General features: G+C 43.0%; 3 protein-coding genes across 3 annotated transcripts; 1 reads left to right on the top strand and 2 right to left on the bottom strand.

The window, feature by feature from the left end:
- Positions 1-20,343: 20,343 nt before the first annotated feature.
- On the bottom strand, positions 20,344-27,910 carry LOC138369569 (uncharacterized). Its single transcript, XM_069332988.1, has 2 exons — positions 27,881-27,910; positions 20,344-21,618 (listed from the first exon to the last, which is right to left on the bottom strand). Exons 1-2 carry the CDS (start codon positions 27,908-27,910, stop codon positions 20,344-20,346), a joined length of 1,305 nt encoding a protein of 434 aa, XP_069189089.1.
- Positions 27,911-31,944: 4,034 nt separating this feature from the next.
- On the bottom strand, positions 31,945-33,769 carry LOC138369733 (baculoviral IAP repeat-containing protein 8-like). Its single transcript, XM_069333176.1, has 3 exons — positions 33,205-33,769; positions 32,912-33,076; positions 31,945-32,801 (listed from the first exon to the last, which is right to left on the bottom strand). The coding sequence occupies exons 1-3, from the start codon at positions 33,569-33,571 to the stop codon at positions 32,116-32,118; spliced, it is 1,218 nt and encodes a 405-aa protein (XP_069189277.1). The 5' UTR covers positions 33,572-33,769; the 3' UTR covers positions 31,945-32,115.
- Positions 33,770-50,587: 16,818 nt separating this feature from the next.
- LOC138369568 (uncharacterized) lies at positions 50,588-51,271 on the top strand. Its single transcript, XM_069332987.1, has one exon. It carries the CDS (start codon positions 50,588-50,590, stop codon positions 51,269-51,271), a length of 684 nt encoding a protein of 227 aa, XP_069189088.1.
- Positions 51,272-72,089: the final 20,818 nt, after the last annotated feature.

The raw sequence follows: 72,089 nt of genomic DNA, 5'->3' as shown, positions 1-72,089 counted from the left end.
CGACCTGCCGACACCCCATGTATTCCCAGCCACCTTAACAACTCATGCACTTTAAATGTCCCAGACCAATCACTCTGGTTTGCACTGTCGATATGGCACTGTATAGTCACTGTCAGCTTAGCTGTGTCTACACTCTGACTTCCATACTTGTTAGATACACAGGGAGTGACTGGCATCACACACTCTGATGACTGATGTCATGGGTCGTATCATGACATCAGATGAAGTAAGCTTACCTGACACGCTGGAGAACTGTCACTCGATGAGCTGATGGGTCACACTTACCTGTAAAGTCATCAAAAAGGACACATTAAAGAGCTTCATTAGAGCTAACATAAAGTACTTCAGTGTGTGTACTCCCTTGTCCCTCAAAGGGTCACACCTGGTCTAGCAACTGTGAGACTAAGACCATAAGAACGAAGGTAACCTCTGGATGCCTATTGGCCCATACGAGGCAGCTTTTATCTACCCAATCTCATTCATATATGTGTCTAACTTACGCTTGAAACAATCAAGGGATCCTACTTCTAGTGTGTTACGCGGCCACTAACAGTGACAATATTACCAGTGACACTGAAAAACGTTACTCACCTTGCACAGGTGGATGCCGCCGCCGCTCAGGTGTCTGTCTTGGACGCGGATCCAGCCAGCTATTGTGACTAGCAAGACACACTGCCTGCAAAAGATTAAACACTAACTTAACCTTTTTGCTTGTCATGCAGAAAACGGCGAGTGATGTTTTATAGGCCACTTAAAACACATTCATACACATGTGTAACCTCCGCTTGAAATAGTCCATTGGTTTCACCTTTATTATGTTACACGGTAATTAGTTCCATAAAACAAGAACCCGGTTTCCAAGCCAGTATTTACCCTGGTCTTTCCTAACTCTAAACTTCCTAAATTTATAACTACTTTAGTACTCAATTTTGTTCAGCTATATTTAAAACCTTATTTACTTTTATTATGCCATTTCACCCATTGTATGTACTTCAAATAAAATATAGTAAAAATATGATAATAGTAAAGCTGTAATCTTGACCACAGGTCACAGACTGTCATCTTACAAGTAGAGTGAGGACGTAACACCATTCACGGGTCTCATAGGCCTTCAGTGACAGGTATTTCTCCTCAACGACAATGATCAATGAGACTCGCGTTAATCCCATACAACGTAAAATGAAATCCTCGTTGGTCATGGCCCCAGCGTTGAACCGTTATCACGTGGGGGGGGGGGGGGATGGGGAGGGAGGGTTGTTAGATAACCATTACTGCGCTACGGTAGTTTGTCACTGCTGCTCTAGGGCATACAGTCAATCATTATACGAACTTAGTGCCAATTCCACCCATCCTCGATACACTGAGCCTTATTGAGTAGTTTTCGATTAAGGCAGCGTCTGGGATGCTCTCGGACGTAGGTTCGAATCCTCGTCACGGCCCTTGTGGATTTGTCCATTTGAGCAGTTCCGTATACACACTAACTGGAGAAATGTTTGAAACGTTTGTAAACAAAACAAAAAATGTTTCGTGTTTATAAAACTCGTCTGAAATATATCAAATCCATATATCACAGAGACGATATATCATCCACACCCTCACGGATGTCGCAAATGAATTAATTAAATATTACGGTGTCAAAACCGGTCGTTCAGTTGGGGAGCAAAAAATATTGGCCAATATATTGAAAAAAATTTCTTTTACAGTGTCGGGCGGTTATTCTCCGGACGTTTGAATCTTCTATTTAAATGAATTCTGCGAAAAACGGCTAAAATAAATAATTTATTTAATATAATTTTCCATTTATTTGACGTTCGTATTGCTTCCTGCAGTTCCTATTTACAAAATAAATTAAAATTTTGTAAGGGTATGGCAATATTCATTTAGACACGATATATATACTATTACGTAATTCAATTAAAGCTAATACACACACACACACACATATATATATATATATATATATATATATATATATATATATATATATATATATATATATATATATATATATATATATATATATATATATATATATATGGGTTTAGAATTGCAGGCGAATGTATTCAACTCGCCATTGAAACGCTCTCCAGTGCACTCTCATTCGCTTTTTAATCGAGACACACACTAAGCTTCACACAAATGGCTCAGCTTCCAGAACAAGTAAACGAGAGCAAAATTGAATAAAACAGTTTTGCAAACATTAAAAAAAACAAAAAACAAAAAACGCGTTAGTTTAATCCGTGTGTGTGTGTGTGTGTGTGTGTGTGTGTGTGTGTGTGTGTGTGTGTGTGTGTGTGTGTGTGTGTGTGTGTGTGTGTGTGTGTGTTTGATGGCGGCGCCGTGAGCCATAAAAAAACATATGTCCATCACGCACATATAATAAACGCTGTGGAAAGCACGTTGTTACACACACCTGCCGCAGGTGCCACTTGGGCTGGACGGTAGAGTGACGGTCTCGCTTCATGCAGGTCAGCGTTCAATCCCCGACCGTCCACAAGTAGCTAGGCACCATTTCTTTCCCCCTCCCCTCCCTCGTCCTATCCCAAAATCCTGATCCTGACCTGATTGATGAAGATTAAGCTACCCAAAAGGTGGCACGGGCATGAATAGCCCGTAATTATCCCGACCCCCCCTTACCAGTGCTATATAGTCGCAGAGGCTTGGCGCTTCCTCCCGATAGTTCCCTTCCCTTCAACACGTGCCGCAAGATGGCACCACGTGCCTACTGACCACGTGTCTACTCAACACGTCAGTCTAAATGACCATAATTGCCTATTATCGGTTGTAATATTTATATTCAATTAGCGCTAGTCGTTTCAAAGGAAGGTACATTCTTAAGGTGTAATGTAATAGTGAACACAGCTTCGAAAAAGATAACGAAAAGATAACACATTCTATACTTGCCTTCTTGGTGTACAAGATGTTCGCTGCTTAAAGCAACTCCATTGAACGTATGTTTGTTTCTTCACTTATATTATCCGCGTTCACGGACAGCACTTTCCCCGTTAGGTACTCACCTAGTTGTACTCACCTAGTTGTGTTTGCGGGGGTTGAGCTCTGGCTCTTTGGTCCCGCCTCTCAACCGTCAATCAACAGGTGTACAGATTCATGAGCCTATCGGGCTCTGTCATATCTACACTTGAAACTGTGTATGGAGTCAGCCTCCACCACATCACTTCCTAATGCATTCCATTTGTCAACCACTCTGACACTAAAAAAGTTCTTTCTAATATCTCTGTGGCTCATTTGGGCACTCCACCTGTGTTTCCACCTGTGTCCCCTTGTGCGTGTTCCCCTTGTGTTAAATAGACTGTCTTTATCTACCCTATCAATCCCCTTCAGAATCTTGAATGTGGTGATCATGTCCCCCCTAACTCTTCTGTCTTCCAGCGAAGTGAGGTTTAATTCCCGTAGTCTCTCCTCGTAGCTCATACCTCTCAGCTCGGGTACTAGTCTGGTGGCAAACCTTTGAACCTTTTCCAGTTTAGTCTTATCCTTGACTAGATATGGACTCCATGCTGGGGCTGCATACTCCAGGATTGGCCTGACATATGTGGTATACAAAGTTCTGAATGATTCTTTACACAAGTTTCTGAATGCCGTTCGTATGTTGGCCAGCCTGGCATATGCCGCTGATGTTATCCGCTTGATATGTGCTGCAGGAGACAGGTCTGGCGTGATATCAACCCCCAAGTCTTTTTCCTTCTCTGACTCCTGAAGAATTTCCTCTCCCAGATGATACCTTGTATCTGGCCTCCTGCTCCCTTCACCTATCTTCATTACATTACATTTGGTTGGGTTAAACTCTAACAACCATTTGTTCGACCATTCCTTCAGCTTGTCTAGGTCTTCTTGAAGCCTCAAACAGTCCTCTTCTGTTTTAATCCTTCTCATAATTTTAGCATCGTCCGCAAACATTGAGAGAAATGAATCGATACCCTCCGGGAGATCATTTACATATATCAGAAACAAGATAGGACCGAGTACAGAGCCCTGTGGGACTCCACTGGTGACTTCACGCCAATCGGAGGTCTCACCCCTCACCGTAACTCTCTGCTTCCTATTGCTTAGATACTCCCTTATCCACTGGAGCACCTTACCAGCTACACCTGCCTGTCTCTCCAGCTTATGTACCAGCCTCTTATGCGGTACTGTGTCAAAGGCTTTCCGACAATCCAAGAAAATGCAGTCCGCCCAGCCCTCTCTTTCTTGCTTAATCCGTGTCACCTGATCGTAGAATTCTATCAAGCCTGTAAGGCAAGATTTACCCTCCCTGAATCCATGTTGGCGATTTGTCACGAAGTCCCTTCTCTCCAGATGTGTTACCAGGTTTTTTCTCACGATCTTCTCCATCACCTTGCATGGTATACAAGTCAAGGACACTGGCCTGTAGTTCAGTGCCTCTTGTCTGTCGCCCTTTTTGTATATTGGGACCACATTCGCCGTCTTCCATATTTCTGGTAGGTCTCCCGTCTCTAGTGACTTACTATACACTATGGAGAGTGGCAGGCAAAGTTCCTCTGCACACTCTTTCAGTACCCATGGTGAGTTCCCATCTGGACCAACAGCCTTTCTAACATCCAGATCCAGCAGGTGTCTCTTGACCTCCTCTCTCGTAATTTCGAACTCCTCCAAGGCCGCCTGGTTTACCTCCCTTTCTCCTAGCACAGTGACCTCACCCTGTTCTATTGTGAAGACCTCCTGGAACCTCTTGTTAAGTTCCTCACACACCTCTCTGTCATTCTCTGTATACCTGTCCTCGCCTGTTCTAAGTTTCAATACCTGTTCTTTCACTGTTGTTTTCCTTCTGATGTGACTGTGGAGTAGCTTTGGTTCGGTCTTGGCTTTGTTTGCTATATCATTTTCAAAATTTTTCTCTGCTTCTCTTCTCACCCTGACGTACTCATTCCTGGTTCTCTGGTATCTCTCTCTGCTTTCTGGTGTTCTGTTATTCCGGAAGTTCCTCCACGCCTTTTTGTTCAGTTTCTTCGCTTCCATACATGCCCTATTATACCATGGATTCTTCTGTTGCTTCTCGGATTTTTCCCTTTGGGCCGGGATGAACCTGTTTACTGCCTCCTGACACTTTTGGGTAACATAGTCCATCATACCCTGTACAGACTTATCTCTGAGGTCTGTGTCCCAAGGTATTTCACTTAGGAAACTTCTCATCTGTTCATAATTCCCCTTTCGGTATGCCAGCCTTTTGATTCCTAGTTCTTTTTGGGGGGAGATAAGTCCTAGCTCTACCAGGTACTCAAAGTTCAATACACTGTGATCACTCATTCCCAAGGGCGCTTCCATCTTAACTTCCCTTATATCCCATTCATTTAGGGTAAATATCAAATCAAGCATTGCTGGTTCATCTTCTCCTCTCATTCTTGTTGGTTCTTTGGTGTGCTGGCTTAGAAAGTTTCTTGTTGCCACGTCCAGCAGCTAAGCTCTCCATGTTTCTGGTCCTCCATGCGGGTCTCTGTTCTTCCAATCTATCTTCCCATGGTTGAAGTCTCCCATAATTAGTAGTCCAGATCCATTCCTGCTAGCAACAGAAGCTGCTCTTTCTATTATGTTAATGGTGGCCATGTTGTTTCTATCATATTCCTGTCTAGGTCTTCTGTCATTTGGTGGTGGATTATATATGACTGCGACTATAATTTTTTTCCCTCCATTTGTTACAGTACCTGCTATGTAGTCACTGAAACCTTCGCAGCCCTGAATATCCATCTCCTCAAAATCCCAGCCTTTTCTTACCAGCAGAGCTACACCACCCCCACCTCTTCCTTCCCTCTCTTTCCTCATAACATAATAGTCCTGTGGGAACACTGCATTTGTTATCGTTTTCGTGATCTTTGTTTCTGTGAGGGCTATTATGTCTGGGGTTTCCTCTAGTACCAGTTCTCCAAGCTCATTTGCTTTATTTGTAATTCCATCTATGTTTGTGTACATCGCTTTGAGGCTCACTTTCTTCTGTCCCTTCTCAAATCGCCTCCTTGGTGAGTGTTCTGCTGGTGTCTTGGTGAGTGTTCTGCTGGTGATATCTATAACTTTACACGTAAGGAAATATCCATAACTTTCCACGTAAAGTAATATCTATAACTTTCCACGTAAGGTAATATATCTATAACTTTCCACGTAAGGTAATATATCTATAACTTTCCACGTAAGGTAATATATCTATAACTTTCCACGTAAGGTAATATATCTATAACTTTCCACGTAAGGTAATATATCTATAACTTTCCACGTTAGGTTAATATCTATAACTTTCCACGTAAGGTAATATATCTATAACTTTCCACGTTAGGTTAATATCTATAACTTTCCACGTAAGGTACTACAAGTCACTTCCCACAGGAGATAGTGTCAGTCACTGTCCTCCGCCGCTAATGACACAACTGCCACCCTGACCTCCGGGAGGCAGAATGATCGTCGACGGAACAATTATGAACCCTTGAGATGCTTCGAGTCACATACATGGAAGCATCTGAGGACGAAAGCTTCACTCGGACCGTCGTCTTAAGTAACAGCCTCGTCCTGGTGAGCGAAGGTCAAATACGTGTTATTAATCCGGTTGGTGAACCCTTTCCTTATGGATGAAACAACACTGCACACGTAAAGTCTCCACTAATGACGCTTAAACATTTTGCGAAGAGTACTTCGGTGACTTTCTGTTCGAATCAAACGCATCTCTCTAAATGCTTCACACACGTACTACAAATACAAATAATTGCACACACACACACACACACACACACACACACACACACACACACACAGAGAGAGAGAGAGAGAGAGAGAGAGATAGAGAGAGAGAGAGAGAGAGAGAGAGAGAGAGAGAGAGAGAGAGAGAGAGAGAGAGAGAGAGAGAGTGAGAGAGAGAGAGAGAGAGAGAGTCAAAATTATGATTCATATTAATAAGAATACCTATTTAAGAAAGCAAAGTTTCTGGCTACACAGAATGTTAAAATTGACGAATGACTCTCCGGTGTGTCAGGGCTCAAGGCGTTTCGAACCTCAGTTTGGGAGTCAGTCCAAACCATCCCGCCCTCTCAACTAACGCCCAGCCGTTCTTTGTGAACAGTTTAACAAAAACTGTTTATGCTAAGATTTAAGTCAGTATTTGTGTCTGCTATAGTTGTCTGTAACGATCTTCAACTCTCACCTTTAGGCATTAAGATATTCAATTAAACAACCGTTCCTTTCGCGTGATCGTTGATGTGGGCGGAGCTGAGAGTTGATGTACTCACTTAATTGCGATTGCGGGGGTTGAGTTACGTCAATTTGGTCCCGACTCTCAACTGTCAATCAACTAGTGTACAGATTCCTGAGCCTACTGGGCTCTATCATATCTACATTTAAAACTGTGTATGGAGTCAGCCTCCACCACATCACTGCCTAATGCATTCCATTTGTTAACTACTCTGACACTAACAAAGTATTAATGTTTGCGTGGCTCATTTGGGTACTCAGTTGCCACCTTGTGCGTGCACCCCCCTGTGTTAAATAACTAAATAACTTACTCTGTCAATTCCTCTGATAATCTTGTATGTGGTGATCATGTCTCCCCTAACTCTTTTGTCTTCCAAAGACTTGTGGTTTAGTTCCCGCAGCCTTTCCTCGTAGCCCATACCTCTCAGCTCGGGTACTAAATTGGTGGCCTACCTTGGAACCTTCACCATTTTAGTCCACATCCAATTGATGTGTAGTTGAGAGTTGAGGTGGCCGGAGGGATTACCTCCTTCAGATGTGGCTCTAGCCCTGGCTCTCTCAGATGTCAGGTGTGTCTCAAGCTGGCTCCACACACGTGGCTCTCTCTAGCTGCCTCAGAGCTAGCTGTATTTGCCTTTGTTGCCACAAAAAAACAAGTCTTTACTCCTAGAGTGAAGTAAATTGCGAGAATGTCGCTCGTAATATCTGAAGCTGTGACGCGTTAATGAGGAAGTGTTGCAGATGAAGCCTTCAGGGCCTCATATTCCACCGTTGGAATAACCCACATGGTTTATATGTCTTGAGGTCTAATATTAGCCAAATATAAATCCAATATGCATGTGGGGGGGGGGACTGCCTATACGGTTTAAGGATGGATTAAGGCCTGTATTGGGTTACTAAAGAGGCGTGGATTAATGCAGGAGGTATATCAATACTTACGGTGGTGTATCAAAGTGGAAGGACCATTACTGACGTGGATGAATGATGAGTGGTGGATCAGTGCTGAATACTGGATAAATGCTGGAGGATAATAAAAATGACAGCAGTAAAATTGTAAATTAAAGGGGAAAGATCAACGCTAGCGTGGCTCATTGTGTTGAGTTGTAGTGGTGAATAGCCTTGACTATCGCCTTGAGCATAGAAGTAAAGGAGGGCTTCATAAACAGCTGTGACAGAGCTCTCTGCAATCTCTCCACTGGTCGATTGAGAGGTGGGGACCCAAGAGCTGTTGCTCAACATCCAGCAGCACAAGAAGGCGTGTACAACAATGTATTTACCCCCGGGCACGCACACTCTCGTCAACACAATTACCAATCACCTGTGAGGATCAGCCACTCCCCAGGACCCCACTCTCACCATCACCACAGTGGTATAATATGCAATTGCATCACTTACCGTGTCAATGAAAAGCCATTGAGGGAGATCGTTAGGAGATGAGAGTCCTCAGAATTAATTGGTAATTGAGATGACGAGTGGTAGTTCATTTTTGTGTCTATATATATATATATGTATTCCTATTTTGAAGGCGAGAAGAGAGAGAGAGAGAGAGAGAGAGAGAGAGAGAGAGAGAGAGAGAGAGAGAGAGAGAGAGAGAGAGAGAGAGAGAGAGAGAGAGAGAAGAGAGAGAGAGAGAGAGAGAGAGAGAGAGAGAGAGAGAGTGTGTGTTTGTGTGCGTGTGAGTGAAGTTGAGTCCTTCAAAGTGGTTTGGTATAGCCTCTGGCTTGTAAAAGCTTCATCATATCTCTTAAGAGATCCACTCTCCTTCTATAAGATTTAACAAAAATCAACCTTGCATCTATTCCTCTGATAAATATATTATGTTTACACAAATTTGAATCATGAACTATACTATATATGTGGAAGATGTTTCAGAAAGACGTGCCGTACAATTTGCATATCTGATAATGGATACATCATAGACCAATTTGGTTGATCATGATAGTCTTGCCTCGATAGATTGGGCAGACCTTCAACACCTGTCCGAAAACCGTACCTAAAACTATTATATAATTTCGAGAGTTTTGTCAATCTAGTCCTAAGTGATTTGAACAGTGAATTTCCCTACATCTCGTTTTGAAGGATTAAGGGATTTCTTAGGACGGGTTGAGTGGGCGGACCTCAACTCAGAAGATGGGATGTTCTTAGGACATGCAGAAGATACCAAAAATAGAAGGAAAAGACACAATATTGGCTGCAAGATGATCTACACAACCTTTCAAAATGAACCAAAATCTTATTTAAACGTTGTTATAAAAAGTTGTATATTTATTATTGAGATAGTTTAAGCAAAATCCAAGTTCATTATTTACATGTCTAAATAACAGCATAACACGTAATCATTATAAGCATGTAATGTATAATCTACATTTAATTTAGATTTAGAGCTTCTAGCTGTTAGTGACATCAAAATATTTAGAGTTGTGGCTAGAGTGACAAAGTGTTATAGAGCCATAGAGAAAACGTCCAGCTTACGATCAGAGTCATGAGAGCAGACCTGGCTCTACAAGAATTATGACAATGAGAAAACTACATGAATGAGAACTAATATAAACAATATATAATACGACATTAATATAAATTAACTCACCTTCATCATCGACAGATTTTGCCTGGATCAAAATCACACTGAATACACAGCTCGCTTAAGAAAGATCTGATTTCAATAGGAATTGAAACAGGATTTATGACAGTAATACCTTATTAATTCCAAGCATCCGGTTGGAGATATCTCTGCTCAGCTGTTTAATGCTGGCAAATATAGGATTCTGAGAATAGGTAATAATAACAATTGCAGCTACCAGATATGATCCGGAAAATGATGAAATTACGATTCTTAATACAAGAACAATTCTAGGAAACTCAATGAGTTAGTATCATAAGCCAGTAAATTGTTACATAAAGCACCTCATATATATATATATATATATATATATATATATATATATATATATATATATATATATATATATATATATATATATATATATACTTACAACACCTACCCTCCCAGCACGCCTCACGCTGAAGTCCAGAGAGTGTGTGTGTATATATACGCATTCCCTTGAACGCGTAGAGAGACCAACCGGGCTGTGGTGGGTATATGGGCCTGCGGGCCTCTCCAAGCAACAGCCTGGTGGACCAAACTCTCACAAGTCAAGCCTGGCCTCGGGCCGAGGCTTGGGGAGTGGAAGACCCCCCAGAACCCCATCAACCAGGTACAATCCAGAAGGATAATGAAGTTAATCCTAAAAATTAGAAACCTTCATTGTGAAGAGAGATTAACGAAGCTTAACTTACATTACCTTGAATAACGAAAAGTGATGATTGTCACGTAAATGGAACAGGGTGTGTAAATGGAACAGGGTGTGTAAATGGAACAGGGTGTGTAAATGGAACAGGGGTGTGTAAATGGAACAGGGGTGTGTAAATGGAACAGGGTTGTGTAAATGGAACAGGGGTGTGTAAATGGAACAGGGGTGTGTAAATGGAACAGGGTGTGTAAGTGGAACAGGGTGTGTAAAAGAAAATAAAGCTCTACATTGTTTTAATTGTAAGTTCACATGGTAAAGCTGTAACAAGAGAGCAGTACATAGTGGTACAACATGAACATCATAACATCATGAACAAGCCACAGGCGCGGCGCCAGTCAGGCGGCGGCAGACAATGTAAAAGTTACACCTCTGTACCAGTTAACCAGGAGAACAGGTCACCGGGTCACGAAGAGGTCAGAGTTGATGCCGTCATGATAATCTTCAGGGATTAACCCCTAAACATCAAATGCAAAACCCTCATGTTCAGCTGAGGAGCAGGAGATCAGGGAAGAGAGACAGTAGAGTGGGTGTAGCCCAGGAGGACGGTGTGTGTGGACTCAGGGAGGGAACATCATCTCCAGGAAAGCTGTGGAACATTATACGAGTAAGTACGGCTCTCTTGTACTAAAGCACCTCATTCAGTACTCATGGCCTCAAGTAGGGGATATAGTTAGGGAGTGTCTTATTTAATTATTTCAAATAAAGTCATATATTGTCAAGTGTTATTAAATGTGTATTACTGGTTCCTTGTCTTAGTGATATTGGGCCTACCGCCCCCTTCGCCCCAGTGACCTAGTGTCCGTAATTATCCAGTACTCCTTCCCCCGTCCGTCCCGTGTTGAGGTGTTAGTATTGGGTGTGTCCCGCCTTATTCTTCTGTACTCTATAGTTCCCAAGTGGTCAGGATTATTCGAGTGACAGGCCAGGATCCTTGTACCGTTCAATTGTCCCCTACACCTGTCCTGGTAGGTTTATTCCATCTGCAAGACCTACGAACCTCACTCCGGTCCCCTGTCCGGTAACTCAGGGTGGTGGCAGCGTCACTCGGTAACTCATATGACGGCTGTGACTGTAATATCTCTATCTTTCTGTCTCACTCTCCCTCACTAGCTTCTCCCTCTCCCTTTTGTCTCACTTGCTCTCGTTCTCCCTCTCTTGCTCTCATTCTCGCTCTGCCTCACTCTTCCTCACTATCTCTCTCTCTCTCTCCCTCTCTCTCTCCTCAGTTTACTGGTTTACGTCCTCATATGACGGCCCGAGTGTTAACATCTTACATGATCGGTATAGCATCTGTTATTACCATAGAAGGAGCGGAGATTGCCCGGTTAGTTCAGTGGTAGTAGCGGGGTACGCGGTCGAGATATTACAAAGCTACTCGCAGTAGAACGCAAGACTAACAAATAAAAAACTAGTTGAAAACCTACGATAATCTAATCAATATCAGCACGATACAATAGGAAACTTTCCGGACGAATTCTGCGAATCCCTTTTCTTAACAATCAATGAATCCAAACACAATACAATCGCCTCGCAGCCCTGCTTCTCTCTCTCTCTCTCTCTCTCTCTCTCTCTCTCTCTCTCTCTCTCTCTCTCTCTCTCTCTCTCTCATAATTATAGAGACTCGGATTGATCCTTTTTCCTCCGAATTAATACAGGTATTGTAAGTGTTCCTTTCCTCTGCTTGTGTATCTCATGAATACGATATATGTTTTTTTGAAATACTACAAATACACATACACAAAAGGAAACATATTCGTATATACTAAGATATAATTTTTTTATATTTACATACATACCCAAGAAAAACATTGATATATATATATATATATATATATATATATATATATATATATATATATATATATATATATATATATATATATATATATACAGAAAAAAAATTATATTTATATAGATTCCCTAGAAAAAATTATATATATATATATATATATATATATATATATATATATATTAGTATATTTTGGTAGCAGTCTTTCCTGTAGACATATATTATTAAATATGACCGAAAAAGTAAGATTAATAATTCTAACACGAATTTTCTCAATCTTTCGTACATTACGCTTCACTGTTGGAGGTAAATCAAAAATCACTTCTCCAAAATTCATTTTTATTTCTAGTCTGACGCGACACGGGCGCGTTTCGTAAAACTTATTACATTTTCAAAGACTTCACAAATACACAACTGATTAGAACTTGCGTTTCCCTGATTTTATATCTACATTTGAGTGAGGTGGGAAGGATGATGTGGCATTACATTTGAGTGAGGTGGGAAGGGTGATGTGGCATTAACACAAGACAGAACACTAGGGGATATTAATAGGGTATTAAAAGTATCAACACAAGACAGAACAGAAACAATGGGTATTGAATAGAAGTGTTTGTAGAAAGCCTATTGGTCCATATTTCTTGATGCTTCTATATTGGAGCGGAGTCTTCTACCCACCTCAAGACTCCGCTCCAATATAGAAGCATCAAGAAATATGGACCAATAGGCTTTCTACAAACACTTCTATTCAATACCCATTGTTTCTGTTCTGTCTTGTGTTGATACTTTTAATACCCTATTAATATCCCCTAGTGTTCTGTCTTGTGTTAATGCCACATCACCCTTCCCACCTCACTCAAATGTAATGCCACATCATCCTTCCCACCTCACTCAAATGTAGATATAAAATCAGGGAAACGCAAGTTCTAATCAGTTGTGTATTTGTGAAGTCTTTGAAAATGTAATAAGTTTTACGAAACGCGCCCGTGTCGCGTCAGACTAGAAATAAAAATGAATTTTGGAGAAGTGATTTTTGATTTACCTCCAACAGTGAAGCGTAATGTACGAAAGATTGAGAAAATTCGTGTTAGAATTATTAATCTTACTTTTTCGGTCATATTTAATAATATATATATATATATATATATATATATATATATATATATATATATATATATATATATATACAGAAAAAAAATTATATTTATATAGATTCCCTAGAAAAAATTATATATATATATATATATATATATATATATATATATATATATATATATATATATATATATATATATATATATATATATATATATATATATATAACCGAGAAGAACATTGACATTTTCTTAAGATATCCACAAAAAAAAAACATTGATAATCTCACAAGTACTTTTGGAAAAAATAGTTATATATATATATCCACAGACATTTGGAAAACATTATTAATTATACATATTCAAATTAAAAAAGAAAACATTTAAACAGATGAATTGGTATTAATTTTTTTAATATATAAGAAATGCTTTAGAGAGGGTTTCATTAACCGGCGTGTCATAAATACATTTATTTCGACTAGTGCAACATTGGCTTTTCTGAAGTAATATATGGCGTCTCGTGAGGGAGGGGCACGGGGGGGGGGGGTGAGGACATGGAAGGTTAATATGCTTTAGTTAGTTAGTATATAATGCTTTTTGCGCTACCGCTCACAGGATGAGTATAGGGTGCACAATAAACTAGCCGCCTCCGGCGGCAACAATGAAAAATAAATAGTAGGTTAGGATAGGTGGGATGAGGATTGGTTGGTTAAGGATAAGGCAGGTCACGATGGGTTTGGTTAGGATTGGGTTAATAGAAGAGCCTCGATCTGGAGACATGTCCAAGATGTAATGAATCACGTTTTAGTTTGTTTGTTTTATTTTTGGTAATTCAGTGATTGTTTCTTGATTTGATTCCGGCCTTCTTGTCTAATTTCATTTTCATCACTGCTCGTTATTTTCCTAATTAGCTGATCGCGCCTTTGACTGATATTGATGCAGGTTCTAAAGTTTCCTTTCATACAACTTATTACTCAGGCTGAACGTGGCTTGCTGGCGCTGATTAAATCACGTCTCAAGCTTACTTAGCGCTTCCTTTCTAAACATCATCACAATGTCCCTTAAGTGCATTAACTTGGATATCCTCCTCTCATCTCCGCTTGGCTCATCTCTATACAGCATCGTCCCTGCAGCTTCCCTGGCTGCTGGGAGCCAAGTGTTCCAGATTATAGCTTTTTACTCGTTAAAGATCTTCTCTCCTCAGACCAGCTGAGGGTAATCCCAGCTCTGATGATCCAGTTACAAGGACACTCGCAGCTTAACTACCCTCTTCCTAGCTCCCTCTGCCAACGTAATGCGGGGAAAATTGCAAATTGAAGCCAAGTATAGCGCCATCTCTCACGCTAATGGGGGTAAGAGGCAGCAACTGCGTTAAGTGGGGTAACTGGTTGAGTAATGAAGGTACTGAGTGTGGAATGAAGGAATTTAATGATTAATGGCGGATACTGTTACAACCCTTGAGACTTAGTACGGATCTTTTCCCGCAGTGATCAATATATATTTTTTTTTAGATATATACAAGAGTTGTTACATTCTTGTACAGCCACTAGTACGCGTAGCGTTTCGGGCAGGTCCCTGGAATACGATCCCCGCCGCGAAGAATCGTTTTTACAACCAAGTACACATTTTACTGTTGCGTTAAACAGAGGCTACAGTTAAGGAATTGCGCCCAGTAAATCCTCCCCGGCCAGGATACGAACCCATGACATAGCGCTCGCGGAACGCCAGGCGAGTGTCTTACCACTACACCACGGAGACACGATATATTATATCGGCCTTGCCAACAGGTGTCTAGGGGGGGGGGGGTAAAGGAAACACTGCATAAATAGGGAAAACAATGTATCTACGCTAAGGGTGACAAACATAACAATTAAATGGTACAGATAATAGCCAGAAATATTCTTTAGCATGCAATAATATAAATAAAAATCCTTATTGAGCAACGAGCAATATCACCAGCACATGAATTATTAATTGGGATAATACACAATCATCTAACCAGAGAATTAACCGAGTATTTAGCTAAAATAACAATAACCACTTAATAACCACACAATAAGGACTTAACTTAAAAATATCGCTCCTGACGCCTGCTAACAGGAGTCAGGAGGCGTCTGTTCCTGTTCCTGTTCCTGTTACTGTACCTGTTACTGTTTAAAAATGCAACTGCATTACAATTAGTACCATTGACCACGGTACCTAGCACCACGGAAGAGTACCACGGAAGTACCGACTTGCTCAGATGAAGATAAGTAAAATCATGTACTTTTAAAGTAGGGATGATCAAGTTGGGGGAAAAAATGCTATTTTGTGAGCTTGTTGCTTGCAACAGGTAAGATAATTATCAGGAGAAAACGCTAATCCACCAGGGACTATATATCACTTGCAAGGGATGAGGACAAGGAATTAGGATAGGGAGGAGGGAAGGGATGGTGCCCAACCACTTTGACTGCCCCGGGGATTGACCGCCCACTCAACTGCAACATGCGCTGCCGTTGCCGATATAATTACCCGTTATCTTGAGGTTATCTTGAGATGATTTCGGGGCTTTAGTGTCCCCGCGGCCCGGTCCTCGACCAGGCCTCCACCCCCAGGAAGCAGCCCGTGACAGCTGACTAACACCCCAGGTACCTATTTTACTGCTAGGTAACAGGGGCATAGGGTGAAAGAAACTCTGCCCATTGTTTCTCGCCGGCGCCCGGGATCGAACCCGGGACCACAGGATCACAAGTCCAGCGTGCTGTCCGCTCGGCCGACCGGCTCCCGACCGACCGCCGACCCGAGATCAGTATGGGTAAATATCATTTTAAAAATAACTTCCCCCATGACCAGCAGGAGGAAGGAACGCGGCCTCCAACTGGCGGGGAAAAAATGACTTCAGGGACCATAATATCGAGGCGTTTGTGGCTCTTAAAACAGCTTGGTGTTGCTCGTGCACTTGCGAACCATCACAGCTTGCAAGATGCCTTCACCAGCACACATTCCATATGCAACATAGACTAAACAAGTACGTTACTATAGCAGGTTAAATAACTACTGTAATTTAATGTTATTTTCATGTTAATTGCTATAATTACTATCGAGCCACTATGCAGGTATGTGATTAATTAAGACATGATAATTGAGCCAAGTAATTATACTGGTTGTATAAAAAGAATTATCAGACCGTATTATATTGAAGACAAAACTTTTTGTGATGTTGGTCATGCCGTATAACATCTGAGGTTTAAATAGGCTTAACATCTAAATAACATCTGATGTTTAAATTTCACTAAATTAGCACTACATAATGCTGTTGACCAACATAGTCTCTCTGGGCATCCGGCAGTCTCAGGACACTATGGGGTTGGGCTCTGGTTCTCGGTCTGAGTGGCTTCTCCAGGGCGCAAAGCCAGGGTAGGTTGATATGGAGGAGAAGCTGTTACCCATGCAGCAGGTCCCCCCCCCCTCTCTCCACGGTACCGAAAGTCTCCAATGGAAAGGCAAATGACAATACGATTGGTTTCAGCGCCGTGGCAGGAACTGTGAGCTCCGGAATTCACCTCGAAGTTGGGGGAAATAAGGCACAGGGACTCCAAACCCGGAGACCGCCGTGGTCGGGGCCGGAGAAGAACCACCCCAGCAAGAGCAAGAATGACCCCAGCCACCTGAAGCAGAGCCTGGGCCGCACGAGTCCCAGGAGGTGGACGTTCTGTGGCCGGACGTCCACCTCCAGGGACGAGGAGGCCCACTGCACATATTTGGAGTTTGACATTACGACTTTTTATCCCGAAAATATGCAAATTAGTGAAAACGACGAGGGGTCACTTTTTGCCCAAACCCCCTTACAGTTTTCAAAATATAGGAAATATTGCAAATCTGACACATGAACGTTATTTTTTAGCCGAATTCTGGCTCACTGCACATATCTGGAGTTTGAAATCATGAAATTATTTTACCGAAAACACATATGTAAATTAGTGAACACGGCGATAGATCAAATTTTGCCCAAACCCCCCTGTAGTTTTAACAATATCGGAAATATCGTAAATGTGACTTATGAACGTTATTTTGGAGCTGAATTCTGCACCTATTTTCATTTTCAAATTACGACTTTTTATACCGAAAATATGCCAATTACTGAAAACGGTGATGGGTCATATTTTTCTTCCGTTGGTAAACCTGCCATATACTGCAAGTATGTTGACGACATTTTTACACAAGATGTCAGACGTCCACAGGAGCTAAAGGAGGCATTCGAGCGGAATTCTGTGTTGAGTTTCACTTACGAGATGGAGAAGGATGGGAAGCTGCCATTTCTAGATGTAACAGTCACGTAAAGGGTTGGAGGCTTCCACACTGCAGTCTACACTAAGGAAACAAACATAGGAATGTGCCTCAATGCCAACAGTGACTACCCAGTTAGGTACAAGAGGAGTGTTGTCAATGCTTACATCGACCGTGCTCTCAGCCACAGCTCAGGATGCAAGCAAGTCGACGAAGAACTCTGTAGGGTAAGGCAGGTCCTAGTCAACAACGGCTTCTCTAATGGTTTTGTTGAAGACATCATAAGACGAAAGGTGAAACGCCATGCAACCTCTGAAGAGTCAACTAACACAACACATGTACCCCCTATTAGACTATTTTACAGGAATTTCATCTCGACTGCTCATAAAACGGAGGAAAGGGTCCTGAAAGATATTGTTGATAGGAAAGTTATCCCTACAGACAAAAAACAGAAAATACTGTTGACGAGTTACTATAAAACCAAAAAAAACGGCCAAACTACTCATAAGAAACTCTCCAGACACAAAGCAGAACGCTTTAAAGGAGACCAACGTCGTCTATGCCTTCAAATGCCCACTTGGGGACTGTAAGCCTCAAAGAACTCAGTATATAGGCAAGACAACAACATCTCTTTCCAGGCGATTAACGATGCATAAGCAACAGGGCTCCATTAAGGAACAAATAATCTCTTCCCACAACCAGACCATCACCAGAGAAATCTTAACAAACAACACAGAAATCATCGATAGATACAGCGACAGCAGGCGGCTTGACGTTTGCGAGGCACTACACATCAAGAAGTCAACACCAGCAATCAACAGCCAATTAATGCACAACTATATTCTACCCACTTCAAGACTCCGCTCCAATATAGAAGCATCAAGAAATATGGGCCAATAGGCCCTTTCCAGTTACTTCCGTTCTTTACTTTAATTTACCCAATTTATACCCATTGTTCCGTGTTCTGTCTTGTGTTGAAAGTTTTGTTCACCTCATCCAAAACTGTTGTAACATATCAGCAACAACAATGGTGGCTATACTCCTGCTTTCTACAGGCAGCAGCTTGCACTACTCTACCCGGTGCGCCTGTCATCACCCCCCCCCCCCCCCCATCATATCGTCGCATATGGCAGAGGGTTTCCGGTTACATCATCTATAAAACCCTCCCCCATACGCTCTGTAGCGCGGGTTTAGGCTCGGTTTATGGCGCATATACGTGACTGTATCATACTAATTGTGTTTGGTTTACCTGGAAGGAACGCCCAGTGTGAGGCGGGGGAAGGGAAGAGGGGAGGGTAGGGGATAGAGGGGACAGAAGTTGACTATCCACCTATCCCTCCCCCCATTCCCCCCCCCCCTTCTACTCTGTTTCCGCAAGAAGCGATAAATCTCCCATGTTAATATTATAAGGCATTGTAACATTAACATATTAATGTGATAACATATTACATGTTAATAATAAATAACATTAATAAGATTAAAATAACATATTAATAATAACATGTCTCTTTAGGACATGTTATTATTATAATGAATTATTTTATTGGTCTTAAGCACATCAATTCATTAAACACAGACCATTGGTAAGACCATTGGTAAGACCATTGGTAACACCATTGGCAAGACCATTGGTAAGACCATTGGTAAGATCATTGGTAAGACCATTGGTAAGACCATTGGTAAGACCATTGGTAAGATCATTGGTAAGACCATTGGTAAGACCATTGGTAAGACCATTGGCAAGACCATTGGTAAGACCATTGGTAAGACCATTGGTAAGACCATTGGTAAGACCATTGGCAAGACCATTGGTAAGACCATTGGTAAGACCATTGGCAAGACCTTTGGTAAGACCATTGGTAAGACCATTGGAAAGACCATTGATAAGACCATTGGCAAGACCATTGGTAAGACCATTAGTAAGACCATTAGTTAGACCATTGGTAAGACCATTGGCAAGACCATTGGCAAGACCATTGGTAAGACCATTGGCAAGACCATTGGTAAGACCATTAGTAAGACCATTGGTAAGACCTTTGGTAAGACCATTGGCAAGACCATTGGTAAGACCATTGGTAAGACCATTAGTAAGACCATTGGCAAGACCATTGGCAAGACCATTGGCAAGACCATTATAGTCGCAGGTGTGTTGCCATGACAACACCGAGCACAAGCAGCGCTAATTAACCTCGTACGAAACACACCTGTAGTGAATTCCAATTTATTTGTTGAGAAAAAATATAAATGGTCTTCGAGGGTACGTCCAAACACGGTGAAATGTGACGTTGAAAAGTGACTCGCGTCTCAGGCCAGTGAGGGTCTGAGAGTGTGTCTGTCGTGAAGGTCTCAGGGTCTGAGAGTGTGTCTGTCGTGAAGGTCTCAGGGTCTGAGAGTGTGTCTGTCGTGAAGGTCTCAGGGTCTGAGAGTGTGTCTGTCGTGAAGGTCTCAGGGTCTGAGAGTGTGTCTGTCGTGAAGGTCTCAGGGTCTGAGAGTGTGCCTGTCGTGAAGGTCTCAGGGTCTGAGAGTGTGTCTGTCGTGAAGGTCTCAGGGGTCTGAGAGTGTGTCTGTCGTGAAGGTCTAAGGGTCTGAGAGTGTGTATGTCGTGAAGGTCTCAGGGTCTGAGAGTGTGTATGTCGTGAAGGTCTCAGGGTCTGAGAGTGTGTCTGTCGTGAAGGTCTCAGGGGTCTGAGAGTGTGTCTGTCGTGAAGGTCTCAGGGTCTGAGAGTGTGTATGTCGTGAAGGTCTCAGGGTCTGAGAGTGTGTCTGTCGTGAAGGTCTCGGGGTCTGAGAGTGTGTCTGTCGTGAAGGTCTCAGAGTCTGAGAGTGTGTCTGTCGTGAAGGTCTCGGGGTCTGAGAGTGTGTCTGTCGTGAAGGTCTCAGGGTCTGAGAGTGTGTCTGTCGTGAAGGTCTCAGGGTCTGAGAGTGTGTCTGTCGTGAAGGTCTCAGGGTCTGAGAGTGTGTCTGTCGTGAAGGTCTCAGGGTCTGAGAGTGTGTCTGTCGTGAAGGTCTCAGAGTCTGAGAGTGTGTCTGTCGTGAAGGTCTCGGGGTCTGAGAGTGTGTCTGTCGTGAAGGTCTCAGAGTCTGAGAGTGTGTCTGTCGTGAAGGTCTCAGGGTCTGAGAGTGTGTCTGTCGTGAAGGTCTCGGGGTCTGAGAGTGTGTCTGTCGTGAAGGTCTCAGAGTCTGAGAGTGTGTCTGTCGTGAAGGTCTCAGGGTCTGAGAGTGTGTCTGTCGTGAAGGTCTCAGGGTCTGAGAGTGTGTCTGTCGTGAAGGTCTCAGGGTCTGAGAGTGTGTCTGTCGTGAAGGTCTCGGGGTCTGAGAGTGTGTCTGTCGTGAAGGTCTCGGGGTCTGAGAGTGTGTCTGTCGTGAAGGTCTCGGGGTCTGAGAGTGTGTCTGTCGTGAAGGTCTCGGGGTCTGAGAGTGTGTCTGTCGTGAAGGTCTCAGGGTCTGAGAGTGTGTCTGTCGTGAAGGTCTCAGGGTCTGAGAGTGTGTCTGTCGTGAAGGTCTCAGGGTCTGAGAGTGTGTCTGTCGTGAAGGTCTCAGGGTCTGAGAGTGTGTCTGTCGTGAAGGTCTCAGGGTCTGAGAGTGTGTCTGTCGTGAAGGTCTCAGGGTCTGAGAGTGTGTCTGTCGTGAAGGTCTCAGGGTCTGAGAGTGTGTCTGTCGTGAAGGTCTCAGGGTCTGAGAGTGTGTCTGTCGTGAAGGTCTCAGGGTCTGAGAGTGTGTCTGTCGTGAAGGTCTCAGGGTCTGAGAGTGTGTCTGTCGTGAAGGTCTCAGGGTCTGAGAGTGTGTCTGTCGTGAAGGTCTCAGGGTCTGAGAGTGTGTCTGTCGTGAAGGTCTCAGGTTCTGAGAGTGTGTCTGTCGTGAAGGTCTCAGGGTCTGAGAGTGTGTCTGTCGTGAAGGTCTCAGGGGTCTGAGAGTGTGTCTGTCGTGAAGGTCTCAGGGTCTGAGAGTGTGTCTGTCGTGAAGGTCTCAGGGTCTGAGAGTGTGTCTGTCGTGAAGGTCTCAGGGGTCTGAGAGTGTGTCTGTCGTGAAGGTCTCAGAGTCTGAGAGTGTGTCTGTCGTGAAGGTCTCAGGGGTCTGAGAGTGTGTCTGTCGTGAAGGTCTCAGGGTCTGAGAGTGTGTCTGTCGTGAAGGTCTCAGAGTCTGAGAGTGTGTCTGTCGTGAAGGTCTCAGGGTCTGAGAGTGTGTCTGTCGTGAAGGTCTCAGGGTCTGAGAGTGTGTCTGTCGTGAAGGTCTCAGGGTCTGAGAGTGTGTCTGTCGTGAAGGTCTCAGGGTCTGAGAGTGTGTCTGTCGTGAAGGTCTCAGGGTCTGAGAGTGTGTCTGTCGTGAAGGTCTCAGGGTCTGAGAGTGTGTCTGTCGTGAAGGTCTCAGGGTCTGAGAGTGTGTCTGTCGTGAAGGTCTCAGGGTCTGAGAGTGTGTCTGTCGTGAAGGTCTCAGGGTCTGAGAGTGTGTCTGTCGTGAAGGTCTCAGAGTCTGAGAGTGTGTCTGTCGTGAAGGTCTCAGAGTCTGAGAGTGTGTCTGTCGTGAAGGTCTCAGAGTCTGAGAGTGTGTCTGTCGTGAAGGTCTCAGAGTCTGAGAGTGTGTCTGTCGTGAAGGTCTCAGAGTCTGAGAGTGTGTCTGTCGTGAAGGTCTCAGAGTCTGAGAGTGTGTCTGTCGTGAAGGTCTCAGAGTCTGAGAGTGTTTTTGTCTTTAGCAACTACAAACGTCACGGGTCATTAAGACATTGTCAGCAACGTGACCGAGATCTATCCCAGACCACCAGGAGGGAGAAGGGGGAGCGACGCCCCCTCCTGGTAATGGAGATGGCTGCAGACGTCATTTCCACGATGGGCCATCAACCCCTCCCCCCCCCCCAGCCTTCAGATGCTCGTAGATGGGATCAATTATATGAGAGAAAATATTAAGACAGCAGGACGGTATAAATCAATTAGACGGGATATGAGGACGGAGCTGGGATATGACCTAACCTAACCTACTCTAACCTAACCTAACCTAACCTACCCTACCCTAACCTAACCTAACCTACCCTACCCTAACCTAACCTAACCTACCCTACCCTAACCTAACCTAACCTAACCTAACCTAACCTACCCTAACCTAACCTAACCTAATAGAACGTAACCTAACCTAACCTAACCTAACCTAACCTAACCTAACCTAACCTAACCTAACCTTATTGGTCATGCAATTATATTCCTATAATCTGCTGCCGCTGCTTAATTAATTGAACACAGAGTATAATATAATTAGAGTGGAGGAGAATGTATTCATTTGCACAAATTCCTCTCTGGTAAAGCACACATGGCATTGATGTTGTATACTGTCCTCGTTTAATTATACTCTCAAAATGTTTGTTTTTCGCTTTTTAATTTGTTCACACACTCACGAAGACACACGCAGACACACGCACACACACGCACACGTACACACAAACACACACACGCACACGTACACACACGCACACACACACACGTACATACAAACACACACGCACACGTACACACAAACACACACGCACACGTACACACAAACACACACACACACGCAGACACACACACACACGCACACGTACACACAAACACACACACTACGTACAACAGTAATCGACAATAATGACGAAGAATAATTCTTGACAATTGCACTTGAAGAACAAAGCTGCAGAAAATATATTAATAGAATGTTCGCTTTTGCCAACAGAGTGGTAGACGGTTGGAACAAGTTAGGTGAGAAGGTGGTGGAGGCCAAAACCGTCATGAGTTTCAAAGCGTTATGCGACAAAGAGTGCTGGGAAGACGGGACACCACGAGAGTAGCTCTCATCCTGTAACTACATTTAGGTAACTACACACAGGTCCTCTCGCCTCATTGTAATGAACTATTCCGAAGGTTCGTTCCTATCGTCCTACTCCAAAAACATTCCTAGATATATCAAGGTACTGTGATATCCTAGATATATCAAAATACTGTGATATCCTAGATATATCAATGTACTGTAATATCCTACATATATCTTGTGATTCTTGAGGTTATCTTGAGATGATTTCGGGGCTTTAGTGTCCCCGCGGCCCGGTCCTCGACCAGGCCTCCAGCCCCAGGAAGCAGCCCGTGACAGCTGACTAACACCCAGGTACCTATTTTACTGCTAGGTAACAGGGGTATAGGGTGAAAGAAACTGTCCATTGTTTCTCGCGGCGCCCGGGATCGAACCCGGGACCACAGGATCACAAGTCCAGTGTTGTGCTGTCCGCTCGGGCCGACCGGCTCACCCCATATACATATATGGTCTTGATACATATATCAAGGTACTGTGATATCCTACATATATCAAGGTACTGTGATATCCTACATATATCAAGGTACTGTGATATCCTTCTGCAATATTACATAACTTGCTGATTCCAAGCTTTAAATAACTGGTACAGATAAGTATACGAGTTGAGCCAGCGGGTTGGCTGGGTGTCTTATCTACCTACGAGCAGTAACCTCTCACAGCTCTGAAGAACCACGAGCCACACTCCCATACACCAGCCTGTGTCATCATGAAAAGTTCGAGTGAGACTAGCCCTAAACATCAGGCTTCACCATCGAGGAATAGAATACAGGACCAAATTAACACTTAACATTGAAATTACAAGAACGTACTGTATCTATGAGAAAAATATTGAAGCCATATAATGGGCTCGAACCAGCGTCCTTACATGTTACAATAATTGGAATTTCCTGAAGAAAATGACTCTGCCGTATAATAATAAAGGAGGGAAGGGAGTATATAGGAGCAGAGGAGAGAGGAAAATGTGAAGAAAGTTCGACGCTCAGCTTTTGAGGACACGAGAAGCCTTTCAGAGTGATGCTGCCTCACAAATTGGGGCTCAGGCGCTCCTGATGCCCCAAGAGGATTACCCATACGTGGCAGGGGCAGGTGGTGTGTGGCAGGGGCAGGTGGTGTGTGGCAGGGGCAGGTGGTGTGTGGCAGGGGCAGGTGGTGTGTGGCAGGGGCAGGTGGTGCGTGGCAGGGGCAGGTGGTGTGTGTGACAGGGGCAGGTGGTGTGTGTGGCAGGGGCAGGTGGTGTGTGGCAGGGGCAGGTGGTGTGTGTGGCAGGGGCAGGTGGTGTGTGTGGCAGGGGCAGGTGGTGCGTGGCAGGGGCAGGTGGTGTGTGTGGCAGGGGCAGGTGGTGCGTGGCAGGGGCAGGTGGTGTGTGTGGCAGGGGCAAGTGGTGTGTGTGGCAGGGGCAGGTGGTGTGTGGCAGGGGTAGGTGGTGTGTGTGGCAGGGGGTAGGTGGTGTGTGGCAGGGGCAGGTGGTGTGTGTGGCAGGGGGTAGGTGGTGTGTAGCAGGGGCCCGCGTCCTTGCCAGGTGGTCTTGGCTTCTGAAGATATCAGCTACATCTTCTGAGGAAACGTTGTCTGAATGTGAATTCAGAATTCACATCAAGTGTTGTAAGTATCAGTCTCAGCTCTGCTCCATCCCAGCTCCTTGTCCTTACATCCCTTCCAGGTGTGTAAATAGTCGTACCTTCTTAGAGCTTTCTGCTCCTAATTACGTTACCTCACCTGTGTTTAAGATAATCTCCACAGTTGTGTCCAGGTAAATATTGGCTTCGAAATAGGATTCTTGATTAGTGACACAAGTGAACTGGTAGCACATAACTGACCTATCGTAATCCACCTGACGTAATAGGTGGAAACAATCCACCTATTACGTAGGTGGATTGTTTCCTGGGAACTAGACATGTGTGAATGAGTTTGGGCGCCCATAGGAGGCTTTATGGGCCAATAGGCCTTTTTGCTATTTTAAATTTTCTTGCATTATTATATTTTTACTATAAAGAACATTTATGAAAATTTTTGAAAAAATACTGATAATTGTATCCATTTGGCCTTAGGGAAGGTGTGTGTGTGTGTGTGTGTGTGTGTGTGTGTGTGTGTGTGTGTGTGTGTGTGTGTGTGTGTGTGTGTGTGTGTGTGTGTGTGTGAGTGTGTGTGTGTGTGTGTGAGTGTGTGTGTGTGAGTGTGTGTGTGTGTGTGTGTGAGTGTGTGTGTGTGTGTGTGTGTGTGTGTGTGTGAGTGTATTTACTATTTGTATTTACTATTTGTGTCTGCAGAATCGAGCTATTAGCTCTTGGACCCCGCCTTTTTAACCAATTTATTTTTCCTCTGTTAGGTATACTACATGTATTTTTCTCTAATACAAAGACACATTCCCAGGAAGCAACCCGTAGCAGCTACCTAACTCTCATGTTACTGCTAGGTGAACAGGTGAATCAGCGTCGTCCCGCTTCTCAACTGTCAATCAACTGGTGTACAGATTCCTGTTACGAGGAATCGTAACTGTTTACGTTCCTCGGGCCAGATTCACGAAAGCACTTATGCAAGCACTTACGAACCTGTACATCTTTTGTCAATCTTTGGCGGCTTTGTTTACAATTATTAAACAGATAATGATCTCCGAAGCACCAGGAGGCTGTTTATAACAATAACAACAGTTGAATGGGAAGTTTTCATGCTTGTAAACTGCTTAATAAATGTAACCAAAGCCGTCAAAGATTGAGGAAAGATGTACACGTTCGTAAGTGCTTGCGTAAGTGCTTTCGTGAATCTGGCTCCTCGTTCCTGTTCACGAGGAAAGACGAGTTACGAAGTGAGTGTGTGTGTGTGTGTGTGTGTGTGTGTGTGTGTGTGTGTGTGTGTGTGTGTGTGTGTGTGTGTGTGTGTGTGTGTGTGTGTGTGGGTGTGTGTGTGTGTGTGTGTGTGTGTGTGGGTGTGTGTGTGTGGGTGTGTACTCACCTAGTTGTGCTTGCGGGGGTTGAGCTCTGGCTCTTTGGTCCCGCCTCTCAACCGTCAATCAACAGGTGTACAGATAGTGTGTACTCACCTAATTGTGCTTGCGGGGGTTGAGCTTTGGTCTTTGGTCCCGCCTGTGTGTGTGTGTGTGTGTGTGTGTGTGTGTGTGTGTGTGTGTGTGTGTGTGAGTGTGTGTGTGTACTCACCTATATGTACTCACCTATATGTGCTTGCAGGATCGAGCATTGACTCTTGGATCCCGCCTTTCGAGCATCGGTTGTTTACAGCAATGACTCCTGTCCCATTTCCCTATCATACCTGGTTTTAAAATTATGAATAGTATTTGCTTCCACAACCTGTTCCTGAAGTGCATTCCATTTCCCCACTACTCTCACGCTAAAAGAAAACTTCCTTACATCTCTGTGACTCATCTGAGTTTCAAGCTTCCATCCATGTCCTCTCGTTCTGTTACTATTCCGTGTGAACATTTCGTCTATGTCCACTCTGTCAATTCCTCTGAGTATCTTATACGTTCCTATCATGTCCCCCCTCTCCCTTCTTCTTTCTAGTGTCGTAAGGCACAGTTCCCTCAGGCGCTCTTCATACCCCATCCCTCGTAGCTCTGGGACGAGTCTCGTTGCAAACCTCTGAACCTTTTCCAGTTTCATTATATGCTTCTTCAGATGGGGACTCCATGATGAGGCGGCATACTCTAAGACTGGCCTTACGTAGGCAGTGTAAAGCGCCCTAAATGCCTCCTTACTTAGGTTTCTGAATGATGTTCTGTGTGTGTGTGTGTGTGAGTGTGTGTGTGTGTGTGTGTGTGTGTGTGTGTGTGTGTGTGAGTGTGTGTGTGTGTGTGTGTGTGTGTGTGTGTGTGTGTGTGTGTGTGTGAGTGTGTGTGTGTGTGTGTGTGTGTGTGTGTGTGTATGTGTGAGTGTGTGTGTGTGTGTGTGTGACCACACCTACACCCCGGGTCAAGCACTTAACCTTAAATAACAAACATTGTTGACTTGCCAGTGTTGCCAACCCGGCTCAGGTTTACCTTCACTTCCTCCCTTCTGCTCTAGCCTCCTCTTCTTTCACTCCTTCTTTCTTCCTTCCTTCTATTTCATTCACTTCATTATCACAACTCTTCCAGATCACAACTTTCATATATTTTCCACTCTGTCGCGTCCTTTCATCCTTTGTTCTTTTCTCTTGATTCCCTTCCAGTTCTCAGCTCTCTCTCTCTCTCTCAGCTCTCTCTGTCTCTCTCTCTCTCTCTCTCTCTGTCTCTCTCTCTCTCTCTCTCTCTGTCTCTCTCTCTCTCTCTCTCTCTCTCTCTCTCTCTCTCTCTCTCTCTCTCTCTCTCCCTCTCTCCCCGGGCCCTATTTGCCTGGGAATACTGTTTTACCTAGTGTTTCCCATCCCCCTCCTACTCTCTCATTCTCTCTCACGCAATCTCCTCCTTCCTTTCTTTTGCCCATTTTTTCTCACCTCCGTTAAGCCCTTTCTTCTACTCTCCTCTTCCTCTGCTTTCACTTTGGTCTTTTCTGCACCTTCTTCTCTGTTTCAGTCTCTTTCTACGTAATTACTTTTGTCTCCTATGTTTTCTTCTCTCTTTCTGCCCTAATTACCTTATTCTATTTTGCTTCTTTGTCTATCTCCGTAATTCTCCCCTCAACCGCTTAGGTTGGACGGTAGAGCAACGGTCTCGCGTCATGCAGGTCGGGGTTCAATCCCCTACCATCCAAGTGGTTGGGCACCATTCCTTTCCTCCCCCCACCCCTGTTCCATAGCAAATCCTTATCCTGACCCCTATTCCAATTGCTATATGGTCGTAATGGCTTGGAACTAACTTTCCCGTGATAGTTCCCTTCCTTTCTCTCTCTCTCTCTCTCTCTCTCTCTCTCTCTCTCTCTCTCTCTCTCTCTCTCTCTCTCTCTCTCTCTCTCTCTCTCTCTCTCTCTCTCTCTCTCCCTGTTATCACTAAGCCAATGCGCCTCCAGGAGAACTTCCAGTGGATATTCATCATTGATTAAATTGAAGACAAACACGTCCTCTCTCTCTCTCATCGGGTCCGTGACGGTCTTCATTCTCACCCTCTCGCTCCTCTGTCAACAGGGGAATGGGCTTTTCAGGGGGAATGGCCCGGGGAACGGGACGGACATAGGCTGGCTGGGGGTCCGTACTATTTGTTCTATTATGAGGGGGGTCTAGCATAATAGTGACTCTACAGTTCTTCACACTACCACAAACTCGGTGAAAGGTGAACTAGAGGTAGTTGCTGTATACAGCTTGAGTATATACCTATGATGATATCTAAAAGTGAGGAGTTAGGCCTTGAATATCAGCTCTTTAACGTGGGGGAAATTATTACTTCTAACTAACCAATCATTGATTAGCAAGAGTCGCTTTACCACAAGCTTCAGTTATCGCTCCCGTCGACGCTGTGCTTCAAGGGCAGTAGTAGGGTTGACACGCCACAGGGGAATTTTTTTTTCTGGGAGAAAATTCCCCTGTAGCGTGTCAGGGTTTTCAGGTGAATTTAGAAATTCCCCTGTAGCGTGTCGGGGTTTTTCAGGTTCCAATATTCCCCTGTAGCGTGTCGGGGTTTTCAGGTAAATTTGGGGAGTCACAGATTTGGAATTAGGGAATTCTTATAATGAAAAATAATGTCATACGAGTTTGTTAAAGTTCTTATAAGAAAAATAATTTCCGAGACATAGAAGTTTGTTAAGGCCTTATGGGAGAAATTCAAATAACGTGTGTAGCTCTTTAGGGCTTCCAGGAGAACTCTACGGACATATTTTACATGTTTTCAACTTACAAAATCGTCTATGTAAGCCATAGTTTTCATGTAAATTTAGAAAATCACCTGTGTAAGTCATCGTTTTCAGGGTTTCGTACATCACACCCCCCTCCCTCCCCCCTTACCTCGCAATCTGTCGCGTCACCTTTATTTACTTTACGGCCGGCCAGCCAGACATCGCATACAGGGTACCTCTTATCTTATCTTATCCATAATATCTGGACCGTCCCTCCTCTCTCTCTCTCTCTCTCCTTTCATTCAGTTCAACTATTTTCCAACATCGTATGATTGCTCCTTTTCATTAAGCAAGTCAGTTTTACACAAATAAATCATGTTAGTAAGCATGTTCTAGCTCACGTTCCCCCCACCTTAGTCCCCTGTCGTATAATGAATACTATCATTCCAATCCCTCTAAAATTTAAAAATAATCATATTTCAAATGTAGATCAATACAGTAATTTAGTTACCAAGCTCCAGCGCTTGTCCTCCGCCTTAGCTCTCTCTCGTATCTTCGTTAGTATTAGTCCAATTTCCCTGAAATTTTCACCCTCTGTATTTCAGGCACCATAAATAAGATCAAAACAGTTACCAAGCTCCAGCGCTTGTCCTCCGCCTTAGCTCTCTCTCGTATCTTCGTTAGTATCAGTCCAATTTCCCTGAAATTTTCACCCTCTGTATTTCAGGCACCATAAATAAGATCAAAACAGTTACCAAGCTCCAGCGCTTGTCCTCCGCCTTAGCTCTCTCTCGTATCTTCGTTAGTAACAGTCCAATTTCCCTGAAATTTTTACCCTCTGTATTTCAGGCACCGTAAATAAGATCAAAACAGTTATCGAGCTCCAGCGCTTGTCCCCCACCTTAGTTCGTTTATACAAGATCGTTAGTAACAGTCCAATTTCCCTGAAATTTTTACCCTCTGTATTTCAGACACCGTAAATAAAATCAAGTCAGTTATCGAGCTCCAGCTCTCGTCTCCGCCTTAGTTCTCCTTCATATCTTTGTAAATAACCCATCAATTTCCCTAAAATTAAAAGCAGACATACTTCAAAGTTAGTAAATAAGATCAAGTCAGTTACTGAGCTCCAGCTCTCGTCCCCCACCCTCTTCCACCCTCAAGTCTTTGTAAATAAACCATCAATTTCCCCGAAATTTTTTACCCTCTGTATTTCAGACATAGTAAATATGAAGTAAACAATTATAAAACTCTAGCTCTTGTCCTTTGTCCAAGCTCACTTTTGTAAATTCATTACTCTCAGTCCAAATCACCCAACTACATTTTCAGACATAGTAAATAAAAACCAGTTCAGTTATCAAGTTACAACTCTTGTGCCCCAGCTTAGTTCATTTGTGCAAGTTCTTTATTTTCCAACTAAATCACCCTGAGATTTAAGATCACCTTATTTTCTAACGTAGTAAAATTAATCTGGACATTAGCCTTAGATCATCAGACATAAATATATTCGATCAAGTCCGTCTCCAGCGTATCTCTTATCCGAGTATACACATAACCCCAACCTGTTTAATTATCTTTCACCCCCTCCCACCTTCCTCCATCTCATCCAAGTCTCATAAATTAAAATGTAGCTGTTAATTTGCGTTCTTTCCCCATTCATAGCATATTCTCTGTAAGTTCAGATCTGTACTTAGTCTTACATATTCTCTAGTTCTTTCCCATTTATACAAGACTTAAACAACTATTACCGTCTCCTCTATCTTATTTAAACATGAGTCATATGTAAATATACCCCGACTCTTTCCATCCATTACAAGTCCTAGCTTGTTCACCGCCCAACTCACTACGCTATTTCTACTCTACATGTTATAGCATGTTTTCCGCTCATCTTGGTACCAACCCTTACAATCTCTCTCTCTCATTCCTTTACATGTCTCAGCATGTCTCAGCATGTTCGCCTCGCATCTTACTACGCTGTCTACTTTACATGTTGTAGCGTGTATTACTGTTTCCCATATCTTATTTAAACATGAGTCATATGTAAATATACCCGACTCCTTCCATCCATTACAAGTCCTAGCTTGTTCACCGCCCCACTCACTACACTGTCTACTTTACACGTTGTAGCATGTTTTCCGCACATCTTGATACCATCCCTTACAATCTCTCAATCCTTTACACATCCCAACTTTCAACCCTTTCTTACAATTTTCCTCCATCCCTCCGCTACATGTTCTTACCCGTTCGTTACAGTCCACTACATATTCTCTAATCATCTCTGTACTAATTCTCAAAACTAGTTGTTTCTGTCATTTTAGTAAGTAAGTAAGTAGATCATCGTTATTAACAACAACAACAACAACAACAACAACAGTAACATTACTAATTCACAGTAAGTTACTACTGAGCATTTAGCAGTTATCCATTTTCAAAATAAGGTCAATATAAATCATTCTAAGACATCTTCGTACAATTAAAGATACTTGCCTGTGCACTAAGTCATTACTTACAGTAGCATCTTAAGGCATTGTTTTCGTAACTCAGTTTTATTAAACATACACCTTCATTAGTCAAAGGAAAACTTTTCAAGTCATTGTATTCAATATTTCCGTTAAACTTACTACATCATGTCATTATTCGGTTTCATAATTAAGTACTTGTTTCAGTCCTCCAATGTAATAAGCAAATTATTCTATTAAGGATAAAGAAATCTTATTTAGAAGAGACATTAAGTTTATTACAACATTTAACGCATACAAGTGTTTTTAGTAGTTATACAGGTATTCAAGAAATCATAAGTGTTCAAGAAGCAATTATATACAAGTGTTCTTAGTAGTTATACAGGTATTCATAAGTGTTCAAGAAGCAATTATATACAAGTGTTCTTAGTAGTTATACAAGTGTTCAAGAAAATCATATACAAGTGTTCAAGAAGCAATTGGATTTATTATATATAAAATATTTCCTCTACAAATTGGACAGCATTTCAGAGCTAAAAGACAACCACTGCACGTCACCATATGTTTACATGGTAGTATTACAATATTTATATTTTTATCCATACAAACTCTGCATAAAATATCTTCTTCCCAAGATTGTTCTATACAGTCCTTGTTTTCATCAGTGTTAGTACAAGTCTCCGGTAAAGTTTTCAATCCCAGATCTTCAAGCGTAACTTCTTGTTCCTTTTTATCATCAACTGCTTCATAAATTAAGTCCCGTACCCGTAAATAAATATCTGTTCCCTCTTGCATATACCTCAACACGATTTCTAGACATCTACTTTGTATAATAAAAGGCAACAAATCTCTGGATTCCTTAAGGTACTCACTTAAAGCATACCTTATACTCTCCACAGGTATTAATTTTTTATGAATCAGATGTTTGAACTTATCCATACCCTCCATTAAGATATTAATTAAATCATTGTCTATAGGTTTTATAGGTAATGGCATTGTCAATCTAGCATTCTTAACAAATTCCTTGCCCCTTGCAAGAATAATGTAAGCACATTCTGGACTACATCTCGCATGTAAAGTCCAAGGATCATCTTCTGGTCTCCAATTTCGTATTCCACAGGCGCAGTGATAGCAGCAGACGTGGTCACTTATACCTGAAAACCATAAAACAATCCAGCATTATCTCGTTACTATCTTTTAACTAATATTCATTATTTCTTTACTTATAACTCTATTAAGTTAAAATAGTTAAAACACTTCATACCACAGTAAAAAAAACCAGCTTCTGCCAGCTCATGAGAAGTTTGCTTGACACTTCCAGGCCATGTCATATCAAATGTCTCTAGGCGAGATTTATAAGTTACCAATCCTGGATTCAGCGATTTCCTAAATTTGATCAATCCCAGATCTTCCTTAGGAGGAGCACCACCTAAAAAAATATAACGTAGTTACGTAAATTATTCTTTAGAAGAATAAGAAGTATCTATTTAAGCAATCAAGTTTTGTACAGAGTATATAAGACTGGTATAAGAATACATCATAAGAATATATACTTACTACTATCACTTATTTTCTTATTTCCCAGTTCTATTTTATGGGAAACAAATTCCAGTCCATATTTGAAAGCTATCTCAGACACCTCTAAAGAAACATTGTCACTCCTCTTGCCTCTAATAAAGGCACAGTCTTGATTAATGATCTTATGACGTCTTCTGGGGGTATCACCAACAATCCATGCACCTACTATACAATAACAAAATGCACACAAACAGTAATCACTATTGCGAAGGTAATAGAACCCATCTTCAACTAAGTCAATAGGGTTTAACCACTTAATGGGCCAATCCACAAATGTTTGTAGTCTAACTCCTGCACATTTAAGGCTTTCTATACTGTAAAACTTCCTGGCACACAAAGGATCCATCGTGTGAGGGCAGCACTAACTATTAGAGTAGGATAAGCAAGTATATATATCCCTAAAATAAGTATCGTACATCGCTACATATTTAACAGTTTCCCCATTTATAATAGACAGTAATTTCCTCTAAATACTTCTCTACTTAAAAATCCTTAAAGTTTCATAATTAAATAAAGCTCTTATATAAATACTTAGTAGACTACTTTCATTATTTATTAGACTTATTAGAAAAATACATCACTTTGGCAATCTCGCTAAAAGTATACTGTTACGTCATTATTCGTAGCTGCCGTACATAATGATAGATATATATATATATATAATTTAGTAGTAAATTCTTATTTAATCTAATTAAAATATATGCTTAAAGCATCTATATCCTAAAATGAAATATACTATTAGTTATAATGTCATATATAATATCGCTCTAAGGTAACAAAAATCCTTATTAATATATTCAAATAAGTGGTAACTTTTACATTACCCCCAATATAAGAGCGCGGACCTCACATTAGGGATATTATTACGACTATCTGGTTCGTATCTACTACCTTACGAGGAAGAAAATTCACCATGGATACTGTTCTGACAACTTGTCAGGGTTATTTAACCGACGATTCATTTTGTAATAATGAAACCTGTATTGTGTACGGAGTGAACTGTATATCCTGTGTTCCCCGAGGAATGGCCCTAGACTTAGCCAAGAAATATTCTCATGCTGACGCTTATAATGTTCGCCGACCCTTGTACAGTCTTAAGAGATGTATCCCTGAAGATCGTCCAGTACCAGGAACAATTCATATCTCTAAAGGAGAAAATCTTCCGTATATTGTTGCTATAGCCACACAATACGGTATTGGATTACCTATAGAAAGTAATAACATTGCTCAGGGAATTATAGAAAACTCAAAAGACAGAAACATGCTCTCTGGATTAAACGAAGATACATCCATTAATCGTCTCGTCTACTTCAAGAATGGTATGAAAGATTTATTTAACTTTATCAAGGGCTCTCCTCAAATTATGAGAGTTATAATACCAACAGGAATTGGGATTACATGTGTTCGAAGAGATAAAGTTTGGGAAAATACTTATCTTCCTGTTATTGAAGATATGTATAAACAGTTAAAACCCTACGGAGTGGAAGTTAAATTACTGTTTAACGAGGAGATTATGCAGAGGAAGAGCAAGTAACACTTGGCAACCTTTTGTGTGCGCAGTGTTTCTACGCGCAGCCTAAAGATGTATATATGCTTCCCCCGGAGTGATCTCTTACGGTGTCCTCCTCTTCTTGGATGTCAGAATCTACTTCAAGCTTGGATATTCAAGGCTATGGAGATCAAGACTATTATTGGAGACTTTGCATCCCTGTCCGTCTACAATAATCACGACTGTTTATTGTACGATCTTGATGCTACGAGTGTACAAATGTGTAAAATTGTGCAAGGATTGTGGGATCGTTACCCATATGCGAGATTACATCGTGAAAACTTTCCTTACAAAAACAGGGCTGTTGTATCTTATCGCAGTAACCCTGGCAGTATACATATTGGAGAACCACCTGAATTTAACAACAGGATGGATGAAGATCCCCATCTACCCCTTATTATTGGTTTAGTGACTCAGTTTGCTAGTAGACCTGCAACTTTACCAGCATATGAAAATCCTCCGTGTGAAGTACGAAGTTTAGATGAACATTTTTACGATGGACTTGAAAAAGATACAGAATATCAGAGATGGCGCTGGTTTGAAAATGCTCTGAAGGAAGCCCTTGTTTTCATTCTTAAAAGATGTGTTAAGAGAATTATTATTCCATATGGGTTTGGCATGTCAAGTTATTTGGACAACTGCGCAGTATGGGAAAGTAAATATTTGCCTATACTTGAGAAAATAGGACAAAAACTACGAAAACGAGGTATTGTACTCTTCATAGTACGTCCCGAAAACATCGTTCCTCCTCAGTCATCCACCCACGGCATCTTTGAAAATAAGATTCCATACATTGCTGTTCTTCAAAATGGATCCACAACTAATGCTACTGATGCTGCTAGGACACCTGAAGATGATGCTACGCCTGCTACCGCTGATGCTAGTTCACCTTCTATCAACACTAAGTTGTCTGATACAATTAATTCAACACCTGTTAATGTTACTACGTCTGTTGATACTAATGTTACAATGTGTGTTAGTAGTAGTTTTACAAATTTAGAAGAGAAGATGGATTGGGAATAATAATGTCTGTAAATAATTTATACTTTGTACATTTTTACAAATTAAATACATTGTACATTTTTACACATTAAATAACAAAATAGAAACTCGTGTGTTTATTTTCTCCCTTTTTAATGTCTAAATGTCAACTCTACTTTTCTGAGTATATAGGAAGAGGTACGAAACTTTTTCTGTCTTACTTCAAGATGGATTGTTCTATGTACATGCAAGTGAAGCTTAAGCGTTTGAATAAGTGTATTATAGATGCTGATTTTACTAGTGATGAAATTCTAAAACCTGGAGACTGTCTTGTCTACGATTCTCATAATTTATCTGGTGGATTTGCACAACTGTTATGGGAAAAATATCCTTACAGTAAAGTTTCCGAGTGTGAAGTGGTACAGAATAATATAACTCCTGGTGGTATAGTACTTGCTTTATCTCCAGAACCAGAAATAAAACCTCATATTATAGGACTTCAATACAGTAGCTCTAATGAAGATCTAGGATTACAGAAAGATATTATTAAACGTTGGAGTTTTAAATCTGCAATAAGACAAATTTGTTGCCAGGCAAGAAATAATAATTTAATCCAGCGTATAATTATTCCATATGGTATTGGGTTTAATGACGGAATAGGATGGAGTAAAGAAGAACAAGAAGAATGGGAGACACACTATTTTCCAGGACTAGCCCATTTAGCTTATGTTTTAAAGAATAATAAAAAAGAATTATTAATGGTTCGTATACCTCTTGGAGAAGATGTTACGGGGACTGGGAGAGAGAAGAAACAAGTAGAGGATGGATCTAATAAACGGAAGAGAATATCATAGTTAAAACTAGTAGATCTAAAATAATACATATAACTAATTTGGAAACTACAGCTAAGAGAGAGGGGCGGAGCGTAACAATCTCCGATGTGATAAGCTAGGTCGGGATATATCTTGCCATAAACTCCCCATCTCGGTCCAGCAGTGACAAGACATACTCGGATCGATGGCTGCTGTATACAGTAAGTGATTATTGTATGATGTACTTACAGTACTCGTTATATTTGTTGTGATATAATTTTGCTTATTATTGAATATCTTTTAGTTTTAAAATATTATGATTATTTAATAGTCCCTGTGTTAAATATTGTATTTTTCTTTGTTTAAAGATCTACCCCATGTGATGGATGTGAAGAGTCTACCAGGGTTTGGAAGCATGCCTGATCTTGTGTCAGAAACTATATGGCAAAGTCCAGCTTCGACTGTTTTGTGGAAGAATATGCCCCTGGCGGAAAAACAGACTTATAAAGTGATGACACATACTGATAAATGTACGCATGAGAACATTGTTCCAGCTCTAGCAAAGTTTATTAGCAAAAGTGAAAATGTTTTAATGATACTGATTGGTCGTGATTTTATAAAGTTGAAAGAAGAACTTCCAATGATAAAATGTGATATAGTCTTATTTAGCTTAAAAGAGAGTGTTACAGATGTACTCAAGAAACATGAGAATTGTCAAGTGTTGTTGCTGACGAAAATTCCTAGTAAGGCTGAGATGAAGAAAATTTCTTTGTTATTTAAAGGCGATAAAATAATTTGCACTTTTAGACCTAAACCCCGTTTTAAATACATATTTCCAGAATTTGAAGAAGTGCCTATAGGATGTAACTTAAAGGATAAATTTTTTATAAGAAAATTTGTGGATGAAATTGGTTCTCCAAATGCTGCAAACTGGTTTATTAATAAGTTGAGTTCTGAAGAACGAGAAGTGTATACTATAATGAGCCGGGATGAACTGCAACAGCAGGTAAATAGTAAGACTGTGAAAGAGCTTAGTATAATTCACCCTAAAACAGAAGAAGATGAACATTGGAGTTTAATTGATCATATGGAGGAGAGCTTTCCATCTTTTCCGTTAAATTTAATAAAGATGAGACCAGAAATAGGATATCATACCCCCCAAAAGATAGAAATAGAGGCAGTGATGAGATTTATAGGACAGGATCCTGTACTTGGTGTTTTCTCTGGTATGGCCTTTATTGAAAATCTTATTAGGATAAGACATACTAATGTGGTACGAGCTACAGATAATTACTCGAATATGGGTGAGAGTAAGTGGATGGAGGTTGAACAAATGGACGCTGTAGAAGCAGTTAGGACTTATTGTAATGACAGAGAAGTACTTCTAATGTCCTGGCCTGAATTGATTCGTGATGATAATGTTTATAGCGATGCTTTCTATGTTTTAAAGGAATTTAAGGGACAAAAACTAATCTATTTTGGAGAAGGGGAAGGGGGATGCTGTGCATGTGATGGATTTTTTAACTTGCTGGATAGTGAGTTTCATTGTGTGAAATCAAATACATGTTTTACTTGTAATTCTTTTATAAATTCAAATGTTTATTTCTATATAAGACTATAGTGTTTATGATTTCTTGAACACTTGTATAACTACTAAGAATAACTGTATATGTTTGCTTCTTGAACACTTATGAATACCTGTATAACTACTAAGAATAACTGTATATGTTTGCTTCTTGAACACTTATGAATACCTGTATAACTACTAAGAATAACTGTATATGATTTTCTTGAACACTTGTAAAACTACTAAGAACACTTATGATTTCTTGAATACCTGTATAACTACTAAAAACACTTGTATGCGTTAAATGTTGTAATAAACTTAATGTCTCTTCTAAATAAGATTTCTTTATCCTTAATAGAATAATTTGCTTATTACATTGGAGGACTGAAACAAGTACTTAATTATGAAACCGAATAATGACATGATGTAGTAAGTTTAACGGAAATATTGAATACAATGACTTGAAAAGTTTTCCTTTGACTAATGAAGGTGTATGTTTAATAAAACTGAGTTACGAAAACAATGCCTTAAGATGCTACTGTAAGTAATGACTTAGTGCACAGGCAAGTATCTTTAATTGTACGAAGATGTCTTAGACCTTATTTTGAAAATGGATAACTGCTAAATGCTCAGTAGTAACTTACTGTGAATTAGTAATGTTACTGTTGTTGTTGTTGTTGTTGTTGTTGTTAATAACGATGATCTACTTACTTACTTACTAAAATGACAGAAACAACTAGTTTTGAGAATTAGTACAGAGATGATTAGAGAATATGTAGTGGACTGTAACGAACGGGTAAGAACATGTAGCGGAGGGATGGAGGAAAATTGTAAGAAAGGGTTGAAAGTTGGGATGTGTAAAGGATTGAGAGATTGTAAGGGATGGTATCAAGATGTGCGGAAAACATGCTACAACGTGTAAAGTAGACAGTGTAGTGAGTGGGGCGGTGAACAAGCTAGGACTTGTAATGGATGGAAGGAGTCGGGTATATTTACATATGACTCATGTTTAAATAAGATATGGGAAACAGTAATACACGCTACAACATGTAAAGTAGACAGCGTAGTAAGATGCGAGGCGAACATGCTGAGACATGCTGAGACATGTAAAGGAATGAGAGAGAGAGATTGTAAGGGTTGGTACCAAGATGAGCGGAAAACATGCTATAACATGTAGAGTAGAAATAGCGTAGTGAGTTGGGCGGTGAACAAGCTAGGACTTGTAATGGATGGAAAGAGTCGGGGTATATTTACATATGACTCATGTTTAAATAAGATAGAGGAGACGGTAATAGTTGTTTAAGTCTTGTATAAATGGGAAAGAACTAGAGAATATGTAAGACTAAGTACAGATCTGAACTTACAGAGAATATGCTATGAATGGGGAAAGAACGCAAATTAACAGCTACATTTTAATTTATGAGACTTGGATGAGATGGAGGAAGGTGGGAGGGGGTGAAAGATAATTAAACAGGTTGGGGTTATGTGTATACTCGGATAAGAGATACGCTGGAGACGGACTTGATCGAATATATTTATGTCTGATGATCTAAGGCTAATGTCCAGATTAATTTTACTAGGTTAGAAAATAAGGTGATCTTAAATCTCAGGGTGATTTAGTTGGAAAATAAAGAACTTGCACAAATGAACTAAGCTGGGGCACAAGAGTTGTAACTTGATAACTGAACTGGTTTTTATTTACTATGTCTGAAAATGTAGTTGGGTGATTTGGACTGAGAGTAATGAATTTACAAAAGTGAGCTTGGACAAAGGACAAGAGCTAGAGTTTTATAATTGTTTACTTCATATTTACTATGTCTGAAATACAGAGGGTAAAAAATTTCGGGGAAATTGATGGTTTATTTACAAAGACTTGAGGGTGGAAGAGGGTGGGGGACGAGAGCTGGAGCTCAGTAACTGACTTGATCTTATTTACTAACTTTGAAGTATGTCTGCTTTTAATTTTAGGGAAATTGATGGGTTATTTACAAAGATATGAAGGAGAACTAAGGCGGAGACGAGAGCTGGAGCTCGATAACTGACTTGATTTTATTTACGGTGTCTGAAATACAGAGGGTAAAAATTTCAGGGAAATTGGACTGTTACTAACGATCTTGTATAAACGAACTAAGGTGGGGGACAAGCGCTGGAGCTCGATAACTGTTTTGATCTTATTTACGGTGCCTGAAATACAGAGGGTAAAAATTTCAGGGAAATTGGACTGTTACTAACGAAGATACGAGAGAGAGCTAAGGCGGAGGACAAGCGCTGGAGCTTGGTAACTGTTTTGATCTTATTTATGGTGCCTGAAATACAGAGGGTGAAAATTTCAGGGAAATTGGACTGATACTAACGAAGATACGAGAGAGAGCTAAGGCGGAGGACAAGCGCTGGAGCTTGGTAACTGTTTTGATCTTATTTATGGTGCCTGAAATACAGAGGGTGAAAATTTCAGGGAAATTGGACTGATACTAACGAAGATACGAGAGAGAGCTAAGGCGGAGGACAAGCGCTGGAGCTTGGTAACTAAATTACTGTATTGATCTACATTTGAAATATGATTATTTTTAAATTTTAGAGGGATTGGAATGATAGTATTCATTATACGACAGGGGACTAAGGTGGGGGGAACGTGAGCTAGAACATGCTTACTAACATGATTTATTTGTGTAAAACTGACTTGCTTAATGAAAAGGAGCAAACATACGATGTTGGAAAATAGTTGAACTGAATGAAAGGAGAGAGAGAGAGAGAGAGGAGGGACGGTCCAGATATTATGGATAAGATAAGATAAGAGGTACCCTGTATGCGATGTCTGGCTGGCCGGCCGTAAAGTAAATAAAGGTGACGCGACAGATTGCGAGGTAAGGGGGGAGGGAGGGGGGTGTGATGTACGAAACCCTGAAAACGATGACTTACACAGGTGATTTTCTAAATTTACATGAAAACTATGGCTTACATAGACGATTTTGTAAGTTGAAAACATGTAAAATATGTCCGTAGAGTTCTCCTGGAAGCCCTAAAGAGCTACACACGTTATTTGAATTTCTCCCATAAGGCCTTAACAAACTTCTATGTCTCGGAAATTATTTTTCTTATAAGAACTTTAACAAACTCGTATGACATTATTTTTCATTATAAGAATTCCCTAATTCCAAATCTGTGACTCCCCAAATTTACCTGAAAACCCCGACACGCTACAGGGGAATATTGGAACCTGAAAAACCCCGACACGCTACAGGGGAATTTCTAAATTCACCTGAAAACCCTGACACGCTACAGGGGAATTTTCTCCCAGAAAAAAAAATTCCCCTGTGGCGTGTCAACCCTACTACTAAGGGCCACCCTTCAGGTCGACTGTCATTGCTGCAATCCTCGAAGACAAACTAAAATACCTCGACCCAAGGAGGACGGAAGAAAGCAAAGGGGTTTTGAGTGCACACGATGCATTGCACCTATTCAGAAAGCCGGCATGACCCATGCTCAGGATCACATCTTTTTCTTCAAGTGAGCATCTGCTCTCGACAATCCAAAGTTCAGAGAGTATGATAACCAACTGAAAGCAACATGGATGAGAGAGGTAAACCTCTCCCTGGATGAGGGGCAAGGGGGGAGCAAGCATCGTGTCCAGTTAGACGCAGCAGGTCAGGTATTGGGACGAACACGCTGATGTCACTAACTATACAGTCATTGTCTCCTGAACTGCTGCTACCGAGTTTGTGGGAGTAATCCTACCAGAGCACCCAAGAGATTTCAGAGTGATTCAGGTCAAAGTTCATTGAAGGAGCCAGCCAGCCAGCCAGCCAGCCAGCCAGCCAGCCAGCCAGCCAGCCAGCCAGTCAGCCAGCCAGTCAGTCAGTCAGCCAGCCAGCCAGCCAGCCAGCCAGCCAGCCAGCCAGCCAGTCAGTCAGTCAGTCAGCCAGCCAGCCAGCCAGCCAGCCAGCCAGCCAGCCAGCCAGCCAGCAAGCCAGCCAGCCAGCAAGCCAGCCAGTCAGCCAGCCAGCCAGCCAACCAGCCAGTGGTAAATTCTTACGGGCTCTTCACCCTGATCAACATCTTCAATCGATTGCAAGTTGGATAACATCCGCCTCTTCTCCGCCACTTGGGCTGGACGGTAGAGCGACGGTCTCGCTTCATGCAGGTCGGCGTTCAATCCCCAACCGTCCAAGTGTTTGGGCACCATTCCTTCCCCCCGTCCCATCCCAAATCCTTATTCTGATTCCTTCCCAGAATTCTATAGTCGTAATGACTTAGAAACGCTTGGGCACTCTTGATAGTTCCCTTCCCTTCCCCTGCAAATAAAAGCTGCAGACAGTTTCCCAAAAGTAAAATTAGTAAAAAAGAGAAAAAGTGAGTAAAAAAGAGTAAAAAAATGAGTTAAAAAGTGTAAAAAAAATTGTAAAAAAAACAACCTCTGTTGTAAATATTTCATCCATGTTTTTTTAATACAAATTTTACGCGAACAGAGCCTAACCTTGAGGTTATCTTGAGGTTATCTTGAGGTTATCTTGAGATGATTTCGGAGCTTTTAGTGTCCCCGCGGCCCGGTCCTCGACCAGGCCTCCACCCCCAGAAAGCAGCCCCGTGACAGCTGACTAACACCCAGGTACCTAATTTACTGCTAGGTAACAGGGGCATAGGGTGAAAGAAACTTTGCCCATTGTTTCTCGCCGGCGCCTGGGATCGAACCCAGGACCACAGGATCACAAGTCCCGCGTGCTGTCCGCTCGGCCGACCGGCTCCCTAACCTTAATCTATGCCCTAACTATACACAGAACTTTAATATATAATAATATTACCTTATGTACGAGAACAACCTTATTTTTAATACCCAGAAAGTTAATATTGACGAATATACGTCTGCGGAGACGACCATTGCTCTAACGAACCCGACCTGAGGACAGGTTGATTGATCCACGGCTCTGAACCCAACCCGGCGGCTTCCCTCTGAGTCTTACGAAGTCCCGAAATATACTTGATGACATAAACCTTCACGCCGGAGCTGCATACACATGAACTGGTCTGGCGTATGTGTACAGGTATGAAGAACAATTTATGAGAAAATTACGATTGCGAATAAAATTGGAATATACTTTAGTGGTATTATGAGAGACTGCTTAACATCGAAGAGGAAGTTCCTTCTGAAGTTCCTGGTGATGTTATCCCCTGAAGTTCCTGGTGATGTTATCCCCTGAAGTTCCTGGTGATGTTATCCCCTGAAGTTCCTGGTGATGTTATCCCCTGAAGTTCCTGGTGATGTTATCCCCTGAAGTTCCTGGTGATGTTATCCCCTGAAGTTCCTGGTGATGTTATCCCCTGAAGTTCCTGGTGATGTTATCCCCTGAAGTTCCTGGTGATGTTATCCCCTGAAGTTCCTGGTGATGTTATCCCCTGAAGGTTACAATGCCCCCCCCCCCCCAGGTAGTACCAGTAAGGGACAAGCAAGCGGATCCAACTCCTCACAAGAAAAGTTCACGTACACACAATCTCACACAAGAAAAAAAAACCACACAGAGACAAAAATTGCCACCGCACAGTGAGCATCATTCAGTGCCCGGCCAATATCTCTCTTAAAGCAACACAAAAAATATTTGAGAGATAATTCGGTAAATCTAAGGATTGAGAGATAATTCGGTAAATCTAAGGACCTTGTTCGGGCGCGGGAAAGACGGGTACATTAAAATATCACTAGCAAATCAAAAATAAATATCCCCACTTTTTCTTTAACTTTGTTTGGATATATTTTTTTTATATAAGCATTATTTAACCCAAATACAAAATAGTGTACAAGGAAAATTGCGGGTTGAACAACCTACTCAAGATGTTCAATAAAGGGGGGGTAACTCTCCCCCCAAAAAAATACACCAGGTTGAGTGAATAAATGAATGTAGGACTGGTCATAAAAAGTGGACAAGAGACTATGTACTGAGGCCAGTGAATGACCTCACAGGGTCATGGCAGGTTAGGTCAGGTCAAGACCGGTCTATATGTTGCGAATCCGTCTAATATATAATGACTGTAATTGTTTTTAGAGAAAATAAGAGAGGGAACAACAGAGTACAGGATATTACAATGATGGTCCACCAGGCTGTTTGAACTACCTTTCTCCCTTATTTCTAATGAACGTTATCTAACGTATGTGATGCAGTTTATTGGGTTAGTTTCATTTGGAATATGAAATGATATCAAAAAGATTGTTGGAGAAATATTTTCTTTCTGTCGTCTTGGGATCTCTTTTTTATTTTTGGAGACACCGCGAGTATTTCTTGGTGGCATAATTCACATAGTATCTGTCAGCCCGTGGTGAACTATCTTCTCCAGCGTTGAACAGCAATAGATGTTATTAGCTTTTAAGAGAGAGAGAGAGAGAGAGAGAGAGAGAGAGAGAGAGAGAGAGAGAGAGAGAGAGAGAGAGAGAGAGAGAGAGAGAGAGAGAGAGAGAGAGAGAGACACACACACAACAACACGTTAAGAAAAGTGTGCAGAGGAAAGGGAGGAAAGAGAAGAGTGTGGTGTATGTCAACATAAGCAAGACTCACGCCACACTTGACCTCACGCTCAAGTGAGAGTAATATTCTCCAAGTGAACAAGTGAAACTTTCCTCCCCACCTTGACAGTGCCTTCAGTCCTCTCTCTCTCTCTCTCTCTCTCTCTCTCTCGGTCCCTGGTACCCCCGGCCGGGCCTGGCCGGGGGTGCCAGGGCCTCGGGCCTTATAGAGGGCCTACAACATAACTGACTTCTTTGAGTAGGCTTTCAGAAACCTACTCAAGCAGCGCTAGGGGTACTTGGACCTAAAGTCCCTAAACCCGGGATTTTAGGTCGAAGTCCTAAAGGCCCGGATTCCATTCCCGGCCGAGGCAGAAACAAATTGGGCAGTTTCTTTCATCTGTTACCAATGTTCACATAGCTGAAAATAGGTATGTGGCAGTACCTATTTGTGCTGCTGCTACGGGTTGCATCCTGGGGATGTGTACTCACCTAGTACTCACCTAGTTGTGCTTGCGGGGGTTGAGCTCTGGCTCTTTGGTCCCGCCTCTCAACTGTCAATCAACAGGTGTACAGGTTCCTGAGCCTACTGGGCTCTATCATATCTACACTTGAAACTGTGTATGGAGTCAGCCTCCACCACATCACTTCCTAATGCATTCCATTTGTCAACCACTCTGACACTAAAAAAGTTCTTTTTTTTTTTTTGTGTGTGTGTGTGTTTGAGAGAAATATATTTATAGTGGACAGGATGAAGGAAGATAGTTCGGCAGTCAGTACATTAGACAACTGAGGGTTAGAAAAGCGGGGTCCAAGAGCTCGAGCCTGCAGGCACAAGTAGTAAACACATACACACACTGAGGTGACTGGGCGGACAGCACGCTGGACGCGTGATCCTAAGGTCCCCGGGTTCAATCCCGGGCGCCGGCGAGAAACAATGGGTAGAGTTTCTTTCACCCTATGCCCCTGTTACCTAGCAGTAAATAGGTACCTAGGAGTTAGTCAGCTGTCACGGACTGCTTCCTGGTGTGTGTGTGGTGTGGAGAAAAAAAATAGTAGTTCGTAACAGTTGATTGATTGACAGTTGAGAGGCGGGCCGAAAAAGCAGAGCTCAACCCCCGCAAGCACAACTAGGTGAATACACACACACACACACACACACACACACACACACACACACACACACACAAAGTTTCACAACGTAGTTTCAAAGCGTTATACGACAAAGAGTACTGGGAAGACGGGACACCCCGAGTTTTTGTTTGTTGCCGCCGGAGGCGGCTAGTTTATTGTGCACCCCATACTCATCCTGTGAGCGGTAGCGCAAAAAGCATTACAGAGGGCACAAAAGGTCTTTATCAGACCTTATCTTAGATTATTACATAAACAATTTCATCTATCCTTCACACCTTATAGTTACAATGTCAGCTAGTTACAGAGAATGTTCTGTTTCAAGATCTATATATTTACAGTAAGTCAATATACATTAATGGTAGGTCTTATCGCTAATACATAAGTGGCACCACGAGCGTAGCTCTCATCCTGTAACTACACTTGGGTAACTACTCTAGAGTAATTACACACACACACACCCACACATTAATCCCCAACGTCTTGACAGGAGTAAGGGATTATGTAACTATGGACTTCCAGTCTCATTCCTCGAGTTCTCTCACCGAGACTTTAGCCAATAGTTACTTGGAAGACAAGACAATTATGAGGAGAAAGCACTAAGCCAGTACCACTATACAGCACTTACAAGTAATACGACAACAAGGATTTGGGATAAGACGGAGATGAACGAATGGTACCCCCACCCTCTTGACCAATTGGGGGATCGAACCCCGACCTGCAAGAAGCGAGGCCAGCGACCAGTGGCTGGTAGTTACCGGGAAATCATCAAAGACTGCGTTGCTTGCATTACTGTCGACCTGAATGGCATCAAAGAAAGATGGTAGGGGAGAGTCGTACAGTTGGCGGGAGAGATCCTATTAGGATAATGTTAGGCTCCGTCCATTGGAGGAACCAGAGAGTGGAATACTCTTGCAGCCGCTCTATACCAACCCGCTGCATCACACAAGCAGCTTGGATGGACTACGCAGTTAATGCAGACTAGGATAATTTCATTACAGTTACGAACTTCAGTTTTATTAAGAATTTTTAAATTTAAATTGCATTTATTTAGCTCTACCTGATTTTATAGAGTTAAAAGGAGTCCACGTTTCAGGCAATATGCGGTGACTTTTGTAGCAGTGATTTTTTGGAAAGTTCAGGTATTTTGGTCCATGTTATCTTCTTACACTGACCTCTGTAGTCATGCCAACACTTCAGAATATCAACATTTAATGGAAAGCCGTAATCCAGACGTAACTGGAAGGGACTTGGTCTGTTGTCAACTGGAAACGTCAGCACTGTGGAGAAATGCCCGACAGATCACTGAAACATTATCTAACGCAGTGCACAGTTACAAACCCATTAAGATTTCAACTTAGATTCAACAGAGCAGAAGAAGTTGTTAAACACATATGGCAAAATCTTACTGAAGCGACCATACGAGTCATAAATACTCATACTCCGCCCAAGTAAAACGGAAACAAGCAACACTTAGTGGGCCAGCCAGAGGCTTAGGGCCCGCGCAGTGGGCCAGCCAGAGGCTTAGGGCCCGCGCAGTGGGCCAGCCAGAGGCTTAGGGCCCGCGCAGTGGGCCAGCCAGAGGCTTAGGGCCCGCGCAGTGGGCCAGCCAGAGGCTTAGGGCCCGCGCAGTGGGCCAGCCAGAGGCTTAGGGCCCGCGCAGTGGGCCAGCCAGAGGCTTAGGGCCCGCCCAGTGGGCCAGCCAGAGGCTTAGGGCCCGCGCAGTGGGCCAGCCAGAGGCTTAGGGCCCGCCCAGTGGGCCAGCCAGAGGCTTAGGGCCCGCGCAGTGGGCCAGCCAGAGGCTTAGGGCCCGCGCAGTGGGCCAGCCAGAGGCTTAGGGCCCGCGCAGTGGGCCAGCCAGAGGCTTAGGGCCCGCGCAGTGGGCCAGCCAGAGGCTTAGGGCCCGCACAGTGGGCCAGCCAGAGGCTTAGGGCCCGCGCAGGAATATCCCTGCAAAAAAAAAAAAAAGACCATTGACAGTCAAGGAAGAAGCATTACACTTGGAGCCTCGAACCAGGATTCCTCAAACACTTACTAATTTACTATTTGTGCCTGCGGGATTGAGGTGTTAGTTCTTGGACCCCGCTTTTCTAACCTTCGGATGTCTAATATACTAACTCCAGATCTACTTTCCTCTGTCATATCTACTACATACATTTCTCTCTAATAGACACACATCCCCAGGATGGAGCCCGTAGCAGATGTCTAACTCCCAGGTACTTATTTACTGCTAAATTAACATAGGTATCAGGTGAAGGAAACTGCCTATTAGTTTCTGCCTAGGTCGGGAATCGTACCCGAACCATGAGGACTATGACTCCCGAGCGCTGTCCGCTCGGCCGCGAAGACCTGTTTATCCTTTCTCAATGATGGCTATTAAGTGTGTAAGTATCAAACAACTTGTGCGCTGAGCAACGGTAAAATAACCACGAGTGGCTCTCCACTCAAGGTCGTTATTGTTATAAACGACCTTCAGGCAGCTCATAAACTGTTTAATATATGTAAACTAAACCGGCATGCTTTGAGGAAAGATGTAGAGGCTTCGTAAGTGGGTACTTAAGAGCTTGGTGAACCCCAGATACGGGATTGTAATATAAAATTGTACTTACTTTAGTTCCGACCGAGTGGCAAAGATGAAGCAGATGGACCCAGACGTCCTAAGGGTCTCCGGACGAAATAATTCTTTGAATGGACTCCATGAGGTAGAAAACGAGAGATGGGAGGAGGTAGCAGGAGGAACTGGATTACCAGACGAAGTAAAAAATAATTAATCATTGCTCAGACAAGCATGCTTCATGAACGATGACGCTCTCACCCATTAGTGGAATGATTCGAACTGATGTTATATATATATATATATATATATATATATATATATATATATATATATATATATATATATATATATATATATATATATATATGTTTTTTGTAATTAAATTGTTGTGTGTTTTTGAGCTGTGTGGAGAAACGAAAAATATCTTTAACTAGCTGTTTCATGTTAAATATTTTGCATTGTATGACTTATCAGAATGGTCTAATTATATTCTGGTAAACACGTCCGGATTAAGCGATGGATTTGTATAGGGCAGACGCGGCGGATGTTTGGATTATAGAGCCCAGCTTATAGAGCCCAGCTTATAGAGCCCAGTCTATAGAACCCAGCCTATAGAGCCCAGTCTATAGAACCCAGCCTATAGAACCCAGCCTATAGAGCCCTGCCTATAGAGTCCAGCCTATTCGTCTTCCTCTCGGTTATTGTATGTTATTTTGTATCTAATGAAAGTAAAGGTCTAGAGTCGCCTCTTAACCCCTAGAGTCAAGAGGCGAGTCTTTACTAAACTCTAGACTCTAGCATGTAGAGCCGGCTCTAGGGCGCGTGTGCTATCATGGCACTGCTGTTCAGCGCCTCTATGTCACTGCTGCAGGATTTATCCCCCAAGATAATTTTCACTGGCTTCTGGCGGACTAATGAACGAGTTCCTCGAGGCTTGCAGTGTCAGGGGTTTCCTTACGTGGAAAATATGAATTAACGATAGATCACATTAGCGAATTTTGCCCTTAGCAAAACAGGAAAGACAAGAGTTATAAGTGTCGCGCTTAAATCACTGGCAGAGTGGTTGACACTTGATGTCATGGCTCTTCTGCCTTTGACATGTGATGTCATGGCTCTTCTGCCTTTGACATGTGATGTCATGGCTCTCCTGTCTTTGACATGTGATGTCATGGCTCTCCTGTCTTTGACATGTGATGTCATGGCTCTCCTGTCTTTGACACGTGATGTCATGGCTCTTCTGCCTTTGACATGTGATGTCATGGCTCTTCTGCCTTTGACATGTGATGTCATGGCTCTCCTGTCTTTGACACATGATGTCATGGCTCTTCTGCCTTTGACATGTGATGTCATGGCTCTCCTGTCTTTGACACATGATGTCATGGCTCTTCTGCCTTTGACACATGATGTCATGGCTCTTCTGCCTTTGACACGTGATGGCATGGCTCTTCTGCCTTTGACACATGATGTCATGGCTCTCCTGCCTTTGACCCGTGATGTCATGGCTCTTCTGCCTTTGACACGTGATGTCATGGCTTTTCTGCCTTTGACATGTGATGTCATGGCTCTCCTGCCTTTGACTCGTGATGTCATGGCTCTTCTGCCTTTGACACGTGATGTCATGGCTCTTCTGCCTTTGACACATGATGTCATGGCTCTCCTGCCTTTGACACATGATGTCATAGCTCTCCTGCCTTTGACACATGATGTCATAGCTCTCCTGTCTTTGACACATGATGTCATAGCTCTTCTGCCTTTGACATGTGATGTCATAGCTCTCCTGCCTTTGACATGTGATGTCATGGCTCTCCTGTTTTTGACATGTGATGTCATGGCTCTCCTGCCTTTGACCCGTGATGTCATAGCTCTCCTGCCTTTGACATGTGATGTCATGGCTCTTCTGCCTTTGACACATGATGTCATAGCTCTCCTGCCTTTGACCCGTGATGTCATAGCTCTCCTGCCTTTGACCCGTGATGTCATGGCTCTCCTGTCTTTGACACATGATGTCATGGCTCTTCTGCCTTTGACACATGATGTCATGGCTCTTCTGCCTTTGACACGTGATGTCATGGCTCTTCTGCCTTTGACACATGATGTCATGGCTCTCCTGCCTTTGACCCGTGATGTCATGGCTCTTCTGCCTTTGACACGTGATGTCATGGCTCTTCTGCCTTTGACATGTGATGTCATGGCTCTCCTGCCTTTGACCCGTGATGTCATGGCTCTTCTGCCTTTGACACGTGATGTCATGGCTCTTCTGCCTTTGACACATGATGTCATGGCTCTCCTGCCTTTGACACATGATGTCATAGCTCTCCTGCCTTTGACACATGATGTCATAGCTCTCCTGCCTTTGACCCGTGATGTCATAGCTCTCCTGCCTTTGACCCGTGATGTCATAGCTCTCCTGCCTTTGACCCGTGATGTCATGGCTCTCCTGCCTTTGACTCATGATGTCATAGCTCTCCTGCCTTTGACTCATGATGTCATAGCTCTCCTGCCTTTGACTCATGATGTCATGGCTCTCCTGCCTTTGACTCATGATGTCATAGCTCTCCTGCCTTTGACTCATGATGTCATAGCTCTCCTGCCTTTGACTCATGATGTCATAGCTCTCCTGCCTTTGACACATGATGTCATAGCTCTCCTGCCTTTGACCCATGATGTCATAGCTCTCCTGCCTTTGACCCGTGATGTCATAGCTCTCCTGCCTTTGACACATGATGTCATAGCTCTCCTGCCTTTGACCCGTGATGTCATGGCTCTCCTGTCTTTGACATGTGATGTCATGGCTCTTCTGCCTTTGACCCGTGATGTCATAGCTCTCCTGCCTTTGACACATGATGTCATAGCTCTCCTGCCTTTGACCCGTGATGTCATAGCTCTCCTGCCTTTGACACATGATGTCATAGCTCTCCTGCCTTTGACACATGATGACAGCTCTCCTGCCTTTGACACATGATGTCATAGCTCTCCTGCCTTTGACACATGATGTCATAGCTCTCCTGCCTTTGACCCGTGATGTCATAGCTCTCCTGTCTTTGACACATGATGTCATAGCTCTTCTGCCTTTGACATGTGATGTCATAGCTCTCCTGCCTTTGACATGTGATGTCATGGCTCTCCTGTTTTTGACATGTGATGTCATGGCTCTCCTGCCTTTGACCCGTGATGTCATAGCTCTCCTACCTTTGACCCGTGATGTCATAGCTCTCCTGCCTTTGACTCATGATGTCATAGCTCTCCACCCTCTGGCTACACTAGATCGCACAACTTGTACAGCTTCATCGACGAAAATGACATCAAAGCTTTACACCAAGTACAATCTCCTGTCGCCAAAATAATACAAACAAAAAAAAATCAGCATAAACCACATGACATCATTTCGTACATTCCTAACATAAATATTTTCTGACAGTCATGACTGTTGTGGGTGGGGAATGACTGTAGTAGCGTGACAAATGGGTAGGTATTCCTCACCTGTCAGTCACATGCTGTGACAAGTCCGTTATTGGGACTGTTTGTTCGCGTTATTCATGTCCAGCTTCGTCTTGAGGTCACGTGATGTTATCAGTTGATGTCCTCAAGATGTCTATGCGTCACCCGACTCCTCCTGTTTACCTATTGACCACTTCGAGAATGATTTTGTCCACAGTCTGATTCTGTGGCCAGTCTTCTCTGGTGACTGCCGGTCAGTGAGGCTTCGGAGCCTGAAGGCCCAGATGGACATCATAGCCAGACTGATTCTGTAATTCTAAAAGAAACAGTTTTCACTTAAAGTGTTTCCGGTAGTGGAGGAGGTGTTGTGGGCCACGGGCGACGGGTCGGCCAAGCTTCCTCCGTCAGTACAGGCGGCCGGGATCACTCACCCCCGCGGGTCCTCCTCGGTAATGGACTCCGTTATGTGGGGCTGAATATTTTCCTCGACAAAATTCTCCTGGAATGTTAATCGACCCAGTCCTGTGGCTCTCTCTCTCTCTCTCTCTCTCTCTCTCTCTCTCTCTCTCTCTCTCTGTCTCTCTCTCTCTTTCTCTCTCTCTCTCTCTCTCTCTCTCTCATTGCTAGTTATATCTCCGTATATTTTATACGTTTCGATGTTAACATCTTAATTCAGTTTACTTCTACCTCATTCTTATATTAGTTACTGTATATTTAACTTTTCCTAACATGCCTTTGACGCTCTAATTTATATTTTCTAAGATAATAACATGTCGTGTCCCTTGTAGGTGATGGTTACTATATCTCTGTGTCTACTGGGGAACACAACAGTTTATTTGATCTGCCCCAGAAGATCAGCATATCCTGCTCGTACTGTCTCGGGTATTGTATTAATCTTAAGCAAGTAAATATACAAGTTTAAGTTATTAGTTCAGGAAAATTAGTTAATATTTTGATTTTATGGATAGTTAGTATTTCATTATGAGACTATGTAGCTCAAGTCTAATTGGAGAACTTCTATTTGATTAATAATGTTCCCACATGGTTCCCCTTCCAAAGGATACCTGATCAACCAGGCAGTGATTCATACGTCAGGCTACGAGCAGCAGCAGCGTCCAACAGCCTGGTTAACCAGTCCAGCAACCAGGAGGGCTGGTCAGGGACCGGGCCGTGGGGACGTTGAGCCCCGAAGTCAACGCAAGGTTACCACAAGGTAAGGTAAGGTTGACGCCTGTTTGGAGAAAAAAAAACTCGCTCAGTAGGAATAATTTTGCACGGGTCAAGGGGAAAAAATGTTCATATTTCAGCCAGGTTGAATCTGATGGAGGCTTAGCGCTCCCACTTCCTGCACCTGAGCAACGAGATCACATCTCGGCTCGGGCAGCATCTTGGGAGGAATTTCGGACGTCATTTTAAGGGGGAATGTATGGAGCGTCTTGCCCAGCATCTTGGGCAGCATCTTGGCCAGCATCTGGGGCAGCATCTTGACAAGCATCTTGGGCAGCATCTTGCCCAGCATCTTGAGGAGCATCTTGGGCAGCATCTTGGCCAGCATCTGGGGCAGCATCTTGGGCAGCATCTTGCCCAGCATCTTGAGGAGCATCTTGGGCAGCATCTTGCCCAGCATCTTGCCCAGCATCTTGGCCAGCATCTTAAACAACATCTTCGGTAACATCTCTGGATGAGTCACAGTCACTCATCTAGATGAGTCATGAACAATCGTATAATTCAAAGTGGTTTTACGTAACCAAAAGCAATCCAACAAACCCCACACACCCACCTAACCAATGAAGACTGCTGCTCATTGGTCCGAAATCCTTCTAAATTGAAAAGGCATAAAGAGGAGCCCATACACAGTCACCCCCTTTGAAAGTGAGGACATTTACTGTGATTAATTCACGTTAATTTCCTTCGGAAAGAGGCGTTTCCCCCGAGGGACACTTCCGGATGCTCGTACACCTTAATAAATTTGTCTTCGCTAATGAGAGAGTCTTATCGCGTCAGGGAAGAATAATTACTCCGATCTCAGCCTGTCGTTCGAGGGGGGGGGGTTCCTAATGTGGTAATTCAATTTAAACGAAATCTGCGGATATAGCGTTTCACTCGCGCATGGTCAATCTGGTGAATATATTTCAGTCATTTTGTACCTCTGTATCTATGTCTATCTGTGGGTCTGTATCTCTGAATCTATATCTTCGTCTGTATTTATATCTACCTCTCTCTTCTCTATCTATCTCTCTACACTCTCTCTTTCCTTTTTTTTCTGTTTCTTCTCTTCATCTCTCTCTTCTTCCTGACTATATTGTGTGGTGCTGGGGTCTATGTTATGTAACACAGACACGTGACACGAGACATAACAAACACACGTGACACGAGACATAACAGACACACGTGACACGAGACGTAACAGACACACGTGACACGTGACATAACTGCCACACGTGACACGTGACATAACAGCCACACGTGACAAAAGCTGTAAACACAAGAGCCAAAAAGCGTCATATCCCAAAATATAATTATTATCCTCCAGCTTGAGTCAATTCTTTCTCACCCAAAGACCCTCTAAGGGTCTTAGGTCTTAGGTCTTAGAGAGTGAGTCTCTCTAAGGGCCAAAGTTATTATTACAGTAGACTACAACACCCAGCACAATTTCTTTACTGCCCCAACCGCTCGTAACTAAGACCAAAACATAATTCTACGTTTTATATAATCTTGTGAGCAATTATTAATTTGTGTTGAATGTTAATTGAATGTCCATATTGGAAGGAATATTTATAATATATGTGACGCTCGGGAACGTTGTGGGTTTAGCTAAGGACAAACATTTTGGCCTATGTGGTATCTTACTTCACCTCTCTCTCTCTCTCTCTCTCTCTCTCTCTCTCTCTCTCTCTGTCTCTCTCTCTCTCTTTCTCTCTCTCTCTCTCTCTCTCTCTCTCTCTCTCTCTCTCTCTCTCTCTCTCTCTCTCTCTCTCTCTCTCTCTCTCTCTCTCTGTCTCTCTCACTCTCTCTCTCTCTCTCTCTCTCTCTCTCTCTCTCTCTCTCTCTGCTGTTTCAGCTAAATTGTATTCCCGCTGCCTTTGAAAATGTTGACAGACTCAACAAAACGCGTCTCTTAGCATCGGGCTATAATGAAATTGTAAAATGAACTTAGGAGAATATATTTTTCAGCTTCCTTTTTTCCAGTGAAGAAAACTTAAGAAATATTGAGAAGATTCGTGCTAGACTCATTCATGTCTCCCGTACTGTCTTAGTCACAAGTATATGTCTACAAGATTGACATAATTGGCTAATAATCTCATTATTAGCGAATTATCAGTGAAATCACACTATAGTGAAACAAATATAAAAATCTTGAGTAAAACAAGCACAACTAATTATAATTATCTGCGCAGAATGCTCATCATAAGCCAACATGATGGGTATGACACAAGTCAATTTCATGGTAATTTTTGTTTTAATATTACGCAGTAGAACGCTGCCACTGGCTGTTGCGACGCAAGAGTTGGTGTCAATATAGAGAGAGAGAGAGAGAGAGAGAGAGAGAGAGAGAGAGAGAGAGAGAGAGAGAGAGAGAGAGAGAGAGAGAGAGAGAGAGAGAGAGAGAGAGAGAGATAGAGAGAGAGAGGAGGGAGAGAGAGAGAGAGAGAGAGAGAGAGAGAGAGAGAGGAGGGAGAGAGAGAGAGAGAGAGAGAGAGAGAGAGAGAGAGAGAGAGAGAGAGAGAGAGAGAGAGAGAGAGAGAGAGAGAGAGAGAGAGAGAGAGAGAGAGAGGAGGGAGAGAGAGAGAGAGAGAGAGAGAGAGGAGGGAGAGAGAGAGAGAGAGAGAGAGGAGGGAGGGAGGGAGGGAGAGAGAGAGAGAGAGAGAGAGAGAGAGAGAGAGAGAGAGAGAGAGAGAGAGAGAGAGAGAGAGAGAGAGAGAGAGAGAGAGAGAGAGAGAGAGCGCCATCTGTCTGTCAGGATTAACACTGCTACAGGCAAGTGGTCTGGGTGTACACAGGCGGAGGGGGAAACTTGTAAACAGGATATCTAAGCTGGGAAAGTGGAGGAAAAATGTTTTGTTAAAAACAAGAAAACTTTGAATTTTTGAGACGTTTACGTTAGATAAAAAGACGATCACAGAGGGGCCAAAGGCACAAGCATAACAACACCCCCGTAGTTATGTTACACAACACCAGGAGTGTTACATACAACATCACTTCTGTTGTGAGTAGAGAACAGAGCCAACGGTCCAACAGGATCCTGTTATTTCGGAGAGAGGAGAAAGTTGATCCTGTATGTAAATCAACTGTCAGAATAGAGTTTGTGGACGTGAACGACCAGTTGAGTTACGCCGAGACGTGTGATTGACGAACCAGGAGTTGATGCAATGCTGAGAGTTGAGTCAGTCCAGGAAGGGAAGTATTGCTTGTGTAATGAACGCCCTGATGAGGGGAAACAAATGTGGAAATAGCACTTAATCCTACATGAAACTACAAGCTAAGAGATGTAATCCTACATCAGCCGATCGGAAGCTTAGTTTACAGGGGTCATGCTCCAATTAACGAGTTGATGAAGGAACACGGCTCGTAACAGGCAGTCTCACTCAGGAATACCTTCTTGACAGCAGCAGCTGCGAAATCTTTAAGTGAAGCAATAAGTTCGCTCCAATCTTGAGAATGCACCACTGCTGGACTGCGTACGTCCATCACTCTCCTGGACTGCCTACGTCCATCACTCTCCTGGACTGCCTACGTCCATCACTCTCCTGGACTGCCTACGTCCATCACTCTCCTGGACTGCCTACGTCCATCACTCTCCTGGACTGCCTACGTCCATCACTCTCCTGGACTGCCTATCCCCATCACTCTCCTGGACTGCCTACGTCCATCACTCTCCTGGACTGCCTATCCCCATCACTCTCCTGGACTGCCTACGTCCATCACTCTCCTGGACTGCCTACGTCCATCACTCTCCCGGACTGCCTACGTCCATCACTCTCCTGGACTGCCTACGTCCATCACTCTCCTGGACTGCCTACGTCCATCACTCTCCTGGACTGCCTATCCCCATCACTCTCCTGGACTGCCTACGTCCATCACTCTCCTGGACTGCCTACGTCCATCACTCTCCTGGACTGCCTACGTCCATCACTCTCCTGGACTGCCTACGTCCATCACTCTCCTGGACTGCCTACGTCCATCACTCTCCTGGACTGCCTACGTCCATCACTCTCCTGGACTGCCTACGTCCATCACTCTCCTGGACTGCCTACGTCCATCACTCTCCTGGACTGCCTATCCCCATCACTCTCCTGGACTGCCTATCCCCATCACTCTCCTGGACTCGCGTATGAGAATCGCTTACGAAGTGAAGAGACGTGCGAGAACGCTCACCTTTAGTCTCGAGCAAGTCAAGTTGGACTAGCCAGAACACCAGAGCCTACAAAACCAGCGAGGTGTTGATGGATTGAATGTTATGTTTAAGGCAAATATCCTCAAACTTCCCCCCTTGGCCCATCTTCAGTCAACACCAAAAGGTGGCACTTATAACACAAGGCGCTCAGCCACTATCCACAGCAGCATGCTAGCAATGCCTTTCTCCGGAACATCGCTCCATCTCAGAGCATTTATTTCTAGGCTAATGCCCTTATGGAACTTGTTGGCTCAACACGTATAGATACACGTGAATAAAGTCAGCAGACCACATGAAGACTCTGGCACACTGTTGGCACCTGACTCTGGCTACTAAGCATAAAGTTTGCTCCGAGTGGATACAAATAATGAGATCATCAAATAAATTTCTATGGTCAGGCTTCAGATGAGCTGATGCAGGTTCTCCTGATGATACTGCAGGCTGTTAGTTCGCAGTATCATCATAATAATAATAATAATAATAATAATTTTTATTTAGGCAAAGGTACATACATAAAGAGATTTTACAAAGTTTGTTGGCTTTATAGATAAGAGCTAGTACATACAATGCCTAAAGCCACTATTACGCAAAGCGTTTCGGGCATCAGAAGTACCATCACCATTCCAACACAAAACCCAAGTCTTTGTTTTAAAAATGCGCAAGATAAATATCGGATAGCAATATGACCATGACAAAACTCGTCCATCTAACATGTATACTCACCTAATGAGTACACATGTTAGATGGATGAGTTTTGTACTGTGTGTGTGTATTCACCTGGTTGTATTTACGTAGTTGTGCTTGCGGGGGTTGAGTTTTGGCTCATTGGTACCGTCTCTCAACCGTCAATCAACTGGTGTACAGGTTCCTGAGCTTACTGGGCTCTATCATATCTACACTTGAAACTGTGTATGGAGTCAGCCTCCACCACATCACTGCCTAATGCATTCCATTTGTTAACTACTCTGACACTGAAAAAGTTCTTTCAAACGTCTCTGTGGCTCATGTGTGTGTGTGTGCGCGCGTATGTGTGTGTATGTGCGCGTATGTGTGTGTATGAGTGTGTGTGTGTGTGTGTGTGTGTGTGTGTGTGTGTGTGTGTGTGTGTGTGTGTGTGTGTGTGTGCGTGCTACATTGTCGCCATACGGGGCGTCATCCATCACTGACCGGCGGCACCGCCCTATATCATATTCTTACCACTGGCGACCTCCTCATCTGACCGATGACCCAGTTTGAAGCCATCGTTCATATTCCATTACAGCAAATGTGAGAGCTGATGTCATGGAGGGGGAGGGGTGCTAGGGAGGGGGGAAGAAAATGGGGGGTGGGTGGGGTTGGAAGGAGGGGAAGAAAATGGGAATCTGAGGGAGGAAAATGGGAACCAGGGAAGGAAAATTTACATCTGGGAGAGGAAAATGGGAATCTGGGAGTGGAAAACGGGAACCTGGGAAGAAAAATGGGAACCTGGGAAGGAAAATGGATCTCCAGTGAGGAAAAAGTAATCATGGGAAGCTGCGTGGAGCCTAGGAGGGGAAAAAACGGATAAGTCTGAAAAAGGAGAGAGGAATGTTTGGATAAAGTAGGAAGACAGTGAAGGATGAGAGTAACTTTGGAGGAAAAATGAAACCTGGAGAAGATGAGTGTGAAGAAACCTGGAGAAAGATGAGGGGAAACAGCCGCAGGAAGAAGAAGAGACTCTGAGGGTATAAACAAGACCTTGAAGAAAGTAAATTGAGTGATTAAAACCACCTTAACAACGCGACTAATGACTCACAACATTACACACAAAAATAAAGAAGAATTAAAGACATTAAAGGAACCATAATACATAGGTAATTATAACATAAAGAGGTAAATATATACAATAAATTAGTGAGACAAATGTTTTTCAATGATTCTACTTAAATCGCCCTTTAGCTGATCTATTAGAAATGGATCTAAGTTATATAGACCACTGCTAATATTCAAATTACTTTTTTTGGTGATCTGTATCAAAGCGGATTCAATTGTATTTTATTGTATATATTTACCTCTTTATGTTATAATTACCTATGTATTATGCTTGTATGTCTGCTGTATCAGATGGGCCATTGGGCTACATCGGATGGGCTAATTGGGTGCATCTGATGGGCCAATGGGCCTTCTGCGTTGTCCAAGTATTGTACCTCACCTTACTTCACCACTCTCTCCTGCCTATTTATACCCATCACTCGATCTGTAAAATGACCTTCTGAAGATGTATTTAATATACGAAAGTACTTAAGGAAATTTCCTGTTTCATTTTTCCTCCGTGGTCTGACATTGTCACATTCTTAATCACGTGTTTATTTTCGTGATATACACACACATATATATATATATATATATATATATATATATATATATATATATATATATATATATATATATATATATATATATATTTCAACAAAAGATTCAGTATTAATAAAAAGACAGTAAAAACCCAAACCACAATTCTATAAATGCTTCACCCATGAACTTCAAATACAAATAATCGCCAACAGAACGTAAACACCTAACCTAACCTAACCTAACCTAACCCAACCTACGCCTAACTATACATAGAATTTTTATGAACAATAATATTCATTTATTTATGAGAAGAAACAAGTTCTTAATACACACCATGTTGAAATTGACGAATGCGTCTGGGGAGGACGGCCGCTGCTTTAAACAGCCCAGTGTGAGGACGGGTTGTCTGGGGAGGACGGCCGCTGCTTTAAACAGCCCAGTGTGAGGACGAGTTGAATCATGAGGTATTCCCCACGTCGTGAACAAACATCTCAAGCAACCAGTCACAGATAAACCGCATCGACAATGTTCCAAGTTATGATTTTGCAGGATAATCATATTCTTGTTTTGAAAATGGATCACCGCGATCATGGCTAAATTCAACAGCACGGCCGCATTTCTTAATCCGGATTCACATACAATCAATCAGCTTATGTGTGTTGCAAAAACTAAATTCAATGTTTATATTTCCTCACAATGTAGGATTTAATATCAAAGCCAGACACCCATCCCCAGTAATGAGCAACCAAATGTTTCACTGGCATCGTAGGCAATGATTCAGCTGGTATGTGTTGCAAGAACGAAATTTCAAATTGTATTGCTTCACTGTGTTGAAATTAATATTGTCAATCGAAGCTATTGGGGATAATTGTAAGCTTGCTGCTTGATCTCCTCTTAAAATAACGTCACTCAAGTAATAATAATAATAATAATAATAATAATAATAATAATAATAAAAATTATAACAATAAACAAAAAATCCCATACTGCCACTATTATTACTACAAATAAATCACAATAAATAGCTCAAATATTTAAAAATTAAATTAGATATGAAAAATATTTCATTACGACACTAATTTCGTACCATGTTCCAGAAACAAAATGTATTTATATACACAATTAACCAGAAAAACACACACTACTAATGGTCAGAAAAGTTAAAAATATTCAGTGGCCTAATGGGTGGATTATCATCAAAAGCTGGAACTGCGCTTATACAAATATCCTGAACTTTTCATCCGGCGCGACTCGCTAAACATACAGATATCAGAGAATTCGCAGGTTCGAATCCTCGTCACGACCCTTGTGGATTTGTTCACTGCTGCTAAACTAAGTTTCGAACACACAGGGGCATTATTCTCTTACCACTGAACCAAATTTCGAACACAGCGAGTGAGTATACAATAACCTACTGATCGAAATTTCGAACACTACAAGTATATTTATCTCTGAATGATTCTCTGGAATGAAAATAAATTAATTCTGGCCAGTTTATCTAAATTCCCGGAAGTTGTCTGACGGCAGCGGTAGTCAGGGAGGAAAAGTGTTGAACTCTTCAAATATTAGTCTGACTGGTGGAGGATTGGAACGAGTGATGCATGGAGGTCATTATTGCTCATATGAGGTAGTTCAGAGGTTATCCAGAGCATGAAACGAGCCTTAAGTCCAACGTGAAACCAACCCTACTGTGGGGGTATAGTACATTATGGAAGGTGTACAGGCTTCCTGTGTGTAAACACACTGTGTGCTCAAGCCTGGGTCAGACTGTGTGCTCAAGCCTGGGCCACACTGTGTGCTCAAGCCTGGGGCCACACTGTATGCTCAAGCCTGGGGCCACACTGTTCAAGCCTGGGGCCACACTGCTCAAGCCTGGGGCCACACTGCTCAAGCCTGGGCCACACTGCTCAAGCCTGGGCCACAGTGTGTGCTCAAGCCTGGGGCCACACTGTATGCTCAAGCCTGGGGCCACACTGTATGCTCAAGCCTGGGGCCACACTGCTCAAGCCTGGGGCCACACTGCTCAAGCCTGGGGCCACACTGCTCAAGCCTGGGGCCACACTGCTGAAGCCTGGGGCCACACTGCTCAAGCCTGGGGCCACACTGCTCAAGCCTGGGGCCACACTGCTCAAGCCTGGGGTCACACTGTGTACTTGCAGTTTCGCCAGAAACTGTTGAAGGTGGACTTAATAACCCGCCTTCGGTTAGTGGGTGTTAAGCTCGACACCAAAATTCGAACCCCCAAAATAGGTCCAGGGGCCAGATTCACGAAGCAGTTACGCAAGCACTTACGAACCTGTACATCTTTTCTCAATCTGTGGCGGCTTTGTTTACAATTATTAAACAGTTAATGAGCTCCGAAGCACCAGGAGGCTGTTTATAACAATAACAACAGTTGATTGGCAAGTTTTCATGCTTGAAAACTGTTTAATGTAACCAAAGCCGTCAAAGATTGAGGAAAGATGTACACGTTCGTAAGAACTTGCGTAACTGCTTCGTGAATCTGGCCCCAGACGATTGCCCCCCCCCCCCCCTCAAACACCTGATTGATTTTTTTATTGTTGGCGGTTAGTTTATTGTGCACCCCATACTCATCCCGTGAGCGGTAGCGCAAAAAGGATTACAGAGGGCACAAAAGGTCTTTATCAGACCTCAACGGTGATAATTACATTAACAATTACATTTACCTTAACATCATATAATTACAGTGTCAGCTAGTCACAGATAATGTTCTGTTTCAAGAGATATATTTACAGTAAATCATTTATACATTAATGGTAAGTCTTATCGCTAATACATAATTGAGCAATGGAGATATTACAGTCATAGGGGAGCTGCTGTTTGTTATCATTAGTCTTCCCAATACACTACTTGTTTCTTAATATCATATGTCGTTTATCTACTGGAAGCGTTTATCATGGAAGAGTTATGTCGTTTTTATCATTACTGGAAGCGAAATATGGAGCTGTGAGTGACCATCCGGAGCTGAGAGCATCTTACACTAGCCATTGTCTGTTGTTGCTTTAGATTCAGCTACTGGGAACACAAAGTTGCAAGTAGCACCGGCTATGGTGAGCCCGCAGTGGATTTACCCGGCACTGGAGCGGGGCTCTAACTGCGCCTTGCCGTCTCTTACCTCTTGTTTATACATGAGTTTGTTTCTCAGAACTGATGCGGTCTACGTTATGAGCAAGAGTCTAAGTTTATGTTCATTCAGCTGGGTCCTCCCCCCCCCTCCTCTCCCCCCTCCTCCCCCCTGGGTCGTCACTTATTAAAACTGTTTCTTATAGCGTCTTCGCCTTCACTGTTGCCTACTTCAGGTATATTCAGCTGGTTATACTAGCCTAGCTGTGGTTGCAGGGGTTGAGTTTAAGCTCTTGGGCCCCACTTCTCAACTTTTAATAGATTGGTACATATAGGTTCTCGAGTCTATTGGGTGTCGTCATTTGTACACTTATTGCTCTGTTTGGGGGTTTGTTCCCATCAATATCCTTCTATTTTGTTCAATATTCTTTCGTTGATGAAATGGGAAACTAAAGCTTTTGTGCCTTATTTGGGTCTTTAATTTCCACTAAGTCTGCCATGTCTATTTCCTCTCTCCTGCCTCTCATGTATATCCTGCCTCATGTATATCATGTATATCAAACTCATGTATATCCTGCCTCTCCTGACTTCTATCTTCCAGTGACGTCAGATTCACTTCTTTTAGATATTCTTCCTGAATTATCATACTTCTTAACTCTAGGACAAATTAATCTGATTGCCGCACATTCCATAACTGGTCTGACGTATGTGTTAGGCAAGACCCTGGATGGGTCCTGACACCTGCCCCTCTGGACAGCGACTCACTGCTCGACTGACATCTACCTACTCGCCAAATCCAAGAACATGTTCCCAAATAATCAGAATAACAAATGAATTATTTTACAGAGGCCACGTGCCGATGGGCGTCTCTCGCACACGTTTCAAACACGATGAGATATTCTTCTCTATCATCTTTACCCATTGACCTTGAGACACAAATGCTACGAACAGCGGCTCGATTTTGTCAATAAAGATCGATTGACAAAATCGATTATTTTAATAATAATAATCGACCCGCCAGCGCCTTTACTGGCTTTCTGGCATCTGTAAAATCGTGCTGAGGGAGACAGCTACACAGAGGGCTGAACCAGTCAGAGCAAAAGAGTGTTAAACCAATCAGAACTTCATAGTGTTGGAACAAATCACTATCAGAACAGATCTTGACAAGCTTATTGATTTACATTATTATGTTCTAGATTTCTAGTTCCGGAAACGACTTTTATCAACAGGAAACTATAAATTTATCCTTTGTTGGGGTGGTTAGCTTCGGCACCAACTCGATTCCCAAGCAAGAAGACATAGGGTTCGACCCCTGGGCAAGACGGGAGCCGTTCCGTCACTGTTAACCCTTGTTTCCCGAGCAGTAACTGGGGGATCACGGGGGTAAACAATGTGTGTCCTGGCCCGCCCATCGCAGCAAACACAAGGAAAGAAAAAAATAAGATAGGACCAGTGGAGCGAAAGAGACAGAAGCAGGAAGAATAAACTTGGCGTCATTTTTATTCTCCATTAATCTCCTTGTTCTCACATCCCAGTTCCTTGTCCTCATGTCTTAGCTCCTTGTCCTCATATCCCAGCTCCTTGTCCTCATATCCCAGCTCCTTGTCCTCATATCCCAGCTCCTTGTCCTCATATCCCAGCTCCCTGTCCTCATATCCCAGCTCCTTGTCCTCATAACCCAGCTCCTTGTCCTCATATCCCAGCTCCTTGTCCTCATATCCCAGCTCCTTGTCCTCATATCCCAGCTCCCTGTCCTCATATCCCAGCTCCTTGTCCTCATAACCCAGCTCCTTGTCCTCATAACCCAGCTCCTTGTCCTCATATCCCAGCTCCTTGTCCTCATAACCCAGCTCCTTGTCCTCATAACCCAGCTCCTTGTCCTCATATCCCAGCTCCTTGTCCTCATATCATAGCTCCTTTTTTTATTTTAGTTTTGTTTTGTTCTGGACTCAACAGAAGATGGGAATTTGAGTGCTCATAGATGGCGGTAGTGACGCGTGTTTGACTCATGTAAGTGTCTCGAAACTTCGGGTAGAAGTTACACGTCTCGAGAGTATTCAACCTTTCCCTTCCCACTTCCCCTCCCCCCTTCCCCTTCCCACTTCCCCTTCCCTCCTTCCCCTTCCCACTTCCCCTTCCCACTTTCCCTCCCTCCTTCCCCAGCTTGATGAATCCCAGAGGGCACCCTCCCTGTCTGTTACCATAAGACAAACATGGACATGAAAGAAAGTTGAGTGAAAGAAACTTGAAAGAAAGCGAGTGAAACAACAAACGAACAGAAAAAAAGACAATTGGCATTTATCGCGAAACAGGAAGCATATATATATATATATATGTGTGTGTGTGTGTGTGTGTGTGTGTGTACTCACCTAGTTGTGCTTGCGGGGGTTAAGCTCTGGCTCTTTGGTCCCGCCTCTCAACCGTCAATCAACAGGTGTACAGGTTCCTGAGCCTATTGTGCTCTATCATATCTACACTTGAAACTGTGTATGTGTGTTTACTAGTTGTGTTTTTGCGGGGGTTAAGCTTTGCTCTTTCGGCCCGCCTCTCAACTGTCAATCAACTGTTTACTAACTACTTTTTTTTTTTTCTCTCCCACACCACACACACACCCCCCAGGAAGCAGCCCGTGACAGCTGACTAACTCCCAGGTACCTATTTACTATTTACTGCTAGGTAACAGGGGCACTTAGGGTGAAAGAAACTTTGCCCATTTGTTTCTGCCTCGTGCGGGAATCGAACCCGCGCCACAGAATTACGAGTCCTGCGCGCTATCCACCAGGCTACGAGGCCCCGTAGTGTGTGTGTGTATGTGTGTGTGTAATTATAAAGCATCACTAGAGTAAGGAATAAGAGAAATAAAGAATAAAAGAATAAAAGGAGGAGAGGGGGAGGGGGGGGGGGGTAAGGAAATACACACACACACCTTGAGTGATAAGGTCAGTAATGAGCCCCGTTGGAGAAGAGCCAGCCTCCACCTCCAAGACGACGCAGTGGAGATGAGCAGCTCCCTCCTGTTTACCAGCCGTCAGACGCACGCCTCGCCCCAGGAAAATATCTCGTGAGTCATTCCTACCCACCGTGAGTACACTCATAACCCGTATTTTGACTTAATATTTTTGTTTTTATCCGTATTGGTTTTGCTTGAGTTTACCTTCTCTACTCTCCACAGAAAACGGGAAGTATTGTTATAATCAACATTTTCTATGAGTATTGTTTTCTACACAGAAGTTTACAGTATAAAGTCAAGGCTCTTAAAGTAAGGTAAATAAATTATTTATAGCGAGAAAACGCTGTCAATATTGGACTGGAAGGGATATGAGGACAAGGAGCTGGGATATGAGAACAAGGAGCTAGGACATGAGGACAAGGAGCTAGGACATGAGGACAAGGCGCTGGGATCTCATATCCGAGCTTCGAACAAGGAGCTGGGATATGAGAACAAGGAGCTGGGACATGAAAACAAGGAGCTAGGACATGAGAACAAGGAGCTGGGATCTCATATCCGAGCTCCGAACAAGGAGCTGGGATATGAGAACAAGGAGCTAGGACATGAGGACAAGGAGTCGCGTGAATCGAACTTGGGGCCAAACGAGAAACAAAACTCTTAAACACCAATCCAAAAAGGTTAATTTACAACATTTTAACATTAAGACGACGCCACAGACTACTAAACAAGATAAGTAGACCGCGACAATATGATTAAAAAAATAATAACACCAGAGGAAGACAGAGGTAAAATAAAAGGGATACGAACCCTGAAACATGCGCTCTGCTTCCTGCAAGGGGGAGAAAAAAGACCTTTTATGGGAATATTTATAAACCTTTCTATTTAATTCCAATGGCTTTCCAACACAGGTTCTTGAACAAATACTTTTGTGTGGTATATCTTGCTCTCAATACACGTATTAACTCTTTTGTACCCAGGTCACCTAAAACAAAAAAGTGTGTGTCCATTATCTCATGTTATCTCTGTGGCATTCACCTGTTCTGAACTGTTGAATAAATGTATAATTTCAAGCTTTGCAGCTTTATCTAATTCGTAATTTTTACATTTGGTCTCCTCATGTAACGTAAGGTAGTAGTTATCAGGAGAAAGTGCTAAGCCAGTACGAGTATGCAGCACTTGCAAGGAATAAAGACAAGGATCAAGGAGCAGATGGAGGATGGGAACGATGCCCAGCAACCACGGGGATCGAACGCCGACCTGCAAGAAGCTATGCTACTATGCTTCCAATAGCATTTAATTTACCTTCCCCAGTGGGTCTGCATCATTTATACCGAGTATGCCTTCTTGTAAACACAACCACAACTTAAATTTTTTTAATAATTCCGGAGAAAGTTCTAAGCCAATGCGACTATATTCCACTTAATAGTGATGAGGATAAGGATTTAGGATTGGACGGAGGGAAGGTATCATGCCCCATTATGAGGACATTCAAAACTAATGAATCTACCTTAATGGGCTTACGATTCAAATCAATGGTGCTGTCTCCTCTCCTTGCAGAGCAGGAGAGATTTCTTAAACACAGAACAAATACAGCTAAGACAGACAGACAGACAGACAGACAGACACACACACACACACACACACACACACACACACACACACACACACACACACACAAGTGATGTGGTGGAGGCTGACTCCATACACAGTTTCAAGTGTAGATATGACAGAGCCCGATAGGCTCATGAATCTGTACACCTGTTGATTGACGGTTGAGAGGCGGGACCAAAGAGCCAGAGCTCAACCCCCGCAAACACAACTAGGTGAGTACAACTAGGTGAGTACACACACACACACACACAAAAAAAAAAAAAAAAAAAAAAAACAGTCAGACATTCTCTCTTATATTAAGGAAGAATGTCCTTAACCATAACCTAACCATGTTGTTAGTAAATACTTCTTAGCTAAGAAGTTCTACTTAAAGCACCATCCAATTATCAAATTTTATAGTGTCCTAGAATTTTATATCTTCAAGCCATTCAAGGCTTCCAGATTACTGTGACCCAAAGGTGACCTTGCCAGTATTGACCGAGGGTCGGTGTTTTTTGAGGTGTTAAGCATTGACTTTTAACATTACTACTTTGGACGTGATTTCTTTCACTCTCAGATTATAATACTTGCTCACAGCTGGTTGACAGGAAGCTCACAACTGGTTGACAGGTTGCATCACAACTGGCTGACAGCTCAAAATTGGTTGACGGCACTTCACAGCTATTTGACGGCGAATGGAAATTTATGACCAAAATATATATATAAAATTCGAGGAATGAAGAAATGTTATATGATATTAATGCATAATTTCCCTGCCACAATAATGACTGTTCACCTGTAATGAATCACTCAAGCTTCAAGTTGCAGGAAGTAATTAAGGAGGCTGGCAAGTTCAAAAGGAAGACTTAACAAGGGTGCAGACGGGCGGGTCATGAAAGAGTCACCGACATTATTAGGTTGTTTCGTTTCCTCCTGTGCTACACTGCTCCTTTGCTCCTCTTATAGTTCCTTGACTTCTAGCAACACGAGTGGAAATAATTCTATGACACTGATTCATGATAACCAGCATGATAATTTGTTTACCTTCCTTATCTTTCCAATCATTCACCACCTTCCTTACCCTTAAACACCTTCCCTACCCTTAAACACCTTCCCTACCCTTAAACACCTTCCCTACCCTTCACCACCTTCCCTACCCTTAAACACCTTCCCTACCCTTCATTACCTTCCCTACCCTTCACCACCTTCCCTGCCCTTCACCACCTTCCTTACCCTTAAACACCTTCCCTACCTTTAAACACCTTCCCTACCCTTCACCCTTCACCACCTTCCCTACCCTTCACCACCTTCCCTGCCCTTCACCACCTTCCATATCCTTCACCACCTTCCCTACCCTTCACCACCTTCCCTACCCTTCACCACCTTCCCTGCCCTTCACCTCCTTCCCTACCCTTCACCACCTTCCCTGCCCTTCACCACCTTCCCTACCCTTCACCACCTTCCCTACTCTTCACCACCTTCCCTACCCTTCACCACCTTCCCTGCCCTTCACCACCTTCCCTATCCTTCACCACCTTCCCTGCCCTTCACCTCCTTCCCTACCCTTCACCACCTTCCCTGCCCTTCACCACCTTCCCTACCCTTCACCACCTTCCCTACCCTTCACCACCTTCCCTGCCCTTCACCTCCTTCCCTACCCTTCACCACCTTCCCTACCCTTCACCACCTTCCCTGCCCTTCACCACCTTCCCTACCCTTCACCACCTTCCCTGCCCTTCACCACCTTCCCTACCCTTCACCACCTTCCCTACCCTTCACCACCTTCCCTACCCTTCACCACCTTCCCTACCCTTCACCACCTTCCCTACCCTTCACCACCTTCCCTACCCTCTATACAATCCACACCACCTCGTCTACTAATAATTTTCCCTTCATCACCGTATCCATCTTTAATACACATTATGTTTATCAATAAATAAGCTACACAAGACAAACATATTTAACCATTTAGAAAATAATATGCTTGATGATTTTGTATGAGACAGGTAGATAGCGTGGGGTAGAATCAGGTAGATAGCGAGGGGTAGAATCAGGTAGATAGCGAGGGTGGAAATTGGTATCATTTGCCATTTCCTGCAAAAGAGGAGGAGAGGTAATGTAGGCACTATCCTACCCGGCCTATGACAATACCCGAGCAACCAATGGTCACCCTGCAAAGGTTAGATAGAAGCATCTGGCCCCCAACCTTGAACAAGCAGACATTCTCATTAATAGATGCAAATATACATTAAAATACATAAATTTTAGGTATAATATATATATATATATATATATATATATATATATATATATATATATATATATATATATATATATATATATATATATATATCCCTTCAGATTGCTCCACTACATTTACCAAAATTAATTGGAGCAGCGAGGTAATATCAGCGGTATTGACCCGTCGTTACCCGCAGGACTACAACACTGAGACCCGGCACCGGCCGTCCGGCTGCGGGTAATTAGCTATCCGGCTGTGTTGTGTGATATCGACTGGCGCCCTCGTCGTCTGCCACACCTGTGAAGCCACACCTGTGAAGCCACACCTGCGAAGCCACACCTGCGAAGCCACACCTGCGAAGCCACACCTGTGAAGCCACACCCGTGAAGCCCAAGTGGTTAATTTGCTTTCTGTAGAATTTCAACCTTCTCGTTTCCCTATAAGAGTAGAGTCTATAATTAGAGCCTGCAATTAGAGCCAACAAACCGCGAGGCAATAGAGCCAGAGCCTCTATCAGGTGGCCTGGGGGGGGGGGGGGGTCCGTCCCCCAGGGTCAAAAGTATATATAAAATGTTCAAAGAACTCTAAAATTAAAAAAAAAATGCAAAAATTTCAATTTTTCAGCGTGTTTGGCCTGGTATGGTCTTCCACAGGGTGGGTTTTTTATAGCGGAATTCATGGTGATATTGACACTCACTGTACCGGGCACACTCACTGTACCGGGCACACTCACTGTACCGGGCACACTCACTGTACCGGGCACACTCACTGTACCGGCCACATTCACTGTACCGGCCACACCGCACATTTAGAAGATATACAAACCCAGACATTCATATTCCTGTGTTTCAGTGGAATTAAATCCCTCGCAGTTTGGACCCTTAACTCTGACTAATTGTTATCGTCCTCGATATATTAGATGATAGCCAACACTCGTACTTAGATGATAGCCAACACTCGTACTTAGATGATAGCCAACACTCGTACTTAGATGATAGCCAACATCCGTATTTAGATGATAGCCAACACTCGTACTTAGATGATAGCCAACACTCCTACTTAGATGATAGCCAACACTCGTACTTAGATGATAGCCAACACTCGTACTTAGATGATAGCCAACACTCCTACTTAGATGATAGCCAACACTCCTACTTAGATGATAGCCAACACTCCTACTTAGATGATAGCCAACACTCCTACTTAGATGATAGCCAACACTCCTACTTAGATGATAGCCAACACTCCTACTTAGATGATAGCCAACACTCCTACTTAGATGATAGCCAACACTCCTACTTAGATGATAGCCAACACTCCTACTTAGATGATAGCCAACACTCCTACTTAGATGATAGCCAACACTCCTACTTAGATGATAGCCAACACTCCTACTTAGATGATAGCCAACACTCCTACTTAGATGATAGCCAACACTCGTACTTAGATGATAGCCAACACTCCTACTTAGATGATAGCCAACACCCCTACTTAGATGATAGCCAACACACGTACTTAGATGATAGCCAACACACGTACTTAGATGATAGCCAACACACGTACTTATATGAGAGCCAATACTCGTACTTAGATGATAGCCAACAGTCGTACTTAGATGACTCGTCAACTCATAGAAAACGGGGCTCCCGGATCATTAAACGAGGGTTGTCATTAAAACAAATGAAATATGGATCAAAAATCAATAATTACTTTCTTGGGGGTCAGGAGGTCAAGGTCACAGAGAAGGGTCAATTAGCGTCTACAGACCCGCCTGGTCTTACCTTGAGATGATTTCGGGGCTCAGCGTCCCCGAGGCCCGGCCGTCGACCAGGCCTCCTTGTTGCGGGAATGGTCAACCAGGCTGTTGGACGCGGCTGCTAGCAGCCTGACGAATAAGTCATAGTTATATCGAATTTACGCCATTGTTCATACACCCTGTAGTGTATACCCCTTGACAGGCAGTATACACCCTGTAGTGTATACCCCTTGACAGGCAGTATACACCCTGTAGTGTATACCCCTTGACAGGCAGTATACACCCTGTAGTGTATACCCCTTGACAGGCAGTATACACCCTGTAGTGTATACCCCTTGACAGGCAGTATACACCCTGTAGTGTATACCCCCTTGGCAGGCAGTATACTCCCTGTAGTGTATACCCCCTTGACAGGCAGTATACACCCTGTAGTGTATACTTCTTGACAGGCAGTATACATCCTGTAGTGTATACCCCCTTGACAGGCAGTATACACCCTGTAGTGTATACCCCTTGACAGGCAGTATACATCCTGTAGTGTATACCCCCTTGACAGGCAGTATACACCCTGTAGTGTATACCCCCTTGACAGGCAGTATACACCCTGTAGTGTATACCCCCTTGACAGGCAGTATACACCCTGTAGTGTATACCCCTTGACAGGCAGTATACTCCCTGTACTGTATACCCCCTTGACAGGCAGTATACTCCCTGTACTGTATACCCCTTGACAGGCAGTATACATCCTGTAGTGTATACCCCCTTGGCAGGCAGTATACATCCTGTAGTGTATACCCCCTTGGCAGGCAGTATACATCCTGTAGTGTATACCCCTTGACAGGCAGTATACTCCCTGTACTGTATACCCCCTTGACAGGCAGTATACACCCTGCAGTGTATACTCCCTTGACAGGCAGTATACTCCCTGTACTGTATACCCCCTTGACAGGCAGTATACACCCTCAAAAGTTTACTTTAAGGGATCACTTCCCACTGGGAGACACCAGCACAG

The sequence above is a fragment of the Procambarus clarkii genome, chromosome 29 (assembly GCF_040958095.1).
Source record: "Procambarus clarkii isolate CNS0578487 chromosome 29, FALCON_Pclarkii_2.0, whole genome shotgun sequence".
NCBI classification, from domain to species: Eukaryota; Metazoa; Arthropoda; class Malacostraca; order Decapoda; family Cambaridae; genus Procambarus; species Procambarus clarkii.
This window is presented reverse-complemented; position numbering and strand designations above follow the sequence as displayed.

Coding starts and splice junctions, on each gene's coding strand:
- LOC138369569 (XM_069332988.1), bottom strand. CDS start 27,910: ATGGGCAAAAGAAAGGAAGGAGGAGATTGC. Junction 21,619..27,880: donor GAAAGGAAGGAGGAGATTGC/GTGAGAGAGAAT, acceptor CCTTCACGACAG/ACACACTCTCAGACCCTGAG.
- LOC138369733 (XM_069333176.1), bottom strand. CDS start 33,571: ATGGATCCTTTGTGTGCCAGGAAGTTTTACAGTATAGAAAGCCTTAAA. Junction 33,077..33,204: donor TAAGAAAATAAGTGATAGTA/GTAAGTATATAT, acceptor ATATTTTTTTAG/GTGGTGCTCCTCCTAAGGAA. Junction 32,802..32,911: donor AGCTGGTTTTTTTTACTGTG/GTATGAAGTGTT, acceptor TATGGTTTTCAG/GTATAAGTGACCACGTCTGC.
- LOC138369568 (XM_069332987.1), top strand. CDS start 50,588: ATGGCTCTCCTGCCTTTGACACATGATGTCATAGCTCTCCTGCCTTTG.